Below are 72,089 nucleotides of genomic sequence, written 5' to 3'. Positions count from 1 at the left end.
CAATCGGTGGCTGACTAAATACTTTTATGCCCCACTGTATGTATGTATGTATGTGTGTATATATATATATATATATATATATGTGTGTGTGTGTGTATATATGTATGTATGTCTTGATTGGATTATCCAGAGAATAGTGCTCGATACCGTGGTAGAGCGCAATATGTAGGTGTGGGACAAATCACAAGACTACTTCATCTCTACAGAACTGTTTCATGAGGGGTTCCCTCAATCCTCAGTAGATTTTAATGGAAGCATTCACATACAATGGTTCATATAGGGCACAGAGTGGGTGGGTACGGACAGGCGTAGGGTGTGGTGATTGGCTCATGTGTTACCTAGTAGGTGTTTCCGTCTGTGGCGGCATGTTGAAATGATTTCACTGCGCTTGTTGAGGGATGACGGGTCTGGATGATATATAATAAACAGTTTCTCTTTTAAGCATAGGTTGCATCTTTTATTACCACTGTTGTAAGGTGTGCTGGATGCAAGAATTTGCCATGTTATTGAATATTCAGCATTATTGTCTTTGAGGTTCCAAATGTGCTTGCTGAATTCTGTAGAATTCCGCAAGGTCTGGTTTCTAAAGGAGGCCTTGTGATTATTCCATCTGGTTTTAAACGCTCCTTCGGTTAATCCTACTTGTCGGATGTGCTAATGTCCTTGCGTGTTACCTTTGCTTGGTAAACGACTGATGTTTGTAAGCACCCCCCGTTGAGAGGGCCATCAGCTTTCTTGCGACAGTTGCATTCCTTATTGGTTTCAGAGTCGATGCTGTCATCTAACAAAGCTGAATTTGACCAAGCAACCCCCCCGTACCAGAAAGCACTTGATGAAAGCGGACACAACTTCACCCTCACCTATGAACCCACACCAGGAAACCAACCAAAAAAGAGCAGAAAACGAAACATCATCATCTGGTAAAACCCCCCATTCAGCAAAAACGTCTAAACCAATATCGGCCACAAGTTCCTCACTCTGATCGACAAACACTTCCCCAAAGGCAACACTCTAAGAAAAATATTAAAAAAGAACAACATTAAATTGAGCTACAGCTGTATGAATAACATACAACAAATCATTTCAAACCACAACAAAGCAATTGCAAAAGGACTGCCTACCCCCAGACTAAACGACTCTGAAACCAATAAGGAATGTAACTGTCGCAAGAAACCAGATTGCCCTCTCAACGGGGGGTGCTTACAAACATCAGTCGTTTACCAAGCAAAGGTAACACGCAAGGACATTAACACATCCGACACGTACGTAGGATTAACCGAAGGAGCGTTTAAGGCCAGATGGAATAATCACAAGGCCTCCTTTAGAAACCAGACCTTGCGGAATTCTACAGAACTCAGCAAACACATTTGGAACCTCAAGGACAATAATGTTGAATATTCAATAACATGGCAAATTCTTGCATCCAGCACACCTTACAACAGTGGTAATAAAAGATGCAACCTATGCTTAAAAGAGAAACTGTTTATTATATATCATCCAGACCTGTCATCCCTCAACAAGCGCAGTGAAATCATTTCAACATGTCGCCACAGACGGAAACACCACCCCCTACGCCTGCCTGTACCCACCCACTCTGTGCCCTATATAAACCATTGTATGTGAATGCTTCCATTAAAATCTCCTGATGATTGAGGGAACCCCTCATGAAACAGATCTGTAGAGATGAAGTAGTCTTGTGATTTTACCCCCCCCCCCACACACACACACATATATATATATATATATATATATATATATATATATATATATATATATATATTCTAGCAAAAGAGGACTTGTCCGTTGCTAGCAGCGACCGGCTAGAATAGACTGACCATACCTCCTCTTTTCACCGGATATGTCTTCTTTTGTGGAGCTGTAAGGGCAGAGTTTCTTAAATGTTTCAAATGTCCGGCATTTTGAGTATTGTTTACGATACTTAATATGTCCGTCTGGAAACTCGTTCGGTTCACTTACGCACCGAACCGAAACCCCGTACCGAAACAGTTCAATACAAATACACACACCGTTACACCCCTAGTGTGTGTGTGTGTGTGTGTGTGTGTGTGTGTGTGTGTACATATATATATGTATGTATGTATGTATGTAGGGCCTCACGGTGGCAGAGGGGTTAGTGCGTCTGCCTCACAATACGAAGTTCCTGCAGTCCTGGGTTCAATCCCAGGCTCGGGATCTTTCTGTGTGGAGTTTGCATGTTCTCCCCGTGAATGCGTGGGTTCCCTCCGGGTACTCCGGCTTCCTCCCACCTCCAAAGACATGCACCTGGGGATAGGTTGATTGGCAACACTAAATTGGCCCTAGTGTGTGAATGTGAGTGTGAATGTTGTCTGTCTATCTGTGTTGGCCCTGTGATGAGGTGGCGACTTGTCCAGGGTGTACCCTGCCTTCCGCCCGATTGTAGCTGAGATAGGCGCCAGCGCCCCCCGCGACCCTGAAAGGGAATAAGCGGTAGAAAATGGATGGATGGATGTATGTATATGTATGTAGGTATGTATATATATATATATATATATATATATATAGGTGTGTATGTGTGTGTGTGTGTGTGTATATATGTGTATATATGTATGTGTGTATGTGTATATATGTATATATGTATATATGTGTGTGTGTATGGAGAGAGTGTCTTATATTTTTCCCATCATGCATTGCACAGGATTTAAATGTTGGTGAAATGTTGAATTCTGTGTAGTGTTCGGACTTTTTGTATTGGAACACCCACATGGTGCAGTGAGCAGGTTGTGTTGCGTGTGACATTTTGTGTTACTTTATTCCTGCCATGAGTGGGAAAGGTGGTTCGGATTGGGTCATATATATAAATACTGTGCTGCTTGCACATCTAGGTGCGCCAAGGTGAACTTGTTTTGGACACTACTGTTTTTACACCGTGCAGGTGTACCTACTATAATGACTGTGTGTCTGCTACTATTGTGTAGATCCCTCGCACTGTCTTGGGTCCGCCATGTGGGTCCTGGATAAAATCCGCGGGTCGGTGGAGACCGGCGTGCTGCGTCAGGGTGAGACCGGCGACAAGAAAGGCGTGGCCCCGCCCTACTCCAACGTCCTTACCCCCGACAAGATCCCGGACTTCTTCATCCCGCCAAAGCTGGTCAGCTGTGCTCCGGAGCCCGAGGTTCCGGCGGCGAAGCCCAAGGAGACTCTGCAGCCGTCGGAGCAAACCATCAGCAGCGGGAAAAAGATTGGCGGTCCGAAGAGCCCGCGTCTGGTCGCCAAGCTGGCGGGGGACACCAAGAACCTCCTGAAGGCGGCCAATCGTCACATCATTCAGATCGAGAGCGCCGACGACGTCCCCGGCGACACCAACGCCGACCCCCAGTCGCAGACCGCCATGTCTCTCACCTACGTGCCCAAGACCCAAACTTCGTATGGATTCGCCACCCTGAAGGAAAGCCCCCACACCCGCCGCAAGGAGTCGCTGTTCCACTGTGACATCAGCAGTCCAATCACGTCCCCCAACATCCAGAGGAAGACCAGCAAGGACGGCGGCGGCGGCAACCACCTGAACCCGGCCGACTGCAACGCCTCCCACATGAACCCCTACCGCTACTTCAGCGGCGGCGAGAGCGACACCTGCTCCTCGGCCGAGTCGTCGCCCTTCAGCTCGCCTCTGCTGTCGCGCTCCGCCTCGCTGCTGAAGATCTTCACGCACGAGACTCAGGCCAAGGTGGTGAAGGCCAAGCGCACCTTCGCCCGCCACAGCTCCCTCTCCACCGACGAGTGCAGCTCGGCCGAGCCCAGCCCCAGCCTCCAGCGCCGCCTGCACATCCCCTCCTTCCACTGCTCCGCGCCGGCGCCGGTGCCGGAGCACGGCCTTCAGCGCCAGCACACCATCGACCTGCACAAGGGCGGCACCCTCAGGATCTGCGCCGACTACGACGCCGGCACCTCGCGCCTGCGCATGCGGGTGCTGGCGGCCGAGAGCCTGTACGACAAGCACTGCGACATCAAGGGCGTCAACTGCTGCGTCTCCGTCTACCTGAACCCCGGCAAGGTGCAGAAGCAGAGGAGCAACATCATCAAGAACAGTCGCAACCCCGTCTTCAACGAGGACTTCTTCTTCGACGCCATCAGCTCGCTGCAGGTCAACAACCTGTCGGTCAAGTTCAAAGTGGTCAACAAAGGAACCAGCCTGAAGAGGGACACGCTGCTGGGGGAGCGCGAGGTCCTCCTCTCCAAGCTGCTCCCGGGGGTCTAAGGGCGCCCTCGGACCACCACTTCTTGCACACGCTCACTGCAGCTCCCTTTTCCCGCGGCACTTTGGTTATCGGGAGACTTAGGCAGGGGCGCGGAGTTAGGACGGTTCCAAGACCCCCCACTTAAAAAGTAAAACAACAGCTGCAAATGAGGCGCTAAAAGTTTTTAGTTTGTTTCCATGGTGACACAAAACTTCAGTCCTGCTCTTACTTCAAAAAGAACAACATAAAAATACATGGGTGGATTTTCCAGTGACAAAAATGCATTACTGTGATGGAAAAATGGTAGCGATATAATTTTTTTTTTTTTTTTTTACAGTAAAATTCTTGCAACTGGGGTAAAATCTACGATCATTTTGACAGCTTATTACTGTGAATGTTATTTTTACAGTCAAATTCTGCCGACCGAGTGGACGTCTTACACCATTTAAAGGCCTACTGAAACCCACTACTAGCGACCACGCAGTCTGATAGTTTATATATCAATGATGAAATATTAACATTGCAACACATGCCAATACGGTCGCTTTAGTTTACTAAATTGCAATTTTAAATTTCCCGCGGAAGTATCGTGCTAAAACGTCGCGGTATGATGTGACGTCACGCATTGTAGAGCAGTGGTCCCCAATCTTTTTCTATCCACGGACCGGTCAACGCTTAATTTGTCCCGCAGCCCGGGTGGGGGTCCTTTTTTTTAATTTTATTTTTTTCTTCTTTGTCATGGAAAAAGGGACTTTTTTGTCATGAAAAATTGATTTTTTTGTGGTGGTGCACTATTTGTGAAGTGAATTATATTTATATAGCGCTTTTCTCTAGTGACTCAAAGCGCTTTACATAGTGAAACCCAATATCTAAATTACATTTAAACCAGTGTGGGTGGCACTGGGAGCAGGTGGGTAAAGTGTCTTGCCCAAGGACACAACGGCAGTGACTAGGATGGCAGAAGCGGGAATCGAACCTGCAACCCTCAAGTTGCTGGCACGGCCACTCTACCAACCGAGCTATACCGCCCTGTATAAGTAAGTGTATATTGTATTTTTTATGTTGATTTAATAAAAAAATTAAAAAATATATTTTTTTAATTTATTTATCTTATTTTATTATTTTATTTTATTTTTTATAAAAAAAATCTTCTGCGGCCCGGTGGTTGGGGACCACTGTTGTAGAGGACATTTTGGTCCAGCACCGTTCACAGCTATAAGTCGTCTCTTTTCATCGCATAATTCCACAGTATTTGTCACGTCTGTAAATCAGTTTTATGTTTGATCATGTTATGTTTTGTTTTTGGACTCTTGTTTCCCGTTTGACACTTCCTGGTTTTGTTTGTTTCCATAGATACTTGTTAGTTTCCACCTGGTCTCTAAGCCACGCCCCACACCTGTTTCTCATCACCACAGCCACTATTTAAGTCATGCTTATGCATACCACTTGCTACATGCTTGCCTACCTACTGGATTGTATTGATACCTCATGACCACGCACCTACCTTGCCTTGCCGGACCCTCATGCCTTGCCATGCTGTTTTTTGTTTGACCACGCCACGTAAGACTTTTTGTATTTATGCCTAAGTGCAAGTTTTTGGTGTGCTTTGTGCCTTTGATAATATCTTCTGTTTATTTGTAGATAGTCCTGCCATTGTGCTGTTTTTGTATAGATTATTATCCTCCACCGAGCGCGCCCTTTGTTTTGCATTTTTGTATCATAGTGCAGTGGTCCCCAACCTTTTTGTATCCGTGGACCGGTCAACGCTCAATAATTTGTCCCGTGGCCCGGTGGGACAAATTTTCTTTTTTCTTTTTTTTTTCTTTGTCATGAAAAAAGGGACGTTTTTGTCATGAAAAATTGAGGTTTTTGTGGTAGTGCACTAATTGTGAGTGTACATTGTGTTTTTTATGTTGATTTGATAAAAAATTATTCTGCGGCCCGGTGGTTGGGGACCACTGTTATAGTGTATAAATAAAACAATATGTACTTACATTCACGTCTCGCTTGTGCAAATCATCCTTTGCGTAGAAGAAGCAAAACATAACCAAGTCAATATCCTGACAGTATTATGGACATCTGAATCTTTTGCAATTTGTTCAATGAATAATGGAGACGTCAAAGAAGAAAGCTGTAGGTGGGAAGCGGTGTATTGTGGCTGCCTTTAGCTACACAAACACAGCCGGTGTTTCCTTGTTTACATTCCCGAAAGATGACTGTGAAGCTTTACTATGGAATAGAGCGGTCAAGCGAGCATGGTTTCCTACCACATGTCAACTGGCAGGTTTCGGTGAGAAAATGGTGGTGATAAGTCGGCTCTTACCGTAGACATGAGCGGAGAGCTTGCGTCGTTCCTCCTGAACCTGTCTAAGAGGCAGCTGCGGACTCTCTTGCCTCCTCCCACCGGCCGACCCCGACCGTCGGATGATTCCACGGTGGAGGAAGCATCGTCTGCTTTCGCCTCGACGAGAAACGTGGCTTCCCTCGGACACACTGGCGGTCAACCCTCTGACTTTTAGGTTGTACAGGTACGACCGTATAATCTCATTAAAACACTAGTAATACAATAAGTAAATAAGGGATTTTCCAGAATTATCCTAGTAAATTTGTCTGATTACATCTGAATCGCTCTGCCGGCTATTTTTTTTCCCTTTTTTTTCTAGTCTTTCCCTCACTTTCCTCATCCACAAATATTTCATCCTCGCTCCAATTAATGGGGAAAGCATCGCTTTCTTGATCCGAATCGCTCTCGCTGCTGGTGGCCATGATTATAAACAATGTTCAGATGTGAAGAGCTCCACAACCCGTGACGTCACGCACACATCGTCTGCTACTTCCGGTACAGGCAAGGCTTTTTTATTAGCAACCAAAAGTTGCGAACTTTATCGTCGATGTTCTCTACTAAATCCTTTCAGCAAAAATATGGCAATATCGCGAAATGATCAAGTATGACACATAGAATGGACCTGCTATCCCCGTTTGAATAAGAACATCTCATTTCAGTAGGCCTTTAAAGGACGTGTACGTAAAATGGACGTTGTATTAATGTCTTGTGTCGGCTGGCAAGAATCCTGCATGTTTTCCTTCACGCAAACATTTGCAACACTCGTGTGTTGGAGGTATGTTGTGTTACTTTATTACTTTATGGTTCATCTCCTCCAACGTCACCTTACACCTTCTTGGCCTCATTTACATCTCAGGTTTCCTATGTCAGCTGACTATTAGTCCACCTATCTGTGCACTGCTTGGCGTCTGGCTCCACCCCTTTGGTACTCAGCTGGATGTTCAAATGTGTGCAGAGTGTCGCAGATGTTTTTTGGAGCCTCAGCTTTTAAGTCGGCAAGAAAACGGAAAGAAACATTTGGACAAACTCGGACATGTTCACCAACCTTGTGTTCTTACACACATCATTCACTTATGCAAACATGACTAAAGGTGTGCATGTGTGTGATTGTTACAGGTGTGCAAACATGAATAAAAGTGTGTGTGTTGCAGGTTCGCAAACATGAATGACTAAAGGTGTGCATGTGTGTGTTGCAGGTGTGCAAACATGACTAAAGGTGTGTATGTGTGATTGTTGCAGGTGTGTAATATGACTAAAGGTGTGTATGTGTGTGTTGCAAGTGTGCAAACATGGCTAAAAGTATAAATGTGTGTGTGTGTGTGATTGTTGTAGGTATGCAAACATGACTAAAGGTGTGTATGTGTGAGTGATGGTTGCAGGTGTGCAAACACGAATGACTAAAGGTGTGTATGTGTGTATGTGTGTGATTGTTGCTGGTGTGCAAATATGACTAGAGGTGTGCGTGTGTGTTGCAGGTGTGCAAACATGACTAAAGGTGTGTGTGTGTGTGTTGCAGGTGTGCAAACATGACTAAAGGTGTGTGTGTGTGTGTTGCAGGTGTGCAAACATGACTAAAGGTGTGTGTGTGAGTGTGTGTGTGTGTGTGTGTGTGTGTGTGTGTGTGTGTGTGTGTGTGTGTGTGTGTGTGTGTGTGTGTGTGTTGCAGGTGTGCAAACATGACTAGAGGTGTGCGTGCGTGCGTGTGTGTGTGTGTTGCAGGTGTGCAAACATGACTAAAGGTGTGTGTGTGTTGCAGGTGTGCAAACATGACTAAAGGTGTGCGTGTGTGTGTTGCAGGTGTGCAAACATGACTAAAGGTGTGCGTGTGTGTGTTGCAGGTGTGCAAACATGAATGACCAACTGTGTGTGTGTGTTGCAGGTGTGCAAACATGACTAAAGGTGCGTGTGTGTGTGTGTGTTGCAGGTGTGCAAACATGACTAAAGGTGTGTGTGTGTGTGTGTTGCAGGTGTGCAAACATGAATGACCAACTGTGTGTGTGTGTTGCAGGTGTGCAAACATGACTAAAGGTGCGTGTGTGTGTGTGTGTTGCAGGTGTGCAAACATGACTAAAGGTGTGTGTGTGTATGATTGTTGCAGCTGTGTAAACATGACTAAAGGAGTGTGTGTGTGTGTGTGTGTGTGTGTGTGTGTGTGTGTGTGTGTGTGTGTGTGTGTGTGCGCAAACATGACTAAAGGTGTGTATGTGTGACTGATGGTTGCAGGTGTGCAAACATGAATGACCAACTGTGTGTGTGTGTGTGTGTGTGTGTGTGTGCAAACATGAATGACCAACTGTGTGTGTGTGTTGCAGGTGTGCAAACATGACTAAAGGTGCGTGTGTGTGTTGCAGGTGTGCAAACATGAATGACCAACTGTGTGTGTGTGTTGCAGGTGTGCAAACATGACTAAAGGTGTGTGTGTGTGTTGCAGGTGTGCAAACATGAATGACCAACTGTGTGTGTGTGTTGCAGGTGTGCAAACATGACTAAAGGTGTGTGTGTGTGTGTTGCAGGTGTGCAAACATGAATGACCAACTGTGTGTGTGTGTTGCAGGTGTGCAAACATGACTAAAGGTGCGTGTGTGTGTGTTGCAGGTGTGCAAACATGACTAAAGGTGTGTGTGTGTGTGTTGCAGGTGTGCAAACATGACTAAAGGTGTGTGTGTGTGTGTTGCAGGTGTGCAAACATGAATGACCAACTGTGTGTGTGTTGCAGGTGTGCAAACATGACTAAAGGTGTGTGTGTGTGTGTTGCAGGTGTGCAAACATGACTAAAGGTGCGTGTGTGTGTGTGTGTTGCAGGTGTGCAAACATGACTAAAGGTGTGTGTGTGTATGATTGTTGCAGCTGTGTAAACATGACTAAAGGAGTGTGTGTGTGTGTGTGTGTGTGTGTGTGTGTGTGTGTGTGTGTGTGTGTGTGTGTGTGTGTGTGTGTGTGTGTGTGTGTGCGCGCGCAAACATGACTAAAGGTGTGTGTGTGTATGATTGTTGCAGCTGTGTAAACATGACTAAAGGAGTGTGTGTGTGTGTGTGTGTGTGTGTGTGTGTGTGTGTGTGTGTGTGTGTGTGTGTGTGTGTGTGTGTGTGTGTGTGTGCGCGCGCAAACATGACTAAAGGTGTGTATGTGTGACTGATGGTTGCAGGTGTGCAAACATGAATGACCAACTGTGTGTGTGTGTTGCAGGTGTGCAAACATGACTAAAGGTGCGTGTGTGTGTGTGTGTGTTGCAGGTGTGCAAACATGACTAAAGGTGCGTGTGTGTGTGTGTGTGTGTTGCAGGTGTGCAAACATGACTAAAGGTGTGTGTGTGTGTGTTGCAGGTGTGCAAACATGAATGACCAACTGTGTGTGTGTGTGTTGCAGGTGTGCAAACATGACTAAAGGTGCGTGTGTGTGTGTGTGTGTGTTGCAGGTGTGCAAACATGACTAAAGGTGCGTGTGTGTGTGTGTGTGTGTTGCAGGTGTGCAAACATGACTAAAGGTGCGTGTGTGTGTGTGTGTGTGTTGCAGGTGTGCAAACATGACTAAAGGTGTGTGTGTGTAAGATTGTTGCAGCTGTGTAAACATGACTAAAGGAGTGTGTGTGTGTGTGTGTGTGTGTGTGTGTGTGTGTGTGCGCGCAAACATGACTAAAGGTGCGCAAACATGACTAAAGGTGCGTTTAACAATCTATGTGAAACCTTTCAATCCGGTTTCAGGGCAAATCACTCGACTGAGACAGCCCTCGCAAAACTGACTAATGATCTATTGCTAACGATGGACTCTGATGCGTCATCTATGTTGCTGCTCCTCGATCTTAGCGCTGCTTTCGATACCGTCGATCATAATATTTTATTAGAGCGTATCAAAATACGAATTGGTATGTTAGACTCAGCCCTGTCATGGTTTAACTCTTATCTTACTGATAGGATGCAGTGCGTCTCCTATAACAGTGTGACCTCGGACTATGTTAAGGTAACGTGTGGAGTTCCCCAGGGTTCGGTCCTTGGCCCTGTACTCTTCAGCATCTACATGCTGCCGCTAGGTGACGTCATACGCAAATACGGTATTAGCTTTCACTGTTATGCTGATGACACCCAACTCTACATGCCCCTAAAGCTGACCAACATGCCGGACTGTAGTCAGTTGGAAGCGTGTCTTAATGAAATTAAACAATGGATGTCCGCTAACTTTTTGCAACTTAATGCCAAAAAAACGGAAATGCTGATTATCGGTCCTGCTAGACACCGACCTCTATTTAATAATACAACTTTAACATTTGACAACCAAATAATAAAACAAGGTGACTCTGTAAAAAATCTGGGTATTATCTTCGACCCAACTCTCTCCTTTGAGTCACACATTAAAAGCGTTACTAAAACGGCCTTCTTTCATCTCCGTAATATCGCTAAAATTCGCTCCATTTTGTCCACTAAAGACGCCGAGATCATTATCCATGCGTTTGTTACGTCTCGTCTCGATTACTGTAACGTATTATTTTCGGGTCTCCCCATGTCTAGCATTAAAAGATTACAGTTGGTACAAAATGCGGCTGCTAGACTTTTGACAAGAACAAGAAAGTTTGATCACATTACGCCTGTACTGGCTCACCTGCACTGGCTTCCTGTGCACTTAAGATGTGACTTTAAGGTTTTACTACTTACGTATAAAATACTACACGGTCTAGCTCCATCCTATCTTGCCAATTGTATTGTACCATATGTCCCGGCAAGAAATCTGCGTTCAAAAGACTCCGGCTTATTAGTGATTCCTAGAGCTCAAAAAAAGTCTGCGGGCTATAGAGCGTTTTCCGTTCGGGCTCCAGTACTCTGGAATGCCCTCCCGGTAACAGTTCGAGATGCTACCTCAGTAGAAGCATTTAAGTCTCATCTTAAAACTCATCTGTATACTCTAGCCTTTAAATAGACCTCCTTTTTAGACCAGTTGATCTGCCGCTTCTTTTCTTTCTCCTATGTCCCCCCCTCCCTTGTGGAGGGGGTCCGGTCCGATGACCATGGATGAAGTACTGACTGTCCAGAGTCGAGACCCAGGATGGACCGCTCGTCGGGACCCAGGATGGACCGCTCGCCTGTATCGGTTGGGGACATCTCTACGCTGCTGATCCGCTTGAGATGGTTTCCTGTGGACGGGACTCTCACTGCTGTCTTGGAGCCACTATGGATTGAACTTTCACAGTATCATGTTAGACCCGCTCGACATCCATTGCTTTCGGTCCCCTAGAGGGGGGGGGTTGCCCACATCTGAGGTCCTCTCCAAGGTTTCTCATAGTCAGCATTGTCACTGGCCTCCCACTGAATGTGAATTCTCCCTGCCCACTGGGTGTGAGTTTTCCTTGCCCTTTTGTGGGTTCTTCCGAGGATGTTGTAGTCGTAATGATTTGTGCAGTCCTTTGAGACATTTGTGATTTGGGGCTATATAAATAAACATTGATTGATTGATTGATGTGTGACTGATGGTTGCAGGTGTGCAAACATGAATGACCAACTGTGTGTGTGTGTTGCAGGTGTGCAAACATGACTAAAGGTGTGTGTGTGTGTGATTGTTGCAGGTGTGCAAACATGACTAAAGGTGTGCATGTGTGTGATTGTTGCAGGTGTGCAAACATGAACGACTAAAGGTGTGCGTGTGTGGTATTTATGCAGGTGTGTAATGAAGAGGGTCACATGACGTGAGCATGCACACACACACACACACACACACACACACACACACACACAGCTCAAGGTTTACTTGGTCATTTCCCCTAACGGGACACAACATTAGGGACAATGTTTGCAGACTTGTCATTAGTTTGTCGCAGGTCAGGTGTGCAGCTGTACCTAATGTAGTGACCAGTATGAAAGAGACGATGACGTCACCCCCCCCCTGTGTGCGATGTGTTCAGTGACGTTGGGAAATAGTACAACTTTGCATGTGGAGTTTTTCAAAAAAAAACCCGGAAGATTTGTTGGAGTCGGTGACCTTTGACCCAGCAGGCTGAGATTGTGGTCCGACACGCGAGACGATGCATGAGACAGTCGATATCGTGAGTAGTTGGTCACATGACTCCGTGCTCTGCTTCCAGGCTGTGATGATGCTAACATGTGCTAGCATGAGTCCAATAAAAGCAAGTTGTGTTTATTGTGTACTTTTTCCACTTCTCTCTACTTCAACTATACTACTTCAACTTTGGACTGCAACTATCCTACTGTCACTGACACATTTGTGTGTATATGTATATATGTGTGTGTAAGTGTGTGTGTATATACATATATAGATATATACTATATTTATATATATGTATACATATATACATATTAATATGTATGTATACATGTTTATGTATGTATATATTTGTGTTTATATATATATATATATATATAGTATATACACACAATGTATATACATGCAAATATGTATGTGTATTTACATACACACACATATATAAATAAATATATATATGTATGTGTCTGTGTATGTATATACACACATACCTATTTGTGTGTGTGTATATATATAAATATACATATATATTATTTACATATATAAATATATATGTATAATATAACATTTGCTTGCTGTTCAGGTCTACAGATCCAGCCATGAACGTGTTGCTCTTCTATATTTGAACAACGTCCCCAAAGACTTGACTCCATGGGGACTCCAGATCCAAAAACAACATCCAAACTTGTCAAGTCAGCTCCTTTGGGACTTAATTGTTACTTTCAAAAGCTCACCTTTCATTTTTAGTCCCGGGAGATTTCATTGAGTCCACTTTGGTTGAAGGTGGTCTTTGTTTCAGCAGCTCCACTGACAACTTGAAAGTCACTTTTGCTCTGTAGTATTTATTATTGCTCTAATGAGTTGTGTCTCTCAACAGCATGAATATAATTAAGATTAATTGCAAACATCCCACATCAAATTCACATGAAAAGTTCATTTTGAAATGGGTATGAGCTGCATTTCCAAATACTACTAACTTGGCTGAAATGATGGCCTTTCATTCTCCGCCGTGCACCAGCAGGCCATCGCCTCCTTTATTTCACTTCCAATTATCACATATTAAAACATTTTTACAACATTTTTATTTTTTTTTCTAAAATCAGATTTTCCCCCAAAACTGGTAATCCTATAAAATTACACTTTTTTTGTTGGAAAAATACCTATTTTCAATTTGTCTTTCAAAAGTAACACTTACTTTTTTAATTCTAAAACAACACTTTGTTCCTGTAAAATAAAAATAAAAAAATCACAATAAAAAAAGTTGTATTTTTGTAAAATATTATTTTTTTTAAACAAACATACAAGATAATGTTTTTTGCAAAAAAAAAGACTTCATGTTGTAGATTTGACTTTTTCCAATCTAAAGAAGTTTTGTTGCCATGAAAATATGACAATTATTTTTTCACTTAATAAAAAAAAAAAAAATTCTTATTAAAATATGAAGACATTTTTCCAATTAAAAAATGTTTATTCCTATAAGATCATGATTGATTGATATAATTATGAAACCTATACACCTGTAAGATAATAACTATTTACAAAAGAAAAAAAAAAGTTTATTGTGTAAGTTTGGGACTTTGATTACTGCAAGATTATGACACCCCCCACAAAAAAAAATAATACAATTGGATGTGTGTGTGTGTGTGTGTGTATATATATATATATATATATATATATATATATATATATATATATATATATATATATAAAACAAACCCTGTTTCCATATGAGTTGGGAAATTGTGTTAGATGTAAATATAAACGGAATACAATGATTTGCAAATGATTTTCAACCCATATTCAGTTGAATATGCTACAAAGACAACATATTTGATGTTTAAACTCATAATTTTTGGGGGTTTTTTGCAAATAATTAACTTAGAATTTCATGGCTGCAACACGTGCCAAAGTAGTTGGGAAAGGGCATGTTCACCACTGTGTTCCATCACTTTTTCTTTTAAAAACTGAGGAGACACATTTTTGAAGCTTTTCAGGTGGAATTCTTTCCCATTCTTGTTTTATGTACAGCTTAAGTTGTTCAACAGTCTCAACGGGGTCTCCGTTGTGGTATTTTAAGCTTCATAATGCGCCACACATTTTCAAAGGGAGACAGGTTTGGACTACAGGCAAGCCAGTCTAGTACCTGCACTCTTTTACTATGAAGCCACGCTGTTGTAACAAGTGACTTGGCATTGTCTTGCTGAAATAAGCAGGGGCGTCCATATGGGATGGCAACATATGTTGTTCCAAAACCTGTATGTACCTTTCAGCATTAATGGTGCCTTCACAGATGTGTAAGTTACCCATGCCTTGGGCACTAATACACCCCCATACCATCACAGATGCTGGCATTTCAACTTTGCACCTATAACAGTACTGATGGTTCTTTTCCTCTTTGGTCCTGAGGATACGACATTCAACGTTTCCAAGAAACAATTTGAAATGTGGACTCGTCAGACCACAGAACACTTTCCCACTTTGCATCAGTCCATCTTAGCTGAGCCGGCGGCGTTTCTGGGCGTTGTTGATAAATGGCTTTGGCTTTGCATAGTAGTTTTAACTGGCACTTACAGATTTAGCGACAAACTGTAGTTACTGACAGTGGTTTTCTGAAGTGTTCCTGAGCCCACGTGGTGATATCCTTTACACACTGATGTCGCTTTTTGATGCAGTACCGCCTGAGGGATCAATGGTCCGTATTATCATCGCTTACGTGCAGTTATTTCTTCAGATTCTCTGAACCTTTCGATGGTATTATGGACTGTGGATGGTGAAATCCCTAAATTCCTCGCAATAGCTCGTTGAGAAACGTTGTTCTTAAACTGTTTGACAATTTGCTCACACATTTGTTCACAAAGTGGTGACCGTTTCCCAATCCTGGTTTCTGAATGACTGACCATTTTCACGGAAGCTGCTTTTATACCCAATCATGGCACCCACCTGTTCCCAATTAGCCTGCACACCTGTGGGATGTTCCAAATAAGTGTTTGATGAGCATTCCTCAACTTTATCAATATTTATTGCCACCTTTCCCAACTTCTTTGTCACGTCTTGCTGGCATCATATTCTAAAGTTAATGATTATTTGCAAAAAAAAAAAAAAATGTTTATCAGTTTGAACATCAAATATGTTGTCTTTGTAGCATATTCAACTGAATATGGGTTGAAAATGATTTGCAAATCATTGTATTCTGTTTATATTTACATCTAACACAATTTCCCAACTCATATGGAAACGGGGTTTGTATATATATATATATATATATAGGACAGAGTATTGGCAAAGTAAAATCTGTTTGAGGTGAAGAAATGTGATGGGGTTGCCACAAGGTTCCCCGCAGGTGAGCAGACATTGGCGGTCTTCGCTCCGTTCTTCTCCTCCGCCTTTCCAAATGGATTTTTAATGTTGTCATCTGGCTCTGCCGCAGCAGCCATGACGGAGTGCAGCCTTTACGCGGGAGGGCAAACGCGATTGGGGTAATTTGTTTCTCAGCTTTCTTGGCAGCAGGCAGGAAAGGTTGATCGCCGCTTTATTGGCTTTGGGGTCGCCATGGCAACCGCAGAGCAAAGTGGTTTCTTTTTGAAGGAGTGAAAGAATGAAATATGGGACTATTTACAGCTCTCAATTACCAGCCGCTACGATGGCTTTTGGCCCTGGGACTCGCTTTTTGGCAAACTGCATCCACCCGTGTTACACAACCGCTTGTGTGTCCAAAGTCTTGCACACCAAGTCATCCTTTCATGCAACACTCGCGTCATTGAGGGGTGCCGCCCCTCCGCCCCATCAACATCCCAGAGCAGCTGAAAATGAGGAAATAAAGAAGGAGGAACAAAAGTGGATGAAGAGGACTAAAGAAAGGAAAAAAAGATTATTCAATGAATCAAACAATCAATCAATCAAAGGGCTGCAAAAGCCACAACTTCTTATTGAAGAAGAAAGAAAGCGGGAAGAAAAATGATGAAAGGGTGATGAAGGAATGAGTTGGATTAATTAGGAGGAATAGAGAAAGAAGAAGGAGGAATGAGGCTAGAAACAAGGAATGAGGAAAAAGGGAATTGTCAGAGTTAGTTTGTGACGAACTCCAAGATGCAGAGATGGAGGCAGGCATTGAATAAGAAAACATGATTTAATTCAAACTAAACAAGAACAAGCAAAGGGTACAAACAAAAAGTGTGCACGTGAGCGGATAAACAAAAAAAGCTAGCATGGGAACTATAAAATAAATGGAAACTAGCAAAAACAAAAAGGCCTAGCGTGGAAGCTAGCAGGTCTCGAGCAGGAAACAGAAGTCGTACATGAAATAAGAAAACAAACTTGGAAGCATGGAACAAAAGGCAGTAAGCTAAAAACCGCAATCAAATAAAGCTTACCACTACGCTGCAAATACAAAACACGACTCGACAGGTAGCAACGACAAGAGCGACATCGACGTGACAATACAATAACCCAGCAACTGACTGGAGGACAAAAACAGGCTCGATTAGAAGTGGGCTGATTGACACCAGGTGTGGCCAGGTGCCAATCAGCCGCAGCTGAGGGAAAACAGCGCATAGGGGAGAAACAGGAAACCGACAAAATAAGGAACTAAAAACAGGAAATACTAATCACACAGAGGAAAAACTAAAACACAAACAAACTGTCAGTGGCAAGCCTGACAGGAATAACATGAGTCATGGAGAAAGAGGATGGAGGAATAAGGAAAGAGTGGGAAAATAGAAAATAAGAAAAATGAATAAGGGAAGACGAATGAGGAATAAAGAATGGAGAAGAACAAGAATTGAAGAAAAAGAAAGAAAGCAACAAAGAAGGACTAACAGGGAAAGAAAAATTAGTGATGGAAAAAGATGGATGATGAAGAAAGATGAATAAAGAAAGAAATATGAGGAATGGACAACGAAAAGTGTGGAATAAAGAAATAGGAATGAGTAAATAGGACATTAGAATGGAACAAAGAATGAAAAACAATTAAAAGGGCAAATAAAAAAGACTTAAGACAGAGGAATAAGGAAAGGAGAAGAAAGGGTAAATAATGTAGAATGAGGAACAAAGACAGAAAGAAAATTACAGAAAGAACAATGAAGATAAAAGAAAGAATGAGGGGAATAGAAATGAAGAAAGAGGAATAGATAGAAGAGAAAGAATGAAGAAAGAGAGAAGAGGTACAGAGAAAAGGACAAGAGGAATAACAAATGAAGAAAGAGGAATAGATAGGAGATAAAGAAGAAATAAAGAAAGAACAGGGATAGAGAAATGAAAAAGAGGAATACAAAAATGAAGAAAGAGGAATAGATAGAAGACAAATGACTAAAGAAGAAAAAAAGGAATGCCATCCATCCATCCATCCATTTTCCTACCACTTGTCCCTAAAAAGAAAAAAGACAAAGAAAGAAAAAAAGATTGATTTAAAAAAAGGAAAGAAAATAGGAATAATGAAAGAGGAATGAAAAAAATGAAGAAAGTGGAATAAGAAAGAAACAAATGAATAAAGAAGGAATAAAGAAAGAGGAACGAGAAAAGAAGAAAGAAGATGACTTTCACATCCAGACTGAACTTCTTCACGTTACAAATAACATTTGGCAGTTTGGGGATTTATTTGTTTAAAATCACAAGAATAAACTTAACATCTTTAAAAACCACATGAATAACTTGAACTTTTTAAAAAATCACAGGAAGGAAGGCCAAGGAAGGTTGCCATGGCAACACAGGGAACCTTCAGCACAGGTGAGAAAGGGAAGTGGGATAAAAGTGGGAGGAATTCTTAAAAAATGTACACTCATGTCGTAGCAATTCGTCATGAACAAAACGGAGTAGGAAGAGCAAAGTAAGTTTCAAAATAAAAGCATGGCAGAAATAATGTGGATTCCACAGCAACTAACTAAATGCACACTATAAATTCTTTGGGTTGTTAGTCACCAGAAAAAAATATTCAATTTTCACTAAAGATGCTGAATTACACACTAATTATTAATAAAATGAACTAATAAAATGAAAAAAAAAATAAAAAGTGTGTGTTTATGTCAACTTATGATGTGATATTGTAAACGTAAACGTAACAACTACTCTGCATTAAACATGCACACCCTCACTTCCTGCTCAGAGCAAAGTAAGCTTCAAAATAAGAGCATCTGTGTTTAGACCAGCAGAGTGCCAGTGCCACCTATTTCATATCCACTTGTGTTGACTTTCATGTCATTTCTCTTCTTCATTTCTTCCTTCTTCTTCTTCTTCTTCTTCTTCTTCTTCTTCTTCTTCTTCTTCTTCTTGTCACCTATTTTGACCTTTTGGAATCTGCACTCAAACCACAACATTGTGGGATCAATGTGGTCCATCCTGGCTGGCCTGCCTGCCGCTTATGTTGACATACAGTACATGCTATTGTCTGCATAATATTTCAGCAGTTTTGCAAAAAGGTCTGTTTATGTTGACACGCGGTATCGGTATTATCATCACCATCATAATGACCAAGCAGCATCATTACTAGTCGAATTACACAGCATTAAGACGTACACACCCCCTGTTCAGTGCAGAGTAAGCTTCAAAATAAGAGCATTGGCAGGTTTCATTTGGATTCCACAGCAACTAACAAAACTCACACGTTGAATATTTGTTTCTTTCTTACAAATAACAAATATTTAATTTTCACTTACATTGACCGCCGCTTATGCTGACAATCGCTTATGTTGACAACCGTTTACGCTGTTCAATGCTTATGTTGACCACCACTTATACGGACCACTTCTTATGCTGACCACCGCTTATGTCGACAACTGCTTATGTTGACAACAGTTTACGCTGACCACCGTTTATGTTGACCACCGCTTATGTTAACCAACCGCTTATACTCACCACCGCTTATGTTGACAACAGTTTACGCTGACCACCGTTTATGTTGACCACCGCTTATGTTGACCACTGCTTATTTTGGCCACCGCATATGTCGACAACCGCTCATGTTGACAACCGTTTATGCTGACCACAGTTTATGTTGACCACCGCTTATGTTAACCACTGCTTATGCTGACAATCGCTTATGTTGTCAACCGCTTATGTTGACAACCGCTGATGTTGCCAACATATGTTTGTTTCTTACAAATAAATATTTCATTTTCACTTACTCCGACCACCGCTTATGCCAACAACCGCTTATGTTGACAACAATTTACGCTGATCACTGTTTATGTTGACCACCGCTTATACTGACTACCGCTTATGCTGACAACCGTTTACGCTGACACCATTTATGCTGGCAGCCGCTTTTGTTGACCACTGCTTGTTTCGACCACCGCTTATGCTGACCATCGCTTATGCTGACCACCGCTTATGCTGACAACTGCTTATGTTGTCAACCGTTTATGCTGACCACCGCTTATGCTGACAACTGCTTATGTTGTCAACCGCTTATGTTGACACCTGCTGATGTTTCCAACATATGTTAGTTTTCTTACAAATCACTAATATTTCATTAGCACTTACATTGACTGCCGCTTATGCTGACGATCGCTTATGCTGACAACCGTTTATGCCGACCACCGTTTATGTCGACAACCGCCTATGTTGACAACAGTTTACGCTGACCCCCGTTTATGTTGACCAATGCTTATGTTGACCACTGCTTATTTTGACCACCGCTTATGCTGACCATCGTTTATGTTGACCTCCGCTTATGCTGACAACTGCTTATGTTCTCAACCGCTTATTTTGACACCCGCTGATGTTGCCAACATATGTTTGTTTCTTACAAATAACAAATATTTCATTAGCATTTACATTGACCGCCGCTTATAATTACGACCGCTTATGTTGACAAACGCTTATGCTGACCACCGATTATGTCGACAACTGCTTATGTTGACAACCGTTTACGCTGACCACCGTTTATGTTGACCACCGCTTATATTGACTACTGTTTATTTTGGCCACCGCTTATGCTGACCATCACTTACGTTGACCACCGCTTATGCTGACAACTGCTTATGTTGTCAACCGCTTATGTTGACACCCGCCGATGTTGCCAACATATGTTTGTTTCTTACAAATAACAAATATTTCATTGGCACTTGCATTGACCGCCGCTTATGCAGACAAGCGCTTACGCCGACAACCGTTTATGCTGACAGCCGCTTATGTTGACAACCGCTTATGTCAACAAACGGGTTGTACTTGTATAGCGCTTTTCTACCTTCAAGGTACTCAAAGCGCTTTGACACTACTTCCACATTTACCCATTCACACACTGATGGAGGGAGCTGCCATGCAAGGCGCTAACCAGCACCCATCAGGAGCAAGGGTGAAGTGTCTTGCTCAGGACACAACATACGTGACGAGGTTAATACTAGGTGGGGATTGAATCAGGGACCCTCGGGTTGCGCACAACCACTCTTTCACTGCGCCAGGCAGTCCCTTTGAAATGTATATGAATTATACTCGTCCCCTCTTAACCACACCCCCGCCCAAACCACGCCCCCCCTCCCCCCGAAATCCGAGGTCTCAAGGTTGGCAAGTATGCCTATATTATAGGTTTATAATATAAATACTTTATATAATGTATATAAATAAATGTGTAGTCTTGAATTAACCACAACCAGCCGCTAATAATACATTTCTGCAGCTTATGTAACATTTAAACACAGGCGGTTATATAAACTCACCCCATTGAAGGCTACCATCTGCTGACCACTGTTTGTGTTGACCACTGCTTACACTGACCACCGCTTATGTTGACAACCGTTTACGCTGACCTCCATTTATGCTGGAAGCCGCTTTTGTTGACCACTGCTTAGTTTGACCATCGCTTACGCTGACCACCGCTTATGCTGACAACTGGTTATGTTGTCAACTGCTTATGTTGTCAACCGCTTATGTTAACAACCGCTGATGTTGTCAACATATGAGAGAAAGAATGTAGAGTTATAAATAAGTGCAGAACTAAGGTAAATAATAAAGAAGTAAGGGCGTTTAAAGACAATTAATGAATGTATTGATTGATTGATTATAGAAAGTAACAATGTTGAGATGGTTTATTAAACAGAGAGGAAACTGTGTGACATTTAGGAATAAAATCAATATTTGCAAACGGCTGGAGAAAAAAACAAGGCATCGTTTATTTATTTATTTATTTTTATATTTATTCCCCGTCCCTCCCCCTTCTACTTTCCTGCAGCGAAGCAAAACAATAAAGTGAAATGAGAGCAAGCGGCTTGATGGTATTAGTCCTCCCTCCCCTTATTGTTCCCCCACAAATGATTCATGTCTTCCAACAGGAGCACAACATCCTGACATGATGTTCTCCCCACCCCCCACCCCCCACCTGCCACCCCCCGCTGCTTCTCTACACGTGGCAAACATCATTTATTGCCGCGCATCAAGAGGCTATTTGGGGGCGCTTTTGGAGGTGTAAAGCACATTTTGCGGTGGCTCCAAAAGACATAGAAACACACCGACTGTCCTCTGAGGTTGTCAGCCACGCTTTGTTGGATTATTAGCAGCCTTACTAACATTTCAGTGACATTTGATTGAATAATTAACCCGTGTCACCAACTGTTGGCTTATCCCACTAAATGAGTTGAAATAATATGATCGGTGCTGCAAAAAACAGCAGAAATCACACTTTTAGATGGTGAATATTGCATAAAAAGAACACAATAGAAAAGGGGTCGGCAACCCGCGGCTCTTTGATCGCTCTGGTGTTGTCACGCCTGTGGATTATGTTTTATTTTTGTCATGTTTGGTCATGTTATGTTTTGTTTTTTTAGGACATTCAGTTCTTGCGTTTTGCACTTCCTGGTTTGTTTCGTTTCCATAGTAACCCATTGATTTTCACCTTGCCCTCTAGTCACGCCCTTGTCCTCAGCAGCCCTCACACCTGTTACTAATCATCATCATAGTCATTATTTAAGCCATTCTGTTTCTGTCCTCGTCCTGGCAAATTTGTACCTTACCTACGATACCTACTATCCTACCTACCTTACCTTGCCGACCTTCATGCCTTGCCATGCTGTTTGTTGTTTTGACCAAGACACGTACGTTTTTTGTATTTATGCCTCAGTGCAAGTTTTGGTTTGTTTTGTGCCTCAGTTAGTGTTTTTGTTCATTTGTATATAGTCGTGCCATTGTGTTGCTTTTGTTTTGAGTATAGTCTAGTTTGTTATCCGCCCTTGTGCGCGCCCTTTGTTTTCCTCTTTTTGTATCATAGTGTTTAAATAAATCAAAATGTACTCACACTCTTGTCTGTCTCGTGCCAATCATCCTTTGCGTGGAAGAAGCAAAACAAATCCAAGTCCATGTGTGACAGGTGTGGCTCAGCTGTTAACTTGCCGACTTTCCCGGAATTACCGGGAGGTTTCTGACCTCAATGCCTTTCCCTAAAATTGTCTGAGGTATGCATACTGCGATTTTCACTCGGACAGCAACATTGAGGGCGAGCCGTGATGGCAGTACCCACAACATCTTCTGATACATATAGTTGTGCCCACTGCTACACAACACTAATTGCGTACCGGCCCGACACGTATTGTGTGAAAGCTCAATTACAATCATCAAGCGATTGCAAGGCATACTTGTTCAACAGTCATACAGGTTACACTGAAGGTTTTGATATAAACAACTTTAACAGTCTTACTAATATGCGCCACACTGTGAACCCACACCAAACAAGAATGACAAACACATTTTGGGAAAACATTCGCACTGCAACACAACATAAACACAACATAAAAAATACCCAGAATCCCATGCAACCCTGACTCTTCCGGGCTACATTATACACCCGCTAGGGAGCATAGAGCATGCAAATGATTGCATGTCATTTGTATTGGAAGTATTGGAACCTCAGTTTTCTTAGAGCACACACATCCATCAATCACTTCTAGATAATCCAGGGGCGACGATTCGATTCGGAATCGATTTCCCAACTCCATACGATTCTTCAATCCAACCGATTTTTGTAGTGTATTATTTTCTGTTATAATTATGTATATTGAAACTTTTTTAAAAAAGGAAAGAAAATGTCTTTCTGGTTGCATAGATAGGGCCTAAAAACATCTTCTTAGAAATTAAGTGTTAGTTGAAAAAATTTTTTTTTTATGTAAAAAAGTTGTACTTATTATTATGGTTTGTTTTTTATGTATTTTTGATAATTATGAGATAAGTTACAATGAGGATGAATAAAAAACGCAATTTCTTGAATTTTGTTTTTACTATTCTTTTGGCACGATTGAATGTCTTCTTAGAAATTGAATGTTATTTAAAAACTTTTTTTATGTATAAAACGTGTATTTATTATTATGGTTTGTTTTTTATGTATTTTTGATAATTATGAAATAATTTAGAATGAGAATGAATAAAAAAACGCTATTTTAAAAACATTTTTTACTATTCTTTTGGCATGATTGACGCCATGTTGTAATGAGCAGCCAGGACGAAGACCCATGGCGTCGCGTTTCTGCTTCTATGGTTATCATCACATTTCTTGCTGTCAATACTACTATGGTTATTATCACAGTTCTTGCTGTCACTACACTTTTCTCCCATGGGGTCTTAAAGGTTTCTGGGACAGGACAAATATGGAGTCCATTATGGCAAGATCTTTTTTCACCAGCAAGCGTTTCAAGTCTGTTGACAATGGAACGCACGCTAAGATCTGACGGTTCGCCGTCAATTTCCTGTCAAGGAGGACTCAGTGTCGGGTAGCCCACGTCACGGCCATTGTTTGTCCAGACTAATCATCCCCAACGTGAGGCAGGTAGGAAAATGTGTGTGTGTGTGTGTGTGTGTGTGTGTGTGTGTGTGTGTGTCATGGATTAAAGGACATACCTCGAGGTTGCCATGGTGACGGGCCGGCCTCAGACACCTGTGAATTAGCATCAAGCGCCGCAGCAAACCAGGATCTTAATTAGCGAAGCAGAGTGGCCTCCATTCAATACGTTATCGCCGCTCTTTATCTGCGGCGCCAAAATCAAAGAGTTGTGGTTGAAAAGGACAGGTGTGTCATACACGCCGGGAGGCAGGAGGGGAGTGCAGGTGGGGGAGACATGGAGGACATGAAGCAAAATGTGCTCCGATGCGGACATGAGTGACATGTTCATTCCAACGGAAAGGAAGAAAATAGTTTATGAGACGCATAATTGAGGGAACACATTCCTCCCATCCTCTCCTCCCTTCACTGGCTGTCAGTCAAGCACAGAGTGAAATTGAAGATCCTCACGTATGTCTTCAAAGCGCCCCAGCTTCCATCCAAGATCTCCTCGACCAACCTAGCAGCTCCAGGCTTGAAGGTTTCCATAGACCTGACCAGCAGATGACCCTGAAGGTGCCACGGTCAAAGCTTGTGACCACCGTGCTCTCTCAGTGATGGCGCCTGGGCTGAGGAATAAGCTCCCTCTGAATGTCAAGTCTGCCATCACGCTGTAACAGTTGGTTGGGGTGGGGGCGCATAATCAATCAACGGAACATAAGATCATTATTATTATACATGCTTATTGAACGTGAGTGTGAATGTTGTCCATCTGTGTTGGCTCTGCCATGAGGTGATGACTTGTCCAGGGTGTACCCCGCCTTCCGCCAAAATGCAGCTAAGATAGTAGGGGTGTGGGAAAAAATCGATTCGAATACAAATCGCGATTCTCACGTTGTGCGATTCAGAACCGATTCAAATTTTTTTTTTAATCGTTGTTTTTTTTTTAATGTTTTTTTTATGAATCCAACAAACCAATACACAGCAATACCATAACAATGCAATCCAACTCCAAAACCAAACCTGACCCAGCAACACTCAGAACTGCAATAAACAGAGCAATTGAGAGGAGACACAGAACAAACCAAAAGTAGTGAAACAAAAATAAATATTATCAACAACAGTATCAATATTAGTTATAATTTCAGCATAGCAGCGATTAAAAATCCCTCATTGACATTATCATTAGACATTTATAAAAAAAAGAAAAAAAAAAGAACAATAGTGTCACAGTGGCTGACACCTGAATCGCATCTCATAAGATTGACAACACACTGTGTCCAATATTTTCACAAGGATAAAATAAGTCATATTTTTGGTTCGTTTAATAGTTAAAATAAATTTACATCATTGCAATCAGTTGCTAAAACATTTTCCTTTACAATTATAAAAGCTTTTTTTTTTTTACAAAAATCTACTACTCTGCTAGCATGTCAGCAGACAGGGGTATATCCTGCTGAAATCCTATGTATTGAATGAATACAGAATACTTTTGAATTGGAAAAATATCGTTTTTGAATCGAGAATCGCGTTGAATCGAAAAAAATCGATATATAATCGAATCGCGACCCCAAGAATCGATTTGAATCGAATTTTGGTACACCCAAAGATCCGCAGCCCTATAAAATAGGCTCCAGTACCCCCTGCGACCCCAAAAGGGACAAGCGGTAGGAAATGGATGGATGTTTATTATTTTATTGTTCCTATTTCGTGTTGTTAAAGCGCCATATAAATAAAATGTTCCGATATTGTTATTATTTTAGTCATGCTTTATTTGACTTAATAGATTATTATTATAATGTTCACTGTCTCTTCCTGAGTTGATTATTTCAAACAGGGGTGTCCAAACTTTTTCCACCAAGGGCTGTTTAATAAAAAGTCTAATTGTGGCCCTTTTAATATATATATATATTTTAAAAACAGATATTATATATATTTAAAGACAAAACTTTGTGATAGCTTTGTCTTATAGGTGACTAAGTATATTATTATTAATTGTTATTTTAAACATTTGAGCTTTTTCTGATTACATTACGTTTAGTTTGCTCTTTTCTCTTACATTTTTACTGTTGTTTTTTTCCCCTGTAAGAACTAAATCCTAATAACAACAACTATAATATTAATAGTATCGTTTAACTGCATAACTAGTGTCAAAAATGCTGCCACTATACATAAATATTAATGTTCACCTACACATTTAACAGTGTTTATTATTGTTTTTGTCCATCCATCCATCCATCTTCAACCGCTTATTCCCTTTGGGGTCGCGGGGCTTGCTGGTGCCTATCTCAGCTACAATCGGGCGGAAGGCGGCGTACACCCTGGACAAGTCGCCACCTCATCGCAGGGCCAACACAGATAGACGGACAACATGCACACTCACATCCACACACTAGGGACCATTTAGTGTTGTCAATCAACCTATCCCCAGGTGCATGTATTTGCAGGTGGGAGGGGCCTATCCACAGGTGCATGTCTTTGCAGGTGGGAGGGGCCTATCCACAAGTGCATGTCTTTGGAAGTGAGAGGAAACCGGACTACCCAGAGGGAACCCACGCAGTCACGGGGAGAACATGCAAACCCCACACAGAAAGATCCCCAGCCTGGGATTGAACCCAGGACTACTCAGGACCTTCGTATTGTGAGACAGACACACTAACCCCTCTCACACCGTGCTGCCCTATTGTTGTTGTCATTTTTCAAATTAATCAATTCCCTAGTTTATATTATTTGTATGTTTTAATTAAATGAATAATTACCTCAACTTTGTTTATATTTCTATTTTATTTGATTCTTATTCCTCCTAATACCTAAGATTAGGAATGTCTAAATGTTTTCCACCAAGGACCCCATACTAAAAAGTCTGTGGCCGACTCTTGCCGTCGTAGTGTGGGTTGCGTGGATCACCCAGGAAGGACATCTGGTTGAGCAGGTTTGACTCTTTTATTTTTTCAAATAACAAAGCTTCTGTGTCGATCAGGTCGCTTTTTAGCTCCTTCTCCGCTGCTCGTTCCGGTCGGCTTTTCAGCTGCCGTTGTCGTCGTCCTTGTCTGGGGCTCATTCTCGGATCGTTCTTGTTTCTTCCGGCACTGCTGTATCTGTTGCGGACACTCCACCTCTCCTCTCTTGATCTTTCCTCCTTCTCCCATTTTATACACTGTGAGGAGATAGGCAGATTGTGAGTCGGTGTGTGAGCCACGCACCTGATCTGGATTGCTGCGGCGTCGCTCCCGGTACGCTCCGCCTCTTGGTTCCGCCGCATTCTCCGCCTCCTGGCCGCCATCTTGAGCAGGGCCACAGCATGTCCTGCCCCGCCGTCGGCTCCGCCTCTCCACAAAGTCAAAGTTAGTAGGGGCCATTTTGATAATAATATTAATTTAAAAAAAAGATGCTAAAAACCGATATTGTGTATATTAAAAGACAAACTGTTGTGTGAGCTTTACGTTTTAGTCATCTAAGTATATTTTACTTTAAAATTTTTTTTATTTCAGCTTTTTCTCATTACTTCTTACATTTTCACCCCTGCTGTTTTTTACCAAAAAAACTTGGTTTGCGCGCCGCACTATGGACAGCCCTGGTTTAAACACTTTCAAAGAAGATGTGCAAAAACATACACCAGTTATGAAACTGTCAACAAGTAATAAACAAATGAACAGAGTTTGGCTAATGTATATACATCTATTTTTTCTAGCATTTGGGGAATTTATTTAAAATTACGATTTTGATAGTATTAGATGCAATGTATTGTATGGTTAGTAAAATTTTAGTCAAATTTATTGGAACTATGTGGCCGAATCCCAGTCCCCGCATAAAAAAATAATCATATTCTATTACTACAAGTCCCAGAATGCACTGCGCGACAGCCTGTACCCTCCATGTGCCCGCCCGCTTGTCTCGTAAGTGTGACAGTCATTGTGACTATAATGACCATTATTGTTTGTTTTTAATCCCGATAGAAATGTGCGTTTCAGTAATCTATTACACCATACTACATGGGTGAGTCTAATTGTTGTATATTTATTTACAGAAGTATAGGCTAACTCGTTAGCTGTTGTTAGCTAGAACTCTTTGCTAACTTCGGAAATGAGGCTCAATTGTTGACACCTCAATTCAATATTATTTTTATTTTCCAAACAATCTGCTCATTTTACCGTTTTAGTCATACTTAAATGACACCTCTCTCCCACACGGCTGCATGTGTGGGCTGTAAATGAAAGACAGGTGTGTCAGTTTGTTGAATTAAAGTTAAAAAGTTAAAGGCCTGCTGAAATGAGATTTCCTTATTTAAACGGGGATAGCAGGTCCATTCTATGTGTCATACTTGATCATTTCGCGATATTGCCATATTTTTGCTGAAAGGATTTAGTAGAGAACATCGACGATGAAGTTCCCAACTTTTGGTCGCTAATAAAAAAAGCCTTGCCTGTACCGGAAGTAGCAGACAATGTGCGCGTGACGTCACCGGTGTGAGGGCGCCTCACATCCTCACATTGTTTATAATGTGAGCCACCAGCAGTAAGAGCAATTCGGACCGAGAAAGCGACGATTTCTCCATTAATTTGAGCGAGGATGAAAGATTCGTGGATGAGGAAAGTTAGAGTGAAGCACAAAAAAAGAAGAGACGACGGCTCCAGGCGGTGGCCGTGGGAGCGTGTCAGATGTAATTAGACACATTTAATAGGACAATTCTGGAAAATCCCTTATCTGCTTATTGTGTTAACAGTATTTTAGTGAGAATATAAAGTCATACCTGAAAGTCGGATGGCTGCGGTGAACGCCAGTGTCTCTGAGAGAAGCCGAGGAGCCAAGATCACAGCTGCCTTTTTGAGCTGCAGGATGAGGTCGCGTAATCCACTCAAGTCTCTGGTAAAAGCCGACTTAATATCACAATTTTCCCATCCAAAAACTTGCTAGTTGATGTAGAGAAACATGTTCGCTTGACCGCTCTGTGTTAAAGCTTCACAACAAACAAAGAAACACCGGCTGTGTTTCGGTTTTTAAAGGCAGCTGCAATCCACCGCTTTCCACCAACAGCATTCTTATTTGACGTCTCCATTATTAATTGAACAAATTGCAAAAGATTCAGCAACACAGATGTCCAAAATACTGTGTAATTATGCGATCAAAAAAGGGACGACTTTTAGCCGTAAGTGGTGCTGGGCTAAAATGTCGCCTCCAACCAATAACGTCACAAACACGCGTCATTCCGCGACGTTTTCAACAGGAAACTCCACGGGAAATATAAAATTGTAATATAGTAAACTAAACCGGCCGTATTGGCATGTGTTGCAATATTAATATTTCGTCATTGATATATAAACTATCAGACTGCGTGGTCGGTAGTAGTGGGTTTCAGTAGGTCTTTAAAGTACCAATCACACACTAGGTGTGGCGAAGTTATTCTCTGCATTTGACCCATCACCCTTGACCACCCCCTGGCAGGTGAGGTGAGGGGAGCAGTGAGCAGCAGCAGTGGTAGCGCTCGGGAATAATTTTTGGTGATTTAACCCCCATTTCCAAGCCTTGATGCTGAGTGCCAAGCAGGAGTCTCCTTCTAACCAAATGATGTTTTTTTTTTTTTACAGCTACTATTAACCTCAAGGCAACAGTTATCTGGATACCACAAACGGCTTTTCAAAACTACCCAATGGTGAGTAAATAAATACGGTGGCAAAAACTAAATTGTTAGTGTGGCATCTTGTTTAGCCTAACAAATAAAGCCATTAAGATTTCATTATAACTTCCTTCCTTCAGCCAAATAACGCAATTTGTTCCAGAAAATTGGTAAGATTGTTAGAATAACAAAAACGTCTCAATTACATCCCTCGCATTAAGATGAAAGAAGCATGTGAAGTGCTGTTTTGTGTTGGTTCTTTTTGTCTGTGTTTCTCTGCGTGGATGCCTGCTGTATCAGAGCAAGCGGCTGGTTCTTTCAGCTCAAAGTCCCGCTGACGCCTCCATTGATCCCAGCCCCGCGCTCGCACTAAAAGCTCGCCTTTTTCTCAAAGTACACACAGTGTGTGGCAACATCTCCAGGAGCCTGAAATGCAAATTTGGCCCTGTTTACACTGCACCCCATATTTGATTTTTGTTGCTCTGCAGTGACACAGATCTGATTTTTATTTTTATTTTTTTACTAGTTTAAACATTTCAAAGTGCTTCAAATCTGATCTGTTCACATCAGATCCAGGCCACGTCACAAGTGTCAGGGTCAAACACTGATGACATCTATTAAACAAGAAAAAAGGCAAAGAATTAAGCAGAGACATAATTAAATTTGGACTCAGATCTGAGGAGAGGCATAGCCACTGTACACTTTTTACAGTCCTGCACCACGCTCTGCCCCAAGATCGTACTCCTCCTCCTTTATTTGACTTTCTCCCCCTTCCTTCCCGCAGCTGCTTCCTCAGGGAAGTGGGTCGTAAACAGCGTTGCCATCGGTTCCCGAACAGTTCAAAAAGAGTTCCATAAAATAGTTCAAAGAGAGTCCCATAAAATACATCAAAAAGAGTTCCTTAAAATGGTTCAAAGAGAGTCCGTAAAAATACTTCAAAAAGAGTTCTTCTGGAAGTTGGGCACATCCTGCCATCCGTCCGCTTGGAAGTCCGAGTGGAGTTTTACGAGCATTCTTCTTGAAAGGTTTCAGCCTTTTGTCTTCTTGTCCGGAACACAATGTAATACAACGTTTTTTTTTTATATTTTACACACAATTGACAACGAGGTCATCCGAATCCGATTGGTATCCGATCTTCTCAAATTTGACTTCAATCTTAGCGCAATGCAACCTGAATGCAACATGTATGTCACTTTATCGTCAGCTTTGGGCCAGCTACGTCATTTGTGCGCGCGGGTAATGATGCAGTTCCCCAGCGGAAGTGGATAAATATAGTAGTTCATCACAACATTCGGTTTCGGTGAGCAAAGTCGATTTTCAACGCCCGAATATTCGGTGCATCACTAGTCAACAGCATGTAAATACCAGGCTATATGTAATAGATCAATATATTGTTTGATTCCGAAGAAATACCGATTTTGGAAGTACAGAAATTGACGCTGTGGCGTATTTGCTTACAAAGGAGTTGAAAAATAAAGCTTACATTGATCCAGTCTGATGTCCATGTCTCCTCTACTTAACAGCCATAAAAGGAAGAGAAGTAAATAAATTAAACCATATACAGCCATTCATACATTATATTATTTGAATGTATTTTCATGTAAATAAGCACTCATTTTGAAGGTGTGGCGACCATACCATATGTTATTTTCATTGATTATGCGCCCCCCAACCAACTGTTACATCTGCCCGAGTAGAGGAACAAAAAAACAGAGACTGGGACATAGGGCTGGGCGATATATCGCGGGTTTGTCTCTCTGCGATATAGAAAATGACTATATCGTGGTATTCGAGTATACGTTCTCACGCAGTTGCTTTTAGCTGCGGGCATTACACGACAGGCTCTTCTCACTCTTTCTTGTCTCTTTTTCTCACAGACAGAAAGCGCACCTTCTTACATACCTCACATACTGTCACCTCATACGTCACATACGTATACGCCCTCGCGGAGCAGAGAGGGAGCAGCCGTGCGAGTTAGCTGTGATGCTAGCGCAGCCGTGCGAGTGGTAATACGAGAGAAAGAAGGTGCGGATCTGGTAACAAATGAAGGAAGAATTAATTCCCGTTTTGTCAAGTGTGTGGCACAAGCGTTGCTACAAAAAGTAGCATTACTGCTAATATGTAGCATCATTTGAAAAGTCACGTGCTAGAGCAGGGGTAGGGAACCTATGGCTCTAGAGCCAGATGCGGCTCTTTTTTCTTTTTTTTTTGTCCTGTCCAGCTTCTCAGGCAAATCATATAGTTGATGTAGATGCCCATATCGGCTGTTCAGATTTACTTTACAAAAGAGAAGTGTAGGATACTTCTCTTGTTGCCTTATTTGAATTTGAGTTTATTAAATGTATTTATATTATCATTTGGTGCAGTCGGGCCGGAGCAGGAGGGGATAGAAAGAGAAAAAAAGGAAGACAAAGGGGGAAATTGTGGGGATAAGAGGGGGATTAGACAGAGAGACAAAAACAACAACAACAATAGAACAACACCAGCACATACAATATGTACAAATATGATCGTAAAAGTGATAGCAAATAAGCAGTTAGTGAAATAAATAATATAGTATTAACAATGAGCATTTTTACACTAAAACTGGAGCAATACCAATAGAAAAAGCGCTATTGATCATGAACAAAACCAATAGTTTACCTCTATTATCAACAATACAGTTGTTCAAATGCAACAATACGTATACATAATGATAGCTAGACTGATAATTAAAAAAAATAAATTAATGAAAAAAAAAAAAAAAAAGGAATACCGAAAGATGATAGGGAAGAGAGAGAGGCAACCTATATTAATCTTGTAGGTTGTTATAGTAACAATGGGTTAAGCTCTGTCAATATGCCAGATGTGGCTCTTTTGATGGATGCATCTGGCTCTCAGATTAATCTTAGCTGACATTGCTTAACACGATAAAAAAATTAATATTTCCACTGGTAATTGGAGTTAAAAATAATGTTCAAAATACAAAACATTCTCCTGCATTTTAATCCATCCATTCGTTTTCTAACGCATTTGTTCAAGAAGGCGCATTAATGGTAAGAAGTATTCTATTTATTATTGGTTAGCTTTAGAATAAAAATGTTATTAAAAAAAATGAGAGTTATTGTACTCAAAACATGTTGAAGTTACTTAAAAATGCACGCATTTAGTTGTATTCAGTGTTAAAAAAAAAAAATATAAGGCTCCCATGAAAATACATTTTAAAATATTTGGCTTTCATGGCTCTCTCAGCCAAAAAGGTTCCCGACCCCTGTGCTAGAGAATGAAGAGTGCAAAATCTCCGTTCGGTGCCACACGCCCACCCCATCAAAATGCCGGGGCAAACATGTCCAGATCAACACTGTATGATAAAAGTGACTTTTTTAGTTGTGATTTCCTTCTCTACATGGAAGTTTAAAAGTAGCATATATTATTAATGCAGTATGAAGAAGAATGTTTGAATGTAGACATATAGAGTCGTCATACTGCTGTGATTATATGTATCAAGTGTTCATTCAAGGCTAAGGCAAAATATTGAGATATATATCGTGTATCGTGATATGGCCTAAAAAAATATCGCGATATTAAAAAAAAGGCCATATCGCCCAGCCCTACTGAGACACACAAAGGAATCAATGGTGGCGACTTTTATTTTGTTTTGTAGTAGTAGTATTAGTAGTACTAGTAGAGACTTCCTTGTTCATTCATGTAATCCAGTCAACTTCCAGCTCATTGGGGCCCACATTACATCCTGTGCACTTTTCTACTGGAGTCTAATAAAGATCACATTTTACTTTCAGTGTAAACAATCTATCCATCCATTTTCTACCGCTTATTCCCTGGCGCCTATCTCAGCTACAATCGGGCGTAAAGCGGGGTACACCCTAGACAAGTCGCCACCTCATCGCAGAGTGTAAACAGATCACCTTGAAAATAATCTGATTTATTAAAAAATCTGATTTTGGCCGGTTTGGCCTGCAGTGTAAACGTAGTCGGTGTCAAGTTTTTGCAGTGAGAACGAGGAGTAAAGAATGTGTAAAAGGTTGCAACATAGTCGCCACATCTTCAAATATTACAGCTTCAGGACATCACAGATCTTGATTTATTTTGAATTTAACAAAGACAACTATTTTTGGACTAATGAGGATTTACAACTATATTCTTTTGAAGCTAAACACACACTGCTGCGAGCACAAAGGAAGAATGAGACTTTGGAGCAGACGGAAGCCGGGAGAGTGAGGTGAAAGTGAATTTGACACAATAAATATGGGACTTGGAGCCAGGTTATTTCGACATAAATGGATTGCTTGCCCCAAATCAACAGGAATTGTCACCAGCCAGCTGAACCAGAAAAACAACTGTCCATCAAGTGAGTCACTTTAATATTGATCTTGATACACGCAGCACATCATGCGTGTAATTACAACTACAGTACATAAACTCTCTTGCAAGCTCTGTACAAACAAAACCTGAAATAATACTTTACAGATACTATAATATGATCATGTTTTTTGCTCAGTACAGATTGGTGTCCTAGCTCACTGTTGTGCGTTACAAACTCAAACATGTTTCGTGTTTACATAGAAGCCAGCTTATCTCTTGCCGTAGTTAGCGTTTACGGCTAACACAGAAGTACGCCATTGTGTTAGTACGCTAGAAAAAGAGTTCCTCAGTGTTCGCTGTTACAATAACAATGTTGCTACAGCTTGGTTATTATACAGGTTACAGAACAAATCAAGAATTGATGGTTTTTCAAATATTTTTTCAAGTGATTTAGAGGTAGAATTGATGACTCTCATTAACTGCATTGCTAGCCAACTAGAACGAGATGATTTTTATGTTAGAAAAGAAAAAAACAAAAATGTTTGTCTTCTTGTCTCTCATAACGCTTGTGAACGATAGGCAAAATTCCCCCCAAAATTGCAGTTCTCCTTTTAAAATCTCCACCTAATGAATCACAGCTCCGAAACACAGACTATGATCCTCTTGCCATAAAATCTGTTATGTGCCGGGCAAAGGGAAGGAGACGACACCCAGGCAGAACTGCGGTTTATCAGGTTTATTGAAACCTTGATGGGTGTGTGGGGTGTGTATGCTACCACAAGTGAATGAGTGCGGACGATGTGTAGAATCAACGATGTAAGTTTTACCAGGGGTTGTTGTCGGTGCGTGTTGTGTGAATCTTTCGCCGAATCCAAGGGGCAAGGCGAAGAGGCAGTCAGTAGGGAGGCAGGCAGTCGGGGGCTGGAGTCCAAGCAGAGGTCAAGGGTCGAGGGAGGCAAGCAGAGATCCAGGTGGAGGTCGTGAGGCAGGATACGATCACAGGCAACAGGGAAGACACTTTGGAAGACACAAAGGACATCAAACACAGGAACAAGGAAGAGCACAAAGAAGGCGAGCAAGGAACGAGGGATTGGTGCCAGACGTGATACTTACTGTGAAAGATAGGCTACGTTCTGGCGAAGGCCTCCTGGGTCCGCTGACTTTTATGCCGCTCCCTCTCGTCAAGTTCAGGTGCTGTGATGCACAATTGTCTGCGTGCGTGTCCAGACGAGCAGCCAGAGGAGGAACTCTGACAAACAGTTTTACCAGGGGTTGTTGTCGGTGCGTGTTGTGTGAATCTTTCGCCGAATCCAAGGGGCAAGGCGAAGAGGCGGTCAGTAGGGAGGCAGGCAGTCGGGGGCTGGGGAGAAGCAACAATGTCCGAGTCCAAGCAGAGGTCAAGGGTCGAGGGAGGCAAGCAGAGATCCAGGTGGAGGTCGTGAGGCAGGATACGATCACAGGCAACAGGGAAGACACTTTGGAAGACACAAAGGACATCAAACACGGGAACGAGGAAGAGCACAAAGAAGGCGAGCAAGGAACGAGGGAGTGGTGCCAGACGTTCTGGCGAAGGTCTCCTGGGTCCGCTGACTTTTATGCCGCTCCCTCTCGTCAAGTTTAGGTGCTCTGATGCACAATTGTCTGCGTGCACGTCCAGACGAGAAGCCAGAGGAGGAACTCTGACAAACAGTTGCGGGGGTAATGCGTGTACGAGTCCGCGCCGTGACAAAATCATATTAAACAGGAGAATGTAAATAAAATGGAGGAAAACCATGTCAACAAGCAACAATCCTTTATTATCAGCCGTTCTCCTTATATCTGTAGGCAAAGTTATGGGTAAACATGCAGGTAATGGATAGTTTTGCTTCTATTTCAGTTATGTTGAATACCACTTCAGCCAGTCCAAGAGGCGTCGACACACTCGAGACGATGATAAGTCTTGTATCTGCCGTTGTTTCTAGAAAGGACATATGTGACGTTCATTGATTGGTAAGTGCCACTCCTGGTGAAGTTATCTGAATAGTTGCTCATACAAAATGCTCCTCTCTCTATTTCAACACTTGCTGTACCTTTTCCAGAAAGATTATAGAGAAGCGCCGCAGGCATTGCTTTGATTTATTTATGTAGTTCTACTGGCAGGAAACTGCACTTGATGAGCAGTTTTATCAGTCTGCTGCTGAAAGGCAGCGTGATTGAACATCTTGTTTGCTGTCAGCGGTACAAAGTGAATAGAAGGTTTTATGTGTTTGTGTTGTACGAAGATCTACTGACCAAACACCTTTTATCACTCGGTCACTCTGCACAAGCACATGGCGCCTCCTAGAATGTTGACTAATGACCTGAATTTGGACTGCTACAAACTGATTTGGCGCTACATTTGACTTTACTTGCTTATAAAATACATAACAGTGAGTAAATAAACATAACATACTCCGCCTTCCGCCCCATTGTAGCTGAGATAGGCTCCCGCGACCCCGAAGGGGATAGTAGAAAATGGATGGATGAAGGGACTGTCTGTAAGTGTAGTCTGTCCCAACAACTCCTTACAGTAGGTGGCGGTATGCATCGTAACTGCTTCTTAACACGCCTCATATGCACCTGGTCTGCCAGACAGTAAGAAGACTTAGCAACTGTTGCTATATTAAGAGAGTATTCGGAGCCCTCTAAAGACTGTAGCGACAAATATAGGGGCGGTATAGCTCGGTTGGTAGAGTGGCCGTGCCAGCAACTTCAGGGTTGCAGGTTCAATTCCCGCTTCCGCCATCCTAGTCACTGCCGTTGTGTCCTTGGGCAAGACACTTTACCCACGTGCTCCCAGTGCCACCCACACTGGTTTAAATGTAACTTAGATATTGGGTTTCACTATGTAAAGCGCTTTGAGTCACTAGAGAAAAGCGCTATATAAATATAATTCACTTCACTTCAACTTTTTTGCACACTTTTGGAGACACTGACATGGAAACAGTGAGCAGTGGGCCTCCTCCCTTCTTTTGCAGCAATCAGGCAGCTCGATTGTGACATTAAATAGACAACAGAAAAAATATAGATTTTACAGTATAAATCATTCAGTGGAACCTGAATTTACAAACTTAATTGGTTCTTGAATATGTTTAGTAAATCAAAGTTTGCACACTTTGAAGACACTATAATCAATCAGGCTGCTGATCCGCCTCCGCTTGGGATGGTTTCCTGTGGGCTCCACTATGGATTGGACTCTCACGGTTGTGTTGGATCCACTATGGATTGAACTTTCACAGTATCATGTTGGACCCGCTCGACATCCATTTCTTTTGGTCCCCTACGGGCGGGGGGGTTGGTTGCCCACATAAGCGGTCCTCTCCAAGGTTTCTCATAGTCATCATTTTCACTGTCACCGACGTTCCACTGGGGTGATTTTTCCTTGCCCTTATGTGGGCTCTACCGAGGATGTCGTTGTGGTTTGTGTTGTGGTTTGTGGAGCCCTTTGAGACGCTAGTGATTTAGGACTATATAAATAAACATTGATTGATTGATTGATTGATCAATGTTGCCAACTCCTCAGCAAGAAAAGCAGCTATTGGCTGTCCTAAATGTCACTAAAAGTTGCTAAATCATCACCTCATTTGCATAATTTATGGAAATGGTTGCTGTCGGAGACATAAAAAACCGAGTTTAAAATATATGTATTTAACCTTAGTTCATGGCCCAAAAGAGTAAATATTTGCAGTGTTTCTTACAGGTCTGCATTTTTTGTATATATATATACATATATATATATATACATACACACATGTATGTATGTATGAGGGCTGCGAATCTTTGGGTGTCCCACGATTCCATTCAATACCGATTCTTGGGGTCGCGATTCTCGATTCAAAAACGATATTTTGCCGATTCAAAACTATTCTGTATTCATTCAATACATAGGATCATTATTGTCACCGACGTCCCACTGGGTGTGAGTTTTCCTTGCCCTTATGTGGGCCTACCGAGGATGTGGTAGTGGTTTGTGCAGCCCTTTGAGACACTAGTGATTTAGGGCTATATAAGTAAACATTGATTGATTGATTGATTTCAGCAGGATCTACCCCAGTCTGCTGACATGCAAGCAGAGTAGTAGATTTTTAAAAAAAGCTTTTATAATTGTAAAGGACAATGTTTTATCAACTGATTGCAATCATTTAAATGTGTTTTAACTATTACATGAACCAAAAATATGACTTATTTTGTCTTTGTGAAAATATTGGACACAATGTGTTGTCTAGCTTATGAGATGTGATGCAAGTGTAAGCCACTGTGACACTATTGTTCTTTTTTTTTAATTTTTACAAATGTCTAATGATAATGTCAATGGGCGATTTTTAATCACTGCTATGCTGAAATTATAATTAATATTGATACTGTTTCACTAATTTTGGTTTGTTCTGTGTCGTGTTTGTGTCTCCTCTCAATTGCTCTGTTTATTGCAGTTCTGAGTGTTGCTGGGTCAGGTTTGGTTTTGGAATTGGATTGCATTGTTATGGTATTGCTGTGTTTTGTTTTTTTGGAATGATTAAAAAAAAAAATAAAATCGATAAAAAAAAAAAAAGAATCGATTCTGAAACGCACAACGTGAGAGTCGCCATTGAAATTCGAATCGATTTTTTCCCACACCTCTAATATATATATATATATATATATATGATTGTGGTTTTTATTTAAAAAAATAGAAACCATCTTGGTCTTTTACCTGAGTCCATATAATGGGAAACAGAACACAATAATTGTTTGAGTTGACGCTAACGTTCAAACAACAGATCCGCGCGATCAGGCTTCTTTTGTCTAAGCTGAGCTAAAAAAAGGAACAAGACCGAATGATGTGGTGCTGGAACAAAAGTGCCGGCCAGTGATGCTAATAGCAGGCTTGGACCTGAGTAGCTGAATTAGCACAACAAAGGCTCCAAAGGGAACAGAAACGGTGAATAAAGAAAACACAAAACACACAGAAATTAGCACAGTCATTAAGCCAGCAGATTGTTTTTGTTTCTGATTGCCTGTCAATAGAGTCGAGACGTACACACACACACACATACACACACGCATAGGTGCAAACAAGCGTGGCTCTGTGATTGGGAACAAATTTACTGGAGCGACTGTTGGGCAGTGGCTCCAGTCTGGGCTTACTTAAAAAGCAGAACAAAGACAAGTAGGCTCCAAGATTTAAACATGAATCAAATCAGTGAGTTAATGGGTACCATTGAGTGTTTTAGACGGTAGCTAGAAGTAGTGTAACAATATACATTAGGCTTGCATTTATGTAAGAAGATCATATTTAGGTACCAAACAACATAATTTCATACAATTCCACATACCGGTATATGCACAGGAAGTGTCTAAATATCTTAAACGGAATGTTCAGTCATATTTTCTGTGGAATGATCCATATCAAATGTGGGTAGATCTGTAGGGCCCAGCGTTCAAAATTTGGTAAGTTTAGCCATTTATAAACTGTGGAATATTGTGACAAATGAATACAGTCCATACAGTCTCCAACTCAAACCTGTAATCTGGCGACAAACTTCCTAGTGCGACATGCTCCCTGACCTGTCAAGATCAATCAATCAATCAATCAATCAATCAATGTTTATTTATATAACCCTAAATCATAAATGTCTCAAAGGACTGTACAAACCATTACGACTACGACATCCTCGGAAGAACCCACAAAAGGGCAAGGAAAACTCACACCCAGTGGGCAGGGAGAATTCACATCCAGTGGGACGCCAGTGACAATGCTGACTATGAGAAACCTTGGAGAGGACCTCAGATGTGGGCAACCCCCCCCTCTAGGGGACCGAAAGCAATGGATGTCGAGCGGGTCTAACATGATACTGTGAAAGTTCAATCCATAGTGGCTCCAACACAGATGAACTCTCAGCAAGGATTCTTCATGTTTTTATAAAAAATATCATGAAACTGCTATGGCTAGTTCTGTCACGGCACAGTACAGTAAGAACGTTGACTCGCTCTGTCTCGTACACTTAAGTATAATTATTAAACATTCTACATTTTAATTAGGTACACAACTTCCTCTTAAAGGCCTACCGAAATGAGATTTTCTTATTTAAACGGGGATAGCAGGTCCATTCTATGTGTCATACTTGATCATTTCGTGATATTGCCATATTTTTGCTGAAAGAATTTAGTAGAGAACATCGACGATAAAATTTGCAACTTTTGGTCGCTAATAAAAAAGCCTTGCCTTTACCGGAAGTAGCAGACGATGTGCGCGTGACGTCACAGGTTGTAGGTCTCCTCACACCCTCACATTGTTTACAATCATAGCGAGCAGCAGCTAGAGCTATTCGGACCGAGAAAGCGACAATTTCCCCATTAATTTGAGCGAGGATCAAATATTCGTGGATGAGGACATTTAGAGTGAAGGACTAGAAAGAAAGAAAAGTAAAAAAAAAAGAAAATGGTGATTGCAGTGGGAGCGATTCAGATGTTATTAGACATTTACTAGGATAATTCTGGAAAATCCCTTATCTGCCAATTGTGTTGGTAGTGTTTTAGTGGGATTAAATAGTACCTGAAAGTCGGAGGGGTTTGGCCACGAATGTGTTGACGCCAGAGTCTGAGGGAAGTCACGGCAGCTGGCGCAGGACGGAAGCTCAGCTGATGTCTCCGGTAAGAGGCGACTTATTACCGCAATTTTCTCACCGAAAACTGCCGGTTGACATGTATTCGGGATCCATGTTCGCTTGTCCGCTTTGATCCATAGGAAAGCTTCATCTTCGGGAATTTTAAACAAGGAAACACCGGCTGTGTTTTTGTGGCTAAAGGCTAAAAGCTTCCCACCTCCATCTTTCTACTTTGAAGTGAAGTGAATTATATTTATATAGCGCTTTTCTCTAGCGACTCAAAGCGCTTTACATAGTGAAACCCAATATCTAAGTTACATTTTTAAACCAGTGTGGGTGGCACTGGGAGCAGGTGGGTCAAGTGTCTTGCCCAAGGACACAACGGCAGTGACTAGGATGGCGGAAGCGGGAATTGAACCTGCAACCCTCAAGTGCTGACACGGCCGCTCTACCAACCGAGCTATACCGCCCCTATACCGACTTCTCCATTATTAATGGAACAAATTGCAAAAGATTCAGCAACACAGATGTCCAGAATACTGTGTAATTATGCGATAAAAGCAGACTACTTATAGCTTGGATCGGGCTGGAAAATAATGTCCGCTACAACCCGTGACGTCAAACGCACGCGTCATCATACCGGAACGTTTTCAACACGACACTTCGCGGGAAATTAAAAATGGCAATTTAGTAAACTAAAAAGGCCGTATTGGCATGTTTTGCAATGTTAATATTTCATCATTGATATATAAACTATCAGACTGCGTGGTCGGTAGTAGTGGGTTTCAGTAGGCCTTAAATGACTCATTCCTGCATGCAGCACTCGGTCCTTCCACACCCTGTGGACACAAAAATACCAACTTCATGCCAAAATACGACAGAATGGAGTGTCCAAACAAAGAATCCCACGTGTTGGTGTACTTTTCTATTGAGTATGGTGGAAAATAATCCACCATGGGGCCAACCAAAATTGTGAGTACCAGCACTTTAATAAGATTTGGCACTTTAAATAGTCCAGTGTTTCCTTAAGTTCACGTAGGTACGCTGCCTTTTGGTTTTAGTCCTGCCTTGTTGTTAATGTGTGTTTTTATGTTGTTGTATCTTTTTTGGCCTATGAAGCAATAACGTAACACAAACGCTAAGTCAAATTTCCCTAATGGGACAATAAAGTTTATTCCAATAAAGAAGGTGAGAAACACTGAGTTAAACTTTCATTATTATAATCACCAGTGGCGTCACATACTTTTAAATGTACAAACACCGTTTCCATATGAGTTGGGAAATTGTGTTAGATGTAAATATAAACGGAATACAATGATTTGCAAATCCTTCTCAACCCATATTCAATTGAATGCTCTACAAAGACAAGATATTTGATGTTCAAACTAATAAACTTTATTTATTTTTACAAATAATAACAAACTTAGAATTTCATGGCTGCAACACGTGCCAAAGTAGTTGGGAAAGGGCATGTTCCCTACTGTGTTACATCACCTTTTCTTTTAAAAACACTCAAAAAACGTTTGGAAACTGAGGAAAGTAATTGTTGAAGCTTTGAAAGTGGAATTCTTTCCCATTCTTGTTTTATGTAAAGCGTCAGTCGTTCAACAGTCCGGGGTCTCCGCTGTCGTATTTTACCCTTCATAATGCGCCACACATTTTCGATGGGAGACATGTCTGGACTGCAGGCGGGCCAGGAAAGTACCCGCACTCTTTTTTTACGAAGCCACGCTATTTTAACACTTGTCTTGCTGAAATAAGCAGAGCCGTCCATGATAACGTTGCTTGGATGACAACATATGTTTTTCCAAAACCTGTTTGTACCTTTCAGCCTTAATGGTGCCTTCACAGAGGTGTAAGTTACCCATGCCTTGGGCACTAATCAACCCCCATACCATCACATATGCTGGCTTTTGAACTTTGCGCCTATAACAATCCGAATAGTTATTTTCCACTCTGTTCTGGAGGACACCATGTCCTCTGTTTCCAAATATAATTTGAAATGTGGACTCGTCAGACCACAGAACACTTTCCCACTTTGCATCAGTCCATCTCAGATGAGCTCGGGCCCAGCGACGCCGGCGGCGTTTCAGGGTGTTGATGATAAATGGGTTTGGCTTTGCATAGTAGAGTTTTAACTTGCACTTACATATGTAGCGACCAACTGTAGTTACTGACAGTGGTTTTATGAAGTGTTTCTGAGCCCATGTGGCGATATCCTTTACACACTGATGTCGGTTTTAGATGCAGTACCGCCTGAGCGATCAAAGGTCCGTAATATCATCGCTTACGTGCAGTGATTTCTCCAGATTCTCTGAACTTTTTGATGATTTTACGGACCGTAGATGGTAAAATCCCTAAATTCCTTGCAATAGCTCGTTGATAAATGTTTTTCTAAAACTGTTTGACAATTTGCTTACAAAGTGGTGACCCTCACCCCATCTTTGTTTGTGAATTACTTAGCATTTCATGGAAGCTGCTTTTATACCCAATCATGGCACCCACCTGTTCCCATTTAGCCTACACACCTGTGGGATGTTCCATGTAAGTGTTTGATGAGCATTCCTCCACTTTATCAGTATTTATTGCCACCTTTCCCAACTTCTTTGTCACGTATTGCTGGAATCAAATTCTAAAGTTAATGATTATTTGCAAATACATTTTTTTTTATCAGTTTGAACATCAAATATGTTGTCTTTGTAGCATATTCAACTGAATATGGGTTGAAAATGATTTGCAAATCATTGTATTCCGTTTATATTTACATCTAACACAATTTCCCAACGCATATGGAAACGGGGTTTGTAAATGAGGAATATTCCAAATGCTTATTCCTTGCCTAGCTTAGCAATTAGCATACCTACTCCTGGTTGGCTCGTACTCTGTAACATGTTTAGCTAGTTTCTTCCTCCAGTGATGCCCAGATCGGCATTGAAAGGCGTTACGTAGGCAATTTTTTCACGAAAATCGTGTCACTGATTGTTTTGGTGCGACCTTTGGAAAACCGGAGGTCACTGTGCAGCAGAAATGTGAAGAGCACATGAAGCAAATACATGGGAATGAAAGCACAGGGGAGGTAACAAGGTGACCTAATTGTTGAAAGTACGCTAAGCTTTAAAGATAAAACCGGCACGCTGTTCATGCAGTTGTGGGTCATACAGTGCAAGAAAACATGAGTGCGATTAGAATCTATAGACTCCTGAAGGAATGCTTTTATAGCCTGAGCTGCTTTGGCAGTCGCTCAACGGGTTCCTGTCAACGGGGGTAAAAAGTCTTTCCTCTATTCATTCTGCTTTCGGTTGGTGGGAGCAGCATGCGGCGAGGACCAATTAGTTTAGCGATTGCCGAGATCAGGGTGGACAGCTCCTCATTGATCCATGGTTTCAAAGTAACAAAGCGCAGGGTCTCGCTCTCACTCAGGTTTGTGGTAAACAAATTGTTGATATCACTTCTCCAGTTTTGTCAATTATTCAAGGTGGCTGAGATGTTCCCTTTTCAGCAAATTTAACGGCCGTTGATGTGATGGCCATGCGTGACTTTGCGGCTTCTTGGAGAAATGCCGAGGCTTTGCAATCGATTGCTGCGAGCTATGTTTAGAAGCAGTGTGGTGCACGGTTGAAAACCCTTATCTCGCCGTTCAAAATCCCCAAAGTGCCTCTCATTTCAAATTGGCATTCTGCACAGAGATATGAGAAATTTGGCTTGGACAAATAGAGGAGCGTAAATGTCATTTTGGTCTCCTATTGGAGCATGTTTTGTAAGATGTTCTTATCGTTTCTCTGGCTGAACTTGCTCTAATTTTGTATTGCTCAATAGACATTTACAGTGATCAAAATACACATTAGTCTACTTTTTTATCCAATAGATAAGGGGTGGCCAAAGTGTCTCCCGCTGCATGTTTGTTATTGGCCCGCGACACATTTCAAAGACAAAATAAAAACATTTTAAAATAGTACATTACGCACAAAAAATAGAATATGCAATTTTGGAAGAAGTTTTGTGTGAATTATATTGTGTGCAAGCCATTGAAATTTGCAAGCCAAAGTTAAATGCTAAGGGTTGCTTCAATTAATCAATCAATTCAAGTACCAAGTCTGACTCGGAAGCTTATGCATGTAAATTTTGCTAAAAAAAAGTTAGCTACTAACAGTTAGCATGTATCAAAGGCCTACTGAAATGAGATTTCCTTATTTAAACGGGGATAGCAGGTCCATTCTATGTGTCATACTTGATCGTTTCGCGATATTGCCATATTTTTGCTGAAAAGATTTAGTAGAGAACATCAACGATAAAGTTCGCAACTTTTGGACGCTAATAAAAAAGCCTTGCCTTTACCGGAAGTAGGAGACGATGTGCGCGTGACGTCACGGGTTGTAGGGCTCCTCATATCCTCACGTTGTTTATAATGTGAGCCTCCAGCAGCAAGCGGTATTCGGACCGAGAAAGGGACAATTTCCCAAATTGAGCGAGGATGAAAGATTCGTGGATGAGGAAAGTTAATGAAGCACAAAAAAAAAAAGCGGCGGCATTGGGACCGTTTTAGATGTAATTAGACACATTTAGTAGGATCATTCTGGAAGATCCCTTATCTCCTTATTGTTTTAATAGTGTTTTAGTGAGATTGTAAAGCCATACATGAAAGTCGGATGGCTGCGGTGAACGCCAGTGTCTCTGAGAGAAGCCAATGCACGAGCTAAGATCACAGCTGCCTTTTTGAGCTGCAGGAGGAAGTCGCATAATCCGCTGAAGTCCCCGGTAAGAGCTGACTTAATATCACAATTTTCCCATCCAAAAACTTGCTGGTTTACGTAGAGAAACATGTTCGCTTGACCGCTCTGTGTTAAAGCTTACTGTGTAATTATGCGATAAAAACAGATGACTTTTAGCCGTGTGTGGTGCTGGGCTAATATGTCCAATAAAGTCACAAACACTTGTCATCATACACGTCATCATTCCGCGATGTTTTCAACAAGAAACTCGGCGGGAAATTTAAAATTGTAATTTAGTAAACTAAACCGGCCGTATTGGCATGTGTTGCAATGTTAATATTTCATCATTGATATATAAACTATCAGACTGCGTGGTCGGTAGTAGTGGGTTTCAGTAGGCCTTTAAGTACCAAGTTGTTTGACTCTCAGGTGTTTGGCTGTCAAATTGGCTACAAAATGTTACCATGCTATTGCTAGTATGGTAGACTGCTAACATTAGCATGCTAATAGTTAACATGTGTCAGACACCAAGTTATATGACTGTGCGGTGTTCGACTGTAAAATTGGCTAAAAAAGTTAGCATGCTAGTATTTTTATACAATTTTACAGTTGGAACACCTGACAGACATATATATATATATATATATATATATATATATATATATATATATATATATATATATATATATATATTGAAACTTTTATCAGTAGATTCCACAGTACATTACATATTCCGTACAATTGACCACTAAATGGTAACACCGGAATAAGATTTCAACTTGTTTAAGTCAAGGTCCACGTAAATCAATTCATGGTTAGTGTATATATATATATATATATATATATATATATATATATATATATATATATATATATATATATATATAGAGCATGCTTGTATGGTCATACTAGCATGCTAGCAGTTAACGTGTCAGTCACTAAGTCATATGATTCTGAGGTGTTTGGCTGCAAACTTGGCTAAAAAGTTAGCATATTACAGTTAGAACGCTAATAACATGTGTCAAGTGCCAAGTTATGAGTCTGAGGCGTTCGGCTACAAATTTGGCTGAATAAGTTTGCATGCTAATGTTAGTAATGAGCCAATTAGTGGCCATGATACTGAACAGCACTGTCTGATTGTTTTGCTCTATACTACTGAAGTCTTTGTATTTTTAGTTCATGTAGCCATGTTTATGCATGAAAATACTTAATTTAGGGCAAAATTATGTGTAATATGCATTGTTACCAATAACACAAAAGTATGATTTGGATATGTTCAGATAGTTAAGCATATATCAATTGACTTATATTGTACTAGTTTTAGTATGTTTAATGTACAAAATGCATGAAAGTGGCCCAGCATTCTTATATTTGTTTCTTTTTACGTGGCCCTCGCTAGAAAAAGTTTGGACACCCGTGATACACTTTGACGTTGTCTATAAAAAGTCTGTACACTGTAACATTTATATACAGTACATGTTGAGTACATGTGCAGTGGAACGACAGTTATCGTAAGTGCAATGTGAAGCAACATTAGCTGCCATACAACAATAACACTCACGCTTTACGACTGCATTGACCAGAATTTACCATCCCTCGATGTCAAAGCAAAGTTGTCTGTGCCATTAAATGCGCCAGTCTTATCTTTTTTTTGAGTCCTACAAAGTGTTAATACTGTAAGTATTGTACTTATTACACACCAGCTGTTTGAATGTCACATGCATCTTAGTTGAAGTTTGGACTGCGAAATTAGAAATCGGCATGTAACATTGCAAATGTTTATCAGTGGCATATAATAATAATAATAATGGATTAGATTTATATCGCGCTTTTCTATTGTTAGATACTCAAAGCGCTCACAGAGAAGTTGGAACCCATCATTCATTCACACCTGGTGGTGGTAAGCTACATCAGTAGCCACAACTGCCTTGGGGTAGACTGACAGAAGCGTGGCTGCCAGTTTGCGCCTACGGCCCCTCCGACCACCACCAATCATTCATTCATCATTCATTCACCAGTGTGAGCGGCACCGGGGGCAAGGGTGAAGTGTCCTGCCCAAGGACACAACGGCAGCGCTTTTTTGGATGTCAATAGGTGGGAAGCGAACCTGCAACACTCAGGTTTCTGGCACGTCCGCTCTACCCACTGCGCCATGCCGCCCCAAATGTATATATGGCATAGCATCGGGGTAGAACATTTTGATTGAAACTTTTATTTGTAGATTGCACATCATTTTAAAAGTACAGCCTTAGTTGTGAGTGCTTTCTATCAAGCCTGATTTCTTTGTTGACATTGAAAATTGCAGCATTACTTAGAGGCATACCGCTACTAATACGTTTGTTTGCCTGCTGAGTGCTTGAACCAATGGCAAGTCTGCAATCGGACTTGACGTCAGGGGCAATAAAGTTATCAAAATATGGTAGTTTGATTTTACGTAAATGGGGTTTACTTGTATAGCTCTTTTCTACCTTTAAGATACTCAAAGCGTGTTGACACTATTTCCACATTCACCGATTCATACACACATTCACACACTGATGGCGGGAGCTGCCATGCTAGGGTGAAGTCTCTTGCTCAAGGACACCACAGACGTGACTAGGATTGTGGAAGCTGGGGATCGAACCAGGAACCCTCAAGTTCCTGGCACGGCCGCTCAACCAACTAAGCCACGCCGTTCCTGGTAAGCTGGTTGTACCGACGGAATCCGGTCGGTACCCATCCCAAGTCACTGGTGTATGTGTGTGAGGGACAGGAAGAAAAGCTCTGACAGAAGTGTTTCGGGGTCATCGGCTGGTTTGCTTTAGCATATCCCTAGATCTTAAAAACAAGTTGTCTATTGTTCAGATATTTTTTCTAGGAAAGGAATACCTTCTTATAGTCGTGTCAATATCAATTCTGTTCTACATGGTAGTGTGCTGGGGGGGCAGTACATCTAAGAAGGACAGCTCCAGACTTGAGAAACTGATCAGGCAGGCTGGTTCTACAATCGGAATTAAACTGGACTCACTGGTGACGGTGGCAGAGAAGAGGACTGTTGACAAACCAGTGAGCATCCTGGATGATGCCAGTCACCCTCTGCATAGCGTTATCAGTAGCCAGAGGAGCCTGTTCAGTGCTAGACTGCTTCATCCCAAGTGCAGGACTAATAGACTCAAAAACTCCTTTGTCCCACACGCCATTAGACTGTACAACTCCTCTCTGGGGCGGGGGGTGAGGGGTACTAGGATGACAGGGCATGCAAAACAATAACAGTGCAATACGTTTTTCATAACATGGTCACTACTGCCTAGTTTCTCTTGTTATATTCTTATTTTACTGTTATATTTTTACTCCCATTGTTGCTCTTTATTTTTGATTTTTATTGTAATATTTCTCTATTTTGTTTCCATTTAAACCCCCATTATTTACTTTTTTGAAATTGATCTCAACTCTGTACACTGCTGCTGGAATTTTAATTTTCCTGAAGGAATCAATAAAGTACTATCTATCTATCTATCTATCTATCTATCCATCTATCCATCTATCCATCTATCCATCTATCCATCTATCCATCTATCCATCTAACTATCTAACTATCTATCTAACTATCTATCAATACGGTGTAATGACAAAGCAATGACGCAAATATGATGCATTTCACACAGCTCGACCGCTAATAGTGTTAAAATGTAATGAAATATTTGACAACGTTGAACATGTAAGGACAAATTAGGTGACAAATAATACACCACATGTGGAATGAACATATTTTACATTTGGGAATATGTCACACACAAATGAAGATGCATGTCACAATCAATTGGATTCACAAATAGCCATACTGTATAGTTGACCCTTTTTTATTACATTTCTCTTATTCCATAACCTCATCCATTTTTCATTGTCCTTCTCCCGCCTCTCCAGTGTGATGGGAGCAGACGGTGTCTCGCTGAAGATTTAGTGGAGCGACAGGGGAATTAACTTCAGGTTTACTTTGCTTTTTGTCTGCAGGGCAGAGTCCCTTGTGCCTCCCAAAATCAGACAATCCAGTCTGTATTCCGTCCCAATGGATTTGACTAAATCTACTGCTTTAGCTCTACCGCAGCCACCACACTATGATTTACACAACAACAAAACTGATAGTGTGGCAGACAAGTTGATAGTTCCCACATTTAAGAAACAAGTAACCGATGACATCATAATTTAATTTTTTAGAATGTTCATTTTTATCGAAGTAAGAAACTCGTCACAGGTGCCCGGATGAAGCACAATATTATCTCTGAAAGGTTATACTTTGTGGCAACCTTGAGAGTTAATTAAGGTCTTCCAAATGATGAGATGAACTCCCCCAATTGGAGCATTCAGCTTTTATGGCTGTCATTATACTAAACCCAATTTCATAGATACATAATGTATAAGAAATGGGGGACAATTAATGAACCCTTGAAAAAGCTTGTCAGTCTTGTTGTAGCATAGTTTTCCTACATCAGTCTAACTCAATTATTGTATTTCAGCCTTTTTTGTGATTGTTGTGGCCTAAAATTCCTGAATTTGTCTCAGCTTTTTAAAAACAGCGATGATGTGGAGATCAACACGTGTTTTTCCTGAATTTGCTGTTATGGTTTTGAAATAAGTGTTCCTTTTAAAGGCCTACTGAAATAAGATTTTCTTATTTAAACGGGGATAGCAGGTCCTTTCTATGTTTCGTACTTGATCATTTCATGATACTGCCATATTTTTGCTGAAAGGATTTCGTAGAGAACATCAACGATAAAGTTTGCAACTTTTGTTCGCTAATAAAAAAGCCTTGCCTGTACCAGAAGTAGCAGGCGATGTGCACATGACGTCACGGGTCGTTTACAATCATGGCCACCAGTAGCAAGAGCGTTTCGGACCGAGAAAGCGACCATTTCCCCATTAATTTGAGTGAGGGTGGAAGATTGCCTAAGGCGTGACTAAGCCACCTCCACTGTCTTTTCTTCCACTTCCTCCTTGTCCTCACTTCAATCCCGGCTAATGATACCTTGCAGTCCCTGGAGTCTCTGTACTGTAGGGCTTCTCTTGCGCATGCCACACTAAATTCTTCAGTGAGCCCACTAAAGGGTAGCTGCAGGATGTTGCTTGTCCCGTACAGGGCAGTGCTTCTGAGGCTGCAGGGCAAACCAAGCCATTTGTTACTGGGACTGCATATACAAGGAGAGGCCACAGGAAATAGTTCTGGTAGATCCAGGCTTTGAATCTACCAGGTAGGCCAAACTTGTCTATTTTGGTGACCCACCCTCCAAGATCTTCAGTAGACTTCTGGATAGCAGCAGAGTCCTTCAGGCTGGAGTCAAAGAGCTTTCCCAAGCTCTGGACTGGTTGCTCTGTGATGAATGGAATGACCGTTCCTGAGCTTGAGAACCGGAATTTGTCGACCACCTTCCCCCTCTTCAGCACCATGGACCTTGACTTTGCGGGCTTGAAACTCATCCTGGCCATTCCAATGAGCCTGTCCAATCCCTGCAAGATCTACCTGCTCCATGGTACTGATGTTGTTGTGATGGTAAGGTCGCCCATACAGGCTCTAATGGGGGGCCGTCAAACAGCTGATCTGGATAGAGGCCCTCTGCATTCCACCTCAGCAGACTTTACTGATATTTACTGATAAACTAAATGCAAACTTTCTTTTGTGTTCAATGATTGGATGACTCCTTGCTTTCACCTCCTGATAACCTTGTGAGTATTTGATAAGGAACATACTCTGTTTTTTAGTTCTCTGAGTGAGCTCAGCTTGTTCGGGTGAATACTTAGACAAACTTTAATGATCCACAAGGGAAATTGTTCAACACAGAAGCTCAGTTAAAATGATAGAAAGTGTAAGGATGGAAAGGACAATGCACATATAAATGGACTAAATATAGCAATGTAAAATATAACATTTATGCGTAAATATACTTAATATGTGTACAGTATATTATATATACAGATATGTCTATAACATATATACAATGTATACCAATTACCATGTACAATATTACAGTATATGTGGCAGGCGCGGTATAAAATAGAGAGTAAATCCAGCAGAAAATAGACATTAAAAACAAAGACAAGTAGCTGACATTGAAGGTGTACTTTGTATTACCTGAAGTGACCTCCCACAGAAACCCAGCTTGTCCTTGCCGCTGTATTTGATGGCGGTCCTTAAGACATGCGGTCATGGGGGCACTCCTTTTTTGATCTCAATGATTGTGGAACAAAGCAAAGACATAATGGGAGTAAATGGAGTACCACACTTTAACAATAAAACCTAACTCTGCAATCTGGAGGTTTCCGACCCATGTACCTGACCTCAACAGAACAATTTTGGTGAGCGAGCAAAGCAATTTAGTTAGAATTGATGAGTAATCTGGGCCCAGCACTTCTTGTTGGGGGGGAAACATGAACTAGCTGATTGTGCCTGTAATCATTGCTTTTCCACTTATTCGCCTGTAATAATATTTTTTTAAACATTTTGAAACTAGAAATTAGGGCTGCAACGATTAGTCGACAAATGTCGACAATAAAATTTGACGCTGCCAATTCTATTTGACGACAATAGTCGTGACATTATAACTTGTTTTTCCGAACAAAGTGGGTCATTCCCAAGAACATTGCCAGTGATAACATGTAAAGAGCGAGGATATTTCCTCTTATTATTGTTAAAAAATAAATACAATTTGCAAAGAAACCTTGTTTTTATAGCAGTACATCTGTGATACGCCAGCATTTAAAGCGGATACATGGTGTCTGACAGTTCGGAGGATGTGGACACAGCCTCGGAAAGGGTTGTTAGCTTCTACGTTGCTAGCTAGCTAAAAGGAGTGAGAAATAACAAACATTTTAGCCAAAGTCAGCCAGCTAGACTTGAGCACGAACTGATGAAGCCCCACTTGGACAAGAGGTGTAACGTCTTCCAAGACAAACCAAGCGGTCCAGTTGCGATCGATGGAATGCCCTGAGATGACAATGTCCTGGATGATTGAGAACATTCATACACATGTTTGTCTACATCAATTTAATTACGTTTTACAAACCATCAATTGCAATGCTTTTAAAAAAAGGCGCTTTCACAAACACAAACTGTGCGTATGCACACACACAGGCACCAATGTGGAGGTATCATTTGATTGATTGATTGAAACTTTTATTAGTAGATTGTACAGTACATATTCCGTACAATTGACCACCAAATGGTAACACCCGAATAAGTTTTTCATCTTGTTTAAGTCTGAGTCCACGTTAATCAATTCCTGGTAATCATAAGATTACACATACAATCTATTAAATAGCCAACATTTTAAGAATTAATCAGACATATAAATCTACACATTGAGTCTATTAGAGTAGTGGTTCTCAAATGGGAGTACGTGTAACCCTGGGGGTACTTGAAGGTATGCCAAGGGGTACGTGAGATTTAAAAAAAATATTATAAATATAGCAACAATTCAAAAATACTTTATAAATATATTTATTGAATAATACTTCAACAAAATATGGATGTAAGATTGTATACTGTCAAAAGAAATACAACAATGCAATATTCAGTGTTGCCAGCTAGATTTTTTGTGACATGTTCCATAAATATAGATGTTAAAGATTTCCTTTTTGTGAAGAAATGTTTAGAATGAAGTTCATGAATCCAGATGAATCTCTATTACAATCCCAATCTATCACACGTTTTTAGTTATTTTTACATATTTTTTTCCAAATAGTTCAAGAAAGACCACTACAAATGAGCTATATTTTGCACTGTTATACAATTTAATAAATCCAAAACTGATGACATAGTGCTGTATTTTACTTCTTAATCTCTTTTGTTCAACCAAAAATGCTTTGCTCTGATTAGGGGGTACTTGAAGTAAAAAAAATTTCACAAGGGGTACATCATTGAAAAAATGTTGAGAACCACTGTTGTAGAGTGCTAAAACTGCCAAGAGTTAATCAATAGTCAATATACCAGTGTGTAGCTTTTTCAACCTCGCACAATGCTTTTCTTTTTGAGGAAGTTAGATTTTGTGTTTTGTTGTTTGTTTTCATTGTTTTATATTTAAACTTTAATACATAAACAAGGTAAAAAAATGTTTTAGCACTTTGGCTTTCCTTTGGTTTAAATGGAGACATTTTAATAATTTAAGTTTTGTTACAGCTGAATGAGCACCACAGTTACAGTATAAATACATACTTCGGAGTTAATTAGTCATATTTGTTGTTAGTAAGCACGTGCTTAAAATAACTTAAATTGCATTTAAAAGTCAATGGGAAATTTAGAGCCATTAAACGTATACTTTATTATCCGATCAGTCGATCAATCGTTAAGATAATCGTTGACGAATCGACTATCGTGCAGCCCTACTAGAAATCCAGCAAGTATAGTAAGCATAGGCAGCAAACTGTAGAAAGTAATACTTTTTTAAAAACATGAGATGGCTGATAATGCTTTTAACCATTGCTTTTCCACTTATTTGGCTCTAATAACATTTTGTAACTAGAAATGTTGCAAGTAGAGTAACCACAGGCTCCAAACTGCAGAAAGTAATTGTGACAGTCTCTTGCCGTCATCGTGCGGGTTCAATGGACCACCCAGGAAGGGCATGCTTTTGAGCAGGTTTGACTCTTTTATTTTTCAAATAAAGCTTGTCTTTAGTGTAGGTCGGATCGCTTTGCAGCTGCTCCTTTCCACTGATCGCTCACGGTCCGCTCTTTCAGCCGCCGTCGTCGTCGTCCTCCTCTCTGGCTGGTTCTCTGTCGCTCTTTCATCGCTCTTCATCTGCTCCTGCAGGCTCTCCAACTCCTTCCTCCTTCTCCCCTTTTATACAGCAGGAGGAGATGAATTAATTGTGTGCCGGTGTGTGCCACGCACCTGATTTAAATTGTGGCGGTGTCGCTCCAGCAAACCCCGCCTCTCCGCTCCGCCGCATCCTCCGCCTCCTTGCCGCCATCTTGGGCAGGGCTGCAGCATGCCCTGCCCCGCCGTCGGCCCGTTGGTTCCGCCTCTCCACAGTAATATTAAATAAATATATAAATATATATATAATATATAAAAAATATATATATAAATAAATATATACATATTTTGGGGAACAAAAAAATGCCAAGAGATGGGATCACATATGTCACCTCAAAGGTGAATTCTGTACCTTTCTTTATCGACAGAAAAAATACAATCATTTGCTACAGGTAAATTCAATTCTCCACAAGTAGGCCTGGGCTGATAACAAATTACTAAAAACAACTCGACGACATTGTTGACCGTCAAATTATTGCTGATAAACGATATTATTGTCAGCATCATTTTGTAATTTAATTAGGCACAAACAGGGTTTTCCCTATATCAATGATCCTCAAACTGTGGCACTTGTACGGGGCTCCAATGAATCACATGATTAAAGTAAAGTGTTTTAATTTCATATATTCAGTGTTACTGTTTAAACTGCGTGTAATGTAACAGTGGCCAAAATATTAAAATACATTTGTTAATTAAGACCTCTGCCTGGTTTTTAATGAATATTTAGGCCTGCTACACCACTGTATTTTAATGTTGCTCATTATGGTAGTAGTTGGAGAACTAAGTTTTTTCTGAGGTGGAAAAAAGTTTAAGAAACATTGCCCTACATTAGTGTTTTTCAGCACTAGTGTGCCGGGAGATGTTGTCTGCAAATCAAAAATTATAATCTGCTAATGTACCATTGCTTGGTGTCCGTGCTGTGTAAAACTTGGCAGGGTAACCACGTAATACTCCATGTCAGTAGGTGGCAGCAAGTAGTTATTTGCTTTGTAAACGTGAGAATGTGTCGGGTGAGACAAGGATGGTTTGTTGTGATCTCAATATGCTGACCACAACGGGAGGCAGCGTGCAGGTAAAAAGGTATGTAATGCTTAAACCAAAAATGTACAAAAGGGAAAGGCAATGGCTATGCAAAATGAAAGTAAAACTGAACTGGCTACAAAGTAAACAAACAGAATGCTGGATGACAGCAAAAACTTAAGGCGTCCACAAAGTACATCCGCACATGACATGATAATCAACAATGTCCACACAAAGAAGGATATTAACGACGCAAATAACCTTGCTTGCTAACACAAAGCAGGTGCGCGGAGTAGCGCTTTAAGGAAGATGTGATACTGCTACAGGAAAACACCAACAAAACAGGAAGGGCCACCAAAATGAGATCGCAAGACAAGAACTAAAGCACTGCACACAGGAAAACACCAACAGCCTCAAAATAAGGCACGACGACCGGGTGGAGTTTCATTTTTTAATGTTTTCTGCTGGTGGTGTGTGCCTCCTGGATTTTTTAATTAAAAAAATGTGCCTTGCCTCAAAAAAAGTTGAAAAACACTGCCCTAAATTGCAAAGATACCTGTGGAGGCGTGGCTAGGGCTGTGGTGGTCAACCTGACGACATGTCATTTACTAAGATGCATATATATTCTTTAAAAATGTCCCCCCAAAAAAGTCCTACTTCTAAAAAAAATATGAATTATTAGTAACATATATTTCTGCTCTAACTTTCAATGATTGCTGCTTATTGTACTATGTACTTTGTTGACAATTCTTCATTAGTCTAGACTTCTTCAATCCTTTCAGGCGCTTTACATTTTTTTGGTATTGTTGTAGGTATTATTACTGTACAATTGTTACCATAGTACTGTAATTGGAAAGTTAATAAGTGTTGGTTATTAGTAAATAAACAAATAACATTGAATCCCATCTCTGTAAGCAAATCTATTATTTAAATACATATGGAACATCTATAAGTGCTTTTTTTTCCCCCAGTTGGAAGAACTAGGTTTGTTGCCATGACGGCATTCTTGCTCGTTCATCCGTAGTAATGGGCTAATATTGCCCATCCGATTAGAAGCTGAAATATTACCACAACGGAACATTTGGCTTTGTAATCGTATTTTTTCCTTTTCATTTTTCTTACTTTGCGGAACTTCTCACGAGTGAGTCCGTGAAATGGTGTGTCAGCTAATTCTACTGTTAAATAATCGTGCTGAGGAGCGATGCACAGAGTAAGACCACTTTCTCCCTGGTTAAAGCGTGAGACTGATAAAACAAATACACACAGACATAGCAATGTATCGATGTCAAAGTTATCGACTTCATTTTTATTTATCTTTTGAAAAAGTGACTTATTGACTATCGGCCAGGTAAACTAATGTATAGGAAAACACAGGAATCAGTGCTGTAGTTTATGCGGTATACTAATTACTTTTAAAGGGCAGCCTTCCCAAGTGTCCTGGATAACCCGGAAAATGATTTTTCCAGTCATGGAAAAGATCTCGGGACTGTATCAAATATTTGAGTAAAACACATAGACACGATAAGGATAAAGCCAAGTTTTACTGGAGAAAAGAACACTTCCAAAGAATGTGTGAACATGATCTGATAGGTTTTGTCAGCAGTGGCTGAAAATTTGTGTGAAAATGTGAAGAGTGGTTCTCAAAGTGTAGCACAGTGATCCTCGCCTTAGAAAACATCCAATTGGCTTTTCTTGCTTCCAAAGTACTGATTTTCTGGAGTAGACTTTGAATGGGTTTCTTATTTTTACGTCTGCCAGGAGGATATGTATTTGCCGGGGTTTGTTGGTCTGTCAGTTATTTAGCAATACAACTTCACATTTTATAGGCGGATTTTGATGAAACTTTCCAAAAGTATCAGAAATGGGATAATTAAGAAGTGATTATTTTTGGTTTGATTCTGATTTACCATGAATTGATTTACATGGACCCTGACTTAAACAAGTTGAAAAACTTATTCGGGTGTTACCATTTAGTGGTCACTGTACAATCTACTAATAAAAGTTTCAATCAATCCAAACCATTTTTTGTTTTTGTTTCACTACATTATCTTATGTTTACATTAAAAGGATGTACTTCCCTGTGCATGCTAGCATCCACAGAAAAAAAAGACGGTCGATTACTGACAAGAGGGTTTACTCTGTTTATTTAATTCCGCTACAAAACAAATGCGGCCAAGTGCTGAGACCGATGTAAAAAAATGACCCTGTCACACATGAAAACAAACATGCAAGGACATGACAATTACATTTATTCTTCAAATAATTCATTCGCCAGGGGTTTATGTCGTCTCAAAAAATTTTCAAAAAGTTATTTTGATGAAACTTTTCAGGAAATGTTAGACACATGATAAGATAGATAGATAGATAGATAGTACTTTATTGATTCCTTCAGGAGAGTTCTTTCAGTAAAATTCTAATTCCAGCAGCAGTGTACAGAGTTGAGATCAATTTAAAAAGTACAAAGTAAATAATGGGGTTTTAAATGGAAACAAAATAGAAAAATATTAAAATAAGAATAAAAAATAAAAAGCAACAATGGAAATTTAAAAAAATAACAGTAAAATAAGAATATAACAAGAGAAACTAGGCAGTAGTGACCATGTTATGAAAACGTATTGCACTGTTATTGTTTTGCATCCCCCGTCATCCTAGTACCCCCGGCCCCCCTCCCCAGAGAGGAGTTGTACAGTCTAATGGCGTGTGGGACAAAGGAGTTTTTGAGTCTATTCGTCCTGCACTTGGGATGAAGCAGTCTAGCACTGAACAGGCTCCTCTGGCTACTGATAACGCTATGCAGAGGGTGACTGGCATCATCCAGGATGCAAACTAGTTTTTCCACAGTCCTCTGCCACCGTCACCAGTGAGTCCAGTTTCATTCTGATTGTAGAACCAACCCGACTAATCAGTTTCTCCAGTCTGGAGCTGTCCTTAGATGTACTGCACCCCCAGCACACTATCATGTAGAACAGAACACTGGCAACCACAGACTGGTAGTACATCCACAGGAGTTTTCTACAAATGTTGAAGGAGCGCAGCCTCCTGAGGAAGTACAGCCTGCTCTGTCCTTTCTTGTACAGGTGGTCCGTGTTAACAGTCCAGTCCAGCTTATTGTCCACCCAAACCCCGAGGTACTTGAATGAGTCCACGGTCTGTACCTCAACTCCCTCGATCACAGTAGGTTGTGACCGTGGACTCGACCTCCCAAAGTCAATGACCAGCTCCTTTGTCTTTGACGGGTTGAGTTGCAAGAGGTTTGTGTGGCACCAGATAAGGAGGAAGGAACAAGTGATTAGATTTTTAGGGGGATCTGGATGACCAGGATTTTTAAAAAGAAGTTAAGAAGCCTACCTCACCTTTTTAATAAAATAAAAACCCTAAAGCTAACAGTTATTGTCGCATTGCATTTTCATGACAAGTTCCTCCCTGTTTTTGTTAATTTTCCCGTGCAGGTTGTGTAAGCTTCACACTGTGTAGTCTCAAAATGATCTGTCAATGTGTCACACTCTGACTTGTGAGGCTAAATGCCGGCAGTTATGAATACCCGCTGGGAGGTTTTTTTTATCGGAATGCGATACTCGACTCCCTCGCCTCTCTTCCACACATGATCATTATCTCCCTCTAGATCCTCCTCTATCACTCCTCCTGATTGGCTCCTTCAAATGCCTTGCTGTGGTCGGCTTGCATACACACATATCTCCAATTTCTCTGCAGGTCACGGCTGGAGGCCATCTGAGGGTGTCTATGTTGAAAATGACAAGGCTGTTGCCATGCCAACAATATGTTAAATTTATTGCATAGCACATGGCAAAAAATAACTATTTGCGAGAGCAGAGCTTGTTTTAATAAAATATGAGGAGCATTAAACCAAAAGAATATAAATACAAGTTCAATTGTTATGACTCATTTAAAGGACAACAGAAACGCTTTGTTCCCATTAACATGTGCCAGGATAACGTTGTTTGCTGTGTAGTTATTTATTAGGCCAGCCTAGGCCAGTTTTTTTTATTAGTAGCAACTCTTACCATTGTTTAGAGCGGGGCTATTCAACTACATACTGAAGAGGGCCTTGGTTTCAAGAGCCCAAAAGCTCAGGGGCCGAACATCGAATTTTGGATATTTCGTCAAAGTGCCTCCGCAGGTTATATTCCTTTGAAACTGTGTCTACTTCATTGCAAAGTAAACACAACGGCTTTCACAATGCACTGTCAATTAATTCATTATTCTGCTTCGCTTCTTATTTCCAGCGTGTGCAGCTGGACAGATAGTTAACAGCATGAAGAAACCGTAGCTCCAGAAGTTTTGTTGATGATTTATGATACTTCTTTTGTATTATTTTCCTTACTCAGTTTTATTTCTTTACTTATTTTTTTATTCAGGTTTGTTAAACTAAAAATATTAACATATAATGAAGACTACAAAAGTATGATGTCCATCGTATATTTGACGTGAGTTGAGTGTTAATACATTCACACAATAAAACCAATAAAGATGTTTGGCATTCTTGTGTTCCGATTTATGTCTTCTGCCGGTCACCCCCCAGATTCGTTAGATGACACATAAGATGGTTATAAATGAATCCCAGGCAGAGTATCTTATTTTGATAGTTTTTAATCCAAAACTTTGGAATTTAAAACAATGAAAAAAAGTTTGAAAATGAATTTTACCTTTGCAACCTCATTATTCTATTGGCTAAGTTTTATATTCATAAATGTAAGTTTCTCAATATCTGACCTGTTTTTTGTGCCTTTAAAAAAGATTTAGAACTCTACATTAAAACACTACCTCTAACAACCAAAAAGCTGTGAAAACGATGATACTGTGTTCCAAATTTAAGTTATTTACTGAGATTGAGTGAGCCGATGGCTTATTTGCACTTTGTTTATTTTATATACCGGTATATATATTTTTTGCGTTCTATTTTAGTTACTTTGAATTTACAATTGTACGGTTTTTATACTGTTTTGTACTGTTTTTGTACTTACTTTGATTGTTATTTTCAACTGTTAGTAAATGTTGATTTTATAAACAAAGGTTTATAAAAAAAAAAGTGCAGTTAATCATGTGACCACCTGGCTCTGTTTGATTGGTAAAACGGAGTCAAACGTCACCAGTGACTGCATTTGATTGGTGAAACGCAGCCATGTGATGGATCCTAATTTGAAAATCTGTCTAACAAAACAAACAAAGCGTGCATTAACAGATCGATAAAAATCAGTAGCGAGTAGTGAGTAACATACCACATAGTGAAGGATGAATACTATTTGATTTCCTATATGCAGCTCATTTTTATTTGACACTTAAAATGTCACTGACAATTTTGCACTTTATTTTTTTGGAAATGACTTGAAAGTTTGTGCCATTGCTTAATAACTTTAATAAATACACTTTTGGTCAATTGACTTAGTTGTGATTTCCCTCTCTGCATGAAAGTTTAAAAGTAGCATATATGAATGCAGTATGAAGAAGAATGTTTTAATGTAGACACATAGAATCATCATACTGCTGTGATTATATGCATCAAGTGTTCATTCAAGGCCAAGACAAACTATCGTAATGTATATCGTATATCGCGATATGGCTTAAAAATATCGCAATATTAAAAAAAGGCAATATCGCCTAGCCCTAAATTGTAGTAGGATTAGCAAAGGTTGAATTTTGCCGCTAAATCCTCCCAGCGTTTCATAATGTCCAATATCAGCCCTTAGGCTATAATCCCTTTTTTATTACAGTACCTAGCCTTTAATTCAGCCACTTGGCGTCAGTTCAATCTTGTGCTTGTCTTCTCTGCAGACATCTCGCTAATGCTTCGCTGCCTGTTTGATAAAAGCCAGCGAGGGTGAGAGCGACTGAGGCTGGGAGATGGTGGGTGGATTCGCTTGAGAGGAAGAAGGCAAATGGGAGGGCGACAGGCGAGAAACGAAAGGTCCCTCTTTCCCAATTTTACCTGCGGTGTACGAGAGGAGAGAAAATAAGTTTTGGTTCTATCATCAGCATGCGATGGTATCCACCTTGATTCTGATGTCAGCCGTTCAGGTGTCTGAGGCAACGAAGGAGTCAGGATTTGCATTATGACTCCGTTGATGGACCCACGGCTCATTGTCTCCTCGTTGTCTAATTACACCCTGGCTGATCCACAATGTCCATCATGTGGGCAATCAGGCACATACACCTGCTTGTGTGTGGCAAGCTGTTGATTTGACAAACAGGAATTGTAGTAATACCAATATGTAAACATTTCCATGTGGGCATTTTCACCGAATCAAGATCAGGGTTTATGAAACTCAAGCTGCCCCAAAGTGGTGTACAAGTATGGGTGGGAATCTTTGGACACCTTAGGATTCAATTATAAATCAATTATTTATACATCTTTGTATAAATAATCTTTTTTTTTTTTTTTTTTTGTATAAATAATCTTTTTTTTTTTTAAATAATCTTTTTTTTGATAATCTTTGTATAAATAATATTTTTTGTATCTTTTATACCCAACCAGTCTACATGTGCTTTGTGGACTTGGAGAAGGCATTCGACCGTGTGCCTCGGGAAGTCCTGTGGAGAGTGCTCAGAGAGTATGGGGTACCGGACTGTCTTATTGTGGCGGTCCGCTCCCAGTACGATCAGTGCCAGAGCTTGGTCTGCATTGCTGGCAGTAAGTCGAACACATTTCCAGTGAGGGTTGGACTCCGCCAAGGCTGTCCTTTGTCACCGATTCTGTTCATAACTTTTATGGACAGAATTTCTAGGCGCAGCCAAGGCGTTGAGGGGATCCGGTTTGGTGGCCACGGGATTAGGTCTCTGCTTTTTGCAGATGATGTAGTCCTGATGGCTTCATCTGGCCGGGATCTTCAGCTCTCACTGGATCGGTTCGCAGCCGAGTGTGAAGCGACCGGAATGAGAATCAGCACCTCCAAGTCCAAGTCCATGGTTCTCGCCCGGAAAAGGGTGGAGGGCCATCTCCGGGTTGGGGAGGAGACCCTGCCCCAAGTGGAGGAGTTCAAGTACCTAGGAGTCTTGTTCACGAGTGAGGAAAGAGTGGATCGTGAGATCGACAGGCGGATCGGTGCGGCGTCTTCAGTAATGCGGACGTTGTATCGATCCGTTGTGGTGAAGAAGGAGCTGAGCCGGAAGGAAAAGCTCTCAATTTACCGGTCGATCTACATTCCCATCGTCACCTATGGTCATGAGCTTTGGGTCATGACCGAAAGGATAAGATCACGGGTACAAGCGGCCGAAATGAGTTTCCTCCGCCGTGTGGCGGGGCTCTCCCTTAGAGCTAGGGTGAGAAGCTCTGCCATCCGGGAGGAGCTCAACGTAAAGCTGCTGCTCCTCCACATCGAGAGGAGCCAGATGAGGTGGTTCGGGCATCTGGTCAGGATGCCACCCGAACGCCTCCCTAGGCAGGTGTTTAGGGCACGTCCAGCTGGTAGGAGGCCACGGGGAAGACCCAGAACACGTTGGGAAGACTATGTCTCCCGGCTGGCCTGGGAACGCCTCGGGATCCCCCGGGAAGAGCTAGACGAAGTGGCTGGAGAGAGGGAAGTCTGGGCTTCCCTGCTTAGGCTGCTGCCCCCGCGACCCGACCTCGCATAAGCGGAAGATGATGGATGGATATTTATACATCTACAATTATTATCTTGTATATATTATACTGTGTCTTGTAGATGTATTATCGTATAATATTATATATTCTAAATGTATGTCTCCAAGGCTCCTCCTTTGACTACTGCAGGGTTTTCCACACATTAATTTATTTGTGGCGGCCTATAACACTATATATATATATTTTTTTCCGGCTTTTGACTCGCTCGACCGCTCATAAAAGCAATGGGACTCTGTCTGTGAATGGAGCTTGTAGTTACATATTATATAAATATGTAAATATTATATAAATATGTATATAAATATGTACATATAGTGTTGTAATTATATTCCAACTCCGCATTTTTCTTGGTCATCGCCGCCACTGCCCCCCCCCACCACCCCCACCTCCACCGCACGACCACACCACCACACAACCACAAATAGATGCCTGACCTGTGGGAAACACTGTACTGACATATGCATTACGTCATATCCAGTTTTTAGATATGGAAGACTAAATACTGAATGTTAGAACTGTCATGGTTTGCTAAGTTAAAAACTAAGTAAAAGTCTCTACTTTGCAAGCAGACATCGTTCATTTAGTTGTTGTGTCTTGTAAAACCCCAGAATGTTCAGACACTTTGGCCCTGCGGCCAAAAGCTTGCGGATCAAATGAGTGTGTCGTCTAGCTACTATTTCACATCAATGGCTGACAGGTGTGTTGCCGTACTGTGTGGATATTAGTGCCGCTCCTGATTTATTACGTACTGTATTTTTCAGACTGTTAAGCGCACTTGAAATCCTTAGATTTTCTCAAAACTCGACAGTGCGCCTTTATAACCCGGTATGCCTAATGTACGGAATAATTCTGGGTGCGCTTACCGATCCTGAAGCTGTTATATTTGTACATGGTGTAATAAGGGCTTCACGGTGGCAGAGGGGTTAGTACGTCCGCCTCACAATACGAAGGTCCTGAGTAGTCAGGGTTCAATCCCGGGCTCGGGATCTTTCTGTGTGGCGTTTGCATGTCCTCCCCGTGAATGCGTGGGTTCCCTCCGGGTACTCCGGCTTCCTCCCACTTCCAAAAACATGAACCTGGGGATAGGTTGATTGACAACACTAAATTGGCCCTAGTGTGTGAATGTGAGTGTGAATATTGTCTGTCTATCTGTGTTGGCCCTGGAGTTAGGTGGCGACTTGTCCAGGGTGTACACCGCCTTCCGCCCGATTGTAGCTGAGATAGGCACCAGCGCCCCCCGCGACCCCAAAGGGAATAAACGGTAGAAATGGATGGATGGATGGTGTAATAAGTGTGACTAGTAGATGGCAGTCACACATAAAATACTTGTGAACTGCAATATGATGCCAGTAAACACCAAAACTTTAAAATGTTCCATTGAGAATATAAAACATTACACACAGTGTTTAGAAATCTGTCAAAATGTTTTAGTACAACTTTTTTGGTAAGCTATGAAGCCGCATCGCTTGATGGATTGTTAGCACATTACGGCTACCGTAGTAAGACATACTGGAGTTGAAAACACGGGTATTATTACGGTGTGTGTATAAGAACCGCAAAATGGCACCCATGAGCAGACATAAAATCTGGCGTTTTGTTTTACATTTTAATGCAAAAACAATTTTTCTTTCTTTCTGGTACCTGCTGATTTGTATTTGGGATCTGCATAAGTCCTAAAAATGTGCATGTCCACCATTGTAGTCCGTGCCGATGCTGTAGTTGATAAGCTTTTTCTTTTTCTCTATCTTCTTATGTGACATTCATCCTCCACTGTTGCCATTTCAACTATAAAGTAGTGTAAAGTTCTTACTTATATCTCGCTATGGAAACACTAAAACATACCGGTCTAGTGAGTGTACATTATTCACCCAAGGAACTTTAGTTATTAAACAGTTCCGGTCGGACGTTTTTTTTACGGGACACATTTTGGGCGTTGTTGTTGCACAAGTGAGCCACGAATGAGGAGATGCTGCTCTGTTATTGATTGAAGTAAAGTGTGAATGTCATTAAAACAGTTAGCGCCATCTTTTGACACTTCTTCCACTCCCGTCCTTGCACCCTACACCGCTCCAAAAAAGATGACGGGGAGAAGACAGTGTCCAAGTGGAGGCATGTAAATAAGAGCGCCCACAAAACGCCGCATCCTGAAGCGACTGTCAGAAAGTGAGTTGAAGATGTGTAAAACATCATCTATTAGAGATGCGCGGTTTGCGATCACAACCGCGGGTCGGGCGGGTGACATGACGAAAAAATAGATTTTAAATAGATTCGGGCGGGTGGCGGTTGAACCAATTCGGAAATATATATTGTAATAATCCCAGGAATGTAGGCTCATAAAACTTCTTCGTTTGTCTTGTCTTTATTGCACAAGATGTAATACAACCACACAACAGCTTTCATGTCGAACTCTCACTTCCTGTCGATAACGTCACTTCCCTATCTCTCCCGGACGTCCCGCCCCCCAGCCAAAGTCATTGGCTAAACAACCCGTAGCCAGCCGCTAAATTATACATAGTTAAATGATATGTTGAAGAGGTTCATTTAGCCTACTGACGTGCATTTATAAATGGTTGATTTATACATGCTCGTAAGGTAAAGTGTTGTACCTGACAACACTTGATGGTACAATCCATATAACACGTCACAGACAACGTCACGCTAACATCACGTGACACCTCTGATGAAGGCTGCAGAAGCAAGGTAGCCCAAACTTGTCAGCTACAACACTTTACCTTTTCTAGCCTATAGAAATCAACCATTTATAAATAGTTAAATGTTAACCACATACGAAAAACGAGCAGCACTCTTTGAAACAGTATGTGGGCATACTTTTATTTTGAAGTGTCTCGTTTGGTCTGTCGACGGATGTATGGCCAACGAGGTATTTGTTGGTAATTTACTTGGTAAAATGTTTCATCCACATGCTGTGCATGTTATTATTTTTACGTTTGTAACCTGCTTTATTTATTACAGTTTTCACGGTGAATTTGAAGGGAAAGTAAGCCTTCAAATACATCAGTTCAAGAAAGCCATTGTGTCTGTGCTATTCGGAGGGAGTTACACTTTCTAACCTCACTAATGCCTTGCATCGTCTATATTAGATGTATAACAACGGGCGGGTGTGTGTTTGATGAAATGTTGGTTCGGGCTGATGACGACTTTAGTGATGCGGTTGCGGATGATATAATTGCCTATCCGTGCATCTCTATCATCTATGCAACATTTTGAGCAAAGAAGCACCATTACATGTTATATAGACCACAAGGAATTTTGTTACATTCAAAAAATAATCATAATAATATGACTCCTTTAATGCACCTTATAATCCGGTGCGCCTTTTGTTTGAAAATAGACCTGAGTAGACCCGCTCATCAGCAGTCCACCTTGTAATCTGGTGCGCCCTATGGTCCAGAAAATACGTTTGGTTATTACTTTGTGCTGCAACACAGTTCCTATTAGCCTTCTGTTGAAGTGTAAAAATCATTTATTCTTTTCTAGCTTTACTACCTCACATTAGAGGTAGCTCAGCGCCGCGGCTAGCATAGCCTGTTCTACCCTCCTCCATCCTCCGTGTGTGTCCACGCTAACACATAACGTTAAAAGAATGTTAGCTAAGAGTTTTCCCTTGGTTAGTTAGAACCAAACTTAGAACTAATGTTTAAAAAACATTACAAACCCTCAGACTGAGTGATTGGCGATAGCAGATACCGTATATACAGTAAAGGGCCTGATTAGAAATAGGCAACCGGTGAGGCCCAATTACCACACCGAGGCTTCTGTGCTGCTGGCGCTCCTAGTTTTATCGGTTGTCCTGGGTTCCTTTTTTGCGGTAAGCAACAGTCGCGTTTATGTTTCTGGTTCCAGACTTTGTGCTAAGTGTTAGCCTTAGCTTCCCGTGCATTCGGCACGCTGTTCTGTTTGTTTCTGTCTGTTTAGTACTGTGTATTATTTATTAAATCATCCTACCTTTACGTTTTCGTCCGGAGTGTCCTTTGCATCCCTGGGAGAACAAAATCGCGCATCACCTTGCGACCCGAGCGTAACAGAACCATGCAATTGACCATTTGACTTGTGGAATAGTTCATACTTTCTGAAGGGGCAATGTGTTAGAGTAACAGCACTGAGTGAACACCACTCACGTGTGAATTTTGACTACCTTTTTTGAGAAGAAAATACAGTTGTTGGGAAAAGGAGTAGCCAATTTGTAAACAACATTTATTTTTATTTCTGAAGGATTTCAATGAATATATTTCATGGTGAAGTCAACAAATAATGTTTTTCTGCTCTTCAGGGTACTTTCAATGAATATTTGACTGGGTATTTCTTAAATATGCAATAATATCATCGTGCAGGACATTTTGCTTGATGACTTTTACAGTTATTTCACTGAGAAGCAAATGGCACCCATTTGGTGGAATGGCCCATTTGAGGTTTCTAAAATTATTTTCTTGTTTTATGGATTTGTAGGACATTGGAAGGCGCCACAGTAGAGTATGGTGACAGTCATCTGTGATACTGAACGTTAGACCTTACGCATTGCTTGTATGCTGATGTTGCCCTTAATCGGCCCTTAGAGGAGAAGAAAGAGCAGAGCACAATCTCTGATCGTCTGCTGCCAAAGCAGACCCAGCAGCTTTTTTACCACCACCAACGTTGGAGGCCTTGCCTCTGTGGCCACATATGGAGTTTGACGTTTGGCAGCACTCTCAAATCTTTCTTTTCTCATCGCCGGCTTCTTAGATTGTTTTTTTATTTTTTTATCACACTGCTTCAGGCAATTTACTGCAGAGTGGGATGTCGCAGCGACAATCCTCCATACAATATATTCAGTGGCACCCAAAACATGACCTGTAGCTCATTATTCAACATTTGTAATTTGAAAATGTCCTGCTGTGTCATTATTTATCACCTGGCCTAACCTCTGTCCCCTATTAAAATGTGCAATTGCTGGTTTGGGACATTAGGTCAGAGGAGACATTAGTTTGGCCATTATCATTCAAATTGAACTAAGCAATGGAGTATGTCTATTAGCTTGCAAGTATAAGGCAAAAAGAACAACACGGTTTAAGGAAATGCTATTAAGTAATGGCGCAGACCACCATTGCAAGCTGTTTTTGTATATGCAATAACGTTATTATACCTTTTAATTGAATGTCAGCACCGCTTTTGCCCTCAAGCTAACCCAAGTATACCAGCAGGTAATGGACACATCCATGCAGTTCACCTAGAGCAGGGAAAATGTCATTACAAGCTTGTTGTGCGGCACAGCTAAGTGCTCCATAATGTTTTGAAAGGTCAAGAGTACATTTAAAATCCCCGTCAATTTATCAGTAATCTCACACTGTTGCTGCAGCCACCGACATTTTTGTTTTCCTGTTGTGTGTGTGTGTGTACATGGTTGTGTGACACCATAGAATCATCTTCTTCAATTAAAATGCAGTTGCGATGTAATGGGAACATTAACAGTAGCACCACTCTTGTGCTAACACAAACCCAGAGGTTTACCTTATTTAAGCCACAAAAGTATGTCATTCGGACCAGGGGTGAAAAATGAGAAAACGGTTTCATATCACGACACTATCACACAAATTGTCAGCGTTAAATGTGCTAAAAAAGTACTCAAACACCCAGTAACCAAAGTTTTTTTTTTTTAAGAATTGAATACAATGAATAAATAGCCACACAATATATAAGAATAGATATGTTATATCAATCAATCAATCAATGTTTATTTATGTAGCCCTAAATCACAAGTGTCTCAAAGGGCTGCACAAACCACAACGACATCCACAGTAGAGCCCACATAAGGGCAAGGAAAAACTCACCCCAGTGGGACGTCGACAATGATGACTATGAGAAACCTTGGAGAGGACCGCATATGTGGGCAACCCCCCCAGGGGACTGAAAGCAATGGATGTCGAGCGGATCTAACATGATATTGTGAAAGTCCAATCCATTGTGAATCTAACATAACCGTGAGAATCCAGTCCAAAGTGGATCCAATATAGTAGCGAGAGTCCCGTCCAAAGTGGAGCCAGCAGGAAACCATCCCAAGCGGAGGCGGATCAGCAGCGCGGAGATGTCCCCAACCGATACACAGGCGAGCGGTCCATCCTGGGTCCCGACTCTGGACAGCCAGTACTTCACCCATGGCCACCGGACTGGACCCCCTCCACAAGGGAGGGGGGGACGTAGGAGAAAAAGAAAAGAACCGGCAGATCAACTGGTCTATAAAAAGGGGGTCTATTTAAAGGCTAGAATGTACAAATGAGTTTTAAGATGAGACTTAAATGCTTCTACTGAGGTAGCATCTCGAATTGTTACCAGGAGGGCATTCCAGAGTACTGGAATTATATTCTATTATTCTGGCTACTTAGAGGGGAACTACGCTTTTTTTTTCGAGGGGGGGAATCTTGCCTATCGTTCACAATCATCACGAAAGACATTAAAATGGATGGTTTTTTTTTTGTATTGTAAATATTAAATAAATGCAAACAAAAGTGTGAAGTGAAGTGAATTATATTTATATAGCGCTTTTCTCTAGTGATTCAAAGCGCTTTACATAGTGAAACCCAATATTTAAGTTACATTTAAACCAATGTAGGTGGCACTGGGAGCAGGTGGGTAAAGTGTCTTGGCCAAGGACACAACGGCAGTGACTAGGATGGCGGAAGCGGGAATTGAACCTGCAACCCTCATGTTGCTGGCATGGCCACTCTACCAACCGAGCTATACCCCCCCATGTATACGTGCTTACAATGGAGCTTATGGGAGCCTATAAAGCCCTTAAAAAACATGAAGGTTTTATATACATAAGGTATATATAGGTATATATATAATGTAGTAACGGGTACATTTATAATAACATGTCATGTTTACATATTTTGATCATTTTAAACATACACAGCGTGTTATTTTCAAGGAAGCATTACGTTTGCTTTTTTCTTCATCACTGGTTGTTACTCACTGCAGACTTCAGGAGAGCCAACAAGCATAAAACATCACTTACTGTACAAGGTCTGCTGTCATTAGTTGCTGACTGCTAAAATATTAATATATTCCCATTTAGGTGAAAAATGAGCATAATCCTCCAGAAGAGAACGGTTGGGGAAAATAGTGCTGTTCGTGTCACCCTCGCCAGTTTGGGTTCCTAAAAGGTCTGTCAACTTGTCGGAATACCTGCTCAAACTTCTTCTGTCCAGGTGAGATGCATGATTTATGATCTACAATAAACTTACAAGGAGCAAGGACGCGAGAAAGCAGCAGACCACTTAAAGATGCAAACATAGGGACACAGGAAGTGATCACGGTGCCGCTATAGTTTGCCCTCATTAGTGCTTATAATCACAATATCACTAACACTTAGTCACGACATGTAAATGGAGTATTGTGTATTTCTGAATGGTTATTCATTGGATTTTTATGCGCAAAATAGATTAGTTCCCATCAGGATATTTACTTTTATTTCCAAGTTAGAATTCATAAAAAGAGAAATAATCCGTCATGTCTATCATTATGATAGTGAAATTCCCAAAAAAGTGCAGTTCCCCTTTAAAAAAACTTTTATTTTAGTGGTTGGATGTTTGTCTTCCACTGTTTTCATTTGTAAAAGTTTTAATGCTTTTAAAGTTAAAGAAAAAAAAAGTGTGCTGGATGTGTTGCGTCCAACTAACGTGACATCTCGCAAACTCACTTCATGTTGTCACAAGGCTTGGCGGGCGCATCGATCAAACTGACAGCGCAGCCTGTCTGTTTGATGTGCACAATTACATATCTTAGTTCTTCAGATAGTGTTGGCTTTGTACATGTTTAGATCGGGCAATAATGTATTTTAATGGAGAAAGACGTCAATGTCTCTGATTTTCATGTTAGCATTGAAACCATACTTGCCAACCTTGAGACCTCCGATTTCAGGGGGGGGGGTGTTAAGAGGGGGAGGAGTATAATTCACCAACTCGAGTATTTCATATATATTTCACATATATATGTATATATATATATATATATATATATATATATATATATATATGAAAAACTTGACTTTCAGTGAATTCTAGCTATATATATTTATTTTATTATATATATAAATAAAATAAATAGTTGAGTTCCGAAGGCACCTATCAAATACACAGCAATAAAAACACAGTTGTTCTACTAACAGTACTGTGCTTGCTGGTTACTAAAAAAAACAACAACAACACTTACCATTCACTATTTAAGTAACCTTTGTTCTGCCATTTGCGTATTGGCGAGCGATCGCCAAATCCAGGAACATATCCTTCACGGATTTGTTGTAGACATCCGCAAATGAGAACGGGATGTTGCTTCCAGCTATCAGCATAGCCATCTTTGTCTCAGCATAAGTTACACCATCGGGTCTCCATTTTGCGAGGTGGCCCACAATACTGGGTTGTGAACGATGCTGCGCTGCGGACGCTTTGTGCTTCGCTGACCGTTCATGACTGAGTATATCTGTTCAGCCGCCGTGTTCAATGTAGAAGTCTGTTCTACAAAATTTACAGGCAACATACCCCTTCTCCTTCGAACTCTCCTGGATCAAATGAAATTCTTGTTTCCAATCGTTCTGGAACTTGCAAGCGTATTTCTTCATTTTGCTAGTCGACGGTGTAATATATTGGGTTGGAGTCAATAACCAGGTGACTTGATGAAGTTACGTCTCTTTACTGTGGGCTTCAGAACAGACTCCCTAATGCTTGTTCCTTGACTGCACTTAAATGTAGAATATATGTAGAATATATTTACGTTCTATTCTATTCTATGTACAGTAGATGGCAGTATTGTCCTGTTTAAGAGGGTCACAACATTGCTGAGTCAGGTTCTCATGGAGCTCGAGGGGGCGTGGCCTCCAGCTCCGCCTGAATTTCAGGAGATTTTCGGGAGAAAATTTGGCCCTGGAGGTTTTCGGGAGAGGCGCTGAATTTCGGGAGTCTCCCAGAAAATCCGGGAGGGTTGGCAAGTATGATTGAAATTAGTTTGCGTCTCCAGTAAATGAGAAGTGTCACCGGTCCGCCAATTCATCAATCACAGTTATACCTTCATTTTAATTCCAAAGAGTACTGCTAACACTGGGAATTTTTACCACGGTTTATCATTATACTAAACGTTACTCCCCTGATTTGGATTTTGTAATCCCTATGGCAATTACTGGAATTTTAATTCTTA

The 72,089-nt window shown here is 41.0% G+C and overlaps 1 protein-coding gene and 1 long non-coding RNA gene across 2 annotated transcripts in view; both read left to right on the top strand.

Moving 5' to 3' along the window:
• Positions 1 to 7,711, top strand: part of LOC133540534 (C2 calcium-dependent domain-containing protein 4C) — a 19,348-nt gene extending 11,637 nt beyond the window's left edge. Inside the window, exon 2 of the mRNA XM_061883209.1 lies at positions 2,958 to 7,711. Coding sequence (XP_061739193.1) covers positions 2,984 to 4,237 — 1,254 coding nt within the window. The 5' untranslated portion in view covers positions 2,958 to 2,983 and the 3' untranslated portion in view covers positions 4,238 to 7,711. The remainder of the gene's footprint in view (positions 1 to 2,957) is intronic.
• A 20,426-nt stretch (positions 7,712 to 28,137) lies between these two features.
• LOC133540374 (uncharacterized) lies at positions 28,138 to 70,106 on the top strand. The gene is made up of 3 exons (XR_009803613.1): positions 28,138 to 28,173; positions 29,863 to 29,927; positions 69,976 to 70,106. It is a non-coding gene; the product is annotated as an uncharacterized LOC133540374 (long non-coding RNA).
• The last annotated feature ends 1,983 nt before the right edge of the window (positions 70,107 to 72,089 follow it).

Source organism: Nerophis ophidion, linkage group LG22 (assembly GCF_033978795.1).
Source record: "Nerophis ophidion isolate RoL-2023_Sa linkage group LG22, RoL_Noph_v1.0, whole genome shotgun sequence".
Lineage (NCBI taxonomy): Eukaryota > Metazoa > Chordata > Actinopteri > Syngnathiformes > Syngnathidae > Nerophis > Nerophis ophidion.
Note: the sequence above shows the minus strand (reverse complement) of the source record. Positions and strands in the feature narration are given on the sequence as shown.